General features: G+C 41.2%; 2 protein-coding genes across 3 annotated transcripts; both read left to right on the top strand.

Annotated features, from left to right (window-relative positions):
- The first annotated feature begins 11,849 nt into the window (after nt 1–11,849).
- Nucleotides 11,850–12,445, top strand: LOC147613011 (uncharacterized). The gene is made up of 2 exons (XM_086782737.1): nt 11,850–11,976; nt 12,156–12,445. The coding sequence occupies exons 1-2, from the start codon at nt 11,850–11,852 to the stop codon at nt 12,443–12,445; spliced, it is 417 nt and encodes a 138-aa protein (XP_086638863.1).
- Nucleotides 12,446–57,448: 45,003 nt separating this feature from the next.
- Nucleotides 57,449–67,000, top strand: LOC147613010 (coatomer subunit gamma-2-like). 2 transcript variants are annotated; one of them, XR_015263337.1, is made up of 19 exons: nt 57,449–57,591; nt 57,767–57,864; nt 57,947–57,997; nt 58,542–58,655; nt 58,865–59,065; nt 59,179–59,280; nt 59,398–59,505; nt 59,588–59,821; nt 59,928–60,178; nt 63,979–64,150; nt 64,276–64,431; nt 64,537–64,587; nt 64,795–64,935; nt 65,040–65,261; nt 65,491–65,648; nt 65,787–65,960; nt 66,053–66,121; nt 66,233–66,403; nt 66,503–67,000. XR_015263337.1 is itself a non-coding variant. In XM_086782312.1 (19 exons), exons 1-19 carry the CDS (start codon nt 57,540–57,542, stop codon nt 66,695–66,697), a joined length of 2,691 nt encoding a protein of 896 aa, XP_086638438.1. In that variant the 5' UTR covers nt 57,449–57,539; the 3' UTR covers nt 66,698–67,000. The 2 variants fall into 2 exon arrangements, 1 of the variants encoding a protein (XP_086638438.1); XM_086782312.1 differs by having other exon boundaries at nt 65,491–65,619.
- Nucleotides 67,001–72,089: the final 5,089 nt, after the last annotated feature.

Genomic DNA, 72,089 nt, shown 5'->3' with positions numbered 1-72,089 from the left:
GCTGATTTTAGCTCAGGAATTCCAGCATCCAGCTTAAACAGTCTTCCTTCTTTCTTGCCTTTAGCAATCACTCTACATCCATGTTTGAAGTCTTCAACGAAGCATCCATGCTCATTGAATCTAACCTGTAATCCCTGTTCTACCATTTGACCAACTGAGGCCAAGCTTTTAGTGATCGAAGGCACATACAGCACATCTGCTGACATAGACTTTGTCTGACCATTATGCATGACCAATGGTACACTTCCAACATGTGTAATGACATGCTGGGTATCATCACCTGTTTCCACATAGCCTTTGACATCCATTGGCTTCATATGCTCAAACCATTCACCATGACATGTCATATGGTTTGATGCTCCTGAGTCCATGTACCATGTATCATCATTCTCAGCATTTGTTGTCATAGAACCCACAACATGCTTCATGGCAAACAAATGATTTGCAGTTCCATCATTGCTACTTGATGCATAGTTGCCACCATGTTGTGCATAGTTTCCACCATAATGACCACCACGTTGTGCTCTTCCCCCTCTCAAATCATTCTGTTTGCGAAAGCAATCTCTCGCCATATGACCATATTTGCCACAATAATGGCATTCCACATCTTGCATAGAATTTTGTTGGCCTTGCCAACGTCCTCGACCACGGGGGGTACCTCTGCCTCGCTGAGGTGCATAACCACGACCACCTCGAGCACCATAAGAAGGCTGAAAATTCTATTGTGGAGGCCTATCCTGCCATCCACGACCATTACCACCACGTCCACGTGATGCAAATCTCCCCCTGCCTCTAAAACCTCTCTGCGAGTAGAAAGCCTGATTTCTGCCATCATCATGGCTAGTAGATGCATCCAAAAATGAATCACTGAGCTTGATTTCCTCAACCAACAAGAGGGAAACCAACTCATCGAAGTCGGGTAGACCTGTACTCCTCACTGAGATAGATGTATCAAAAGATTTGTATTCCTTGCCAAGACCACACAAGGTAATATCCACCAAATCATCATCAGGCATGGGGGCATTTATTGTGGCCAATGCATCTGCAAACTTCTTGATTTCTTGCACATAATCATGTATGCTCCTTTTATTCCTTTTCACATTGTGTATCTGCTGTCGCAATTGAGACTTGCGAGCACTTGTATCTGTATCAAACATCTTGACCAAAGTATCCCATGCATCTTTGGGATTCTCAGCATCCTGAATGTGTATGAGCATAGCATCAGAAATGCATATAGACAAATAATGCAGCACTTTGAATGCTCTCTCTGACCATTGCTTATGAGCAATAAGCTGCTGCTGTGTAGGTTGCCGAGGTAGCTCAGGCTCAGGCTCAGCACCTGTAATGAGATTCCAAAATCCTTTCCCTTTCAAGAAACTCTTTATCCTGTACTTCCATGCCTGGAAGTTCTTCCTATCCAGCTTTTCACCAACAATCTGAACTGGATTGTCCGACATGTTGCTCAATGCATACACCTTCCGCACACTTCAAATCTGTAAATGAGCCTTCCTCAGCTCAATCACACTCCAATGAATGTTCCAGATACTCCAAGGTAGCCAACAAACTCCAAATTTGATGTAGGAAATCAACCTGTAATCATCCAAGATGAACTGACTCACGCAGTCCGGGATACCCTGAATTGACACGCCTTCCAAGGCTCCAAATCGTAATGTAATGGTGCAATCAAGTCTAGGCAACTTGCATTGACACCTAATGAACCTCAATGTTGAGTATCAACTCCATCTGACATGTGTAATTATCAATTTTTGAAAACCCCTTTTTCTGTTTTTGGAAAAACCAGAAAAACCAGTAGAAAATTTGCTCTAATTTCTTCAATATTTCACCAAATTGAGCAACCAGGCATTCATTGGCTTAGCAATAGTGTCCATCAACTCCATGTAAGAGGAATTTGTCCAATTGTAAAACACCAAAGATTAATTGCTCAATTAAAATGCTCTGTTTCTCTGCAACCAGTGGACAGCCTGTTTTAATCAGCTCATTCCCAGCTCAATTAAGCATCATTGACCAAACAAATCACATAGCCCTCTTCTCCAAGGTGTAAAGCATCCAATTGCTAAGGAAGTTGTGGAAGATATCAAGCAACCAATGAGAAATCAAACTCCTCGTAGGTAAAAAACCAGAAAAATGCTCTGTTTTCTCTGTATGGACTGCGCCGCCTGCTGTAGGGCCCTTTGGGAAGCTTTATGATGCTAATTGATGAGTGCTACAAGTGCCCAAGACACCTAGGTATGTGTGCAATCCACCAATGGTTGGATTTGAGCCAAAATCACACTCCAAATGCTTCAATTTTGGGCTTCTTTTTTACTGTTTTGTGAGAGCTCAAAAACCAGAGTTTTCCACTCAATTAAATACATCCAAATTGCTCCAAACTTTGTTCAAGGCTTGCACATGGGTTGCCAGTACATCCCTCTTTGACAAATGCATATGTCTTTTGCCAGAATCACACGTATTTCCACCATACATCAATGTTGTCAAGCTTTAATGGAAAGCTTCAAAAACCAGAATTTTGCTTTGCTTTGATTTGCTCTAAAATGCTTTGCTTTTGCCTGTTTCACCTGCAATCCGCTCAAGGATGTTTAGAAGACCTTACCCGGTAGGCCAAGCTTTCAGATCTGATAGTATTTGGTGTGCTCCAAGCTTCACAGCTCCAATGGCAGCTTCACAGCTTCTTTTCACAGCTTCTTCTCTTCCCTCTTCACTCACTCACTCATAAACCCTAATAAACAGCACAAGGCTCTGATACCAAGTTGAAAGAACGGTAAAGGGGGAGGAGACACACACACAGGAGCAAACCCTAATGTATATTGCAAACCCTAACCATAGAGGGAAGCCATGTCCACTCTCACACAAAGCATAATGCACTAATCCATAATCCACACCACACACAATAAGTTGTGTCCACACTCTACTAACCCTAGCTAATGTCCACACACTATGACCAGCTGGACACGCGGTCATTTATGTCTCACACATGTTCCTACCTAATCTGCCAGCACATAGCATAGTTGGCTCACACTGACATCGAGCTTGAATCTCAACAGCCCCTCTCAAGCTCATGATGTACTGCCGATGAAGATGTAGATGAGCTTGGGATATCAAGACTCTCAACAAAGGCAACCCCAGAAGTGGGCCAGCTCAGCCTGCAGACTCCATGCAAAGCAGTCTCCGAACTCCCTCCCAGAATTGGGGTAACCAAAGAGAGAGAGTTCCACTCAGACTGCAGCAGCCAAAGCTGTCACTATAGCTGATGAAGTGGAGGAAGAAAAAATTACAGATCTATGCGCAGCAATAGAGCATCAGGGGAATAACCGTCAATTTTTAGTCCTCCAGAATCTAGCAGAGTACCAGGATAAGCAATTCAAGCTTTTGATTGATTCAGGCAGCACTCTTTCTTTTATTTCCCCAGGATGTCTACGTAAATTAGTCCTAAATCAAAAATCAGGGAAACCTATGCAAGTGGAATTGGCCAATGGAAAGATTCTTTTCACACACCTTGAGAGAGACCTTATTCAGTTTAGTCTAGATGGGAACGTAACAGAGCGTCAGTTCAGAGTCCTACCCTTGGGAGTCTATGATGGAATCCTTGGAATGGATTGGCTCCATAAGAATTAAGCTGATATTCAAAGGAACCATCTCTTTCCTTGACCTTCACAGGAATAAAATTCAAGGAACTAGAATTTCCAGATCCCCCAGTGCTACAATTAGTCAAGGCTTCCAAATTATTAAAAGGGCTCAAAAAGAGGCAAGCTGTTTATGTCATTAAGATGAATCCAGTAGACATAAAAATGCAAGGCTAAAGAACCAGAGTGGTTAAGTGAGTATGCAGATGTGTTCCCTAAAGAGCTGACTGAGATGCCTCCGTCTCGCAAAGTAGATCATGAGATCGAGTTAACCCCCAGAGCTCAACGTGCATACAAAATGCCAGTCCCTGAAGCCATAGAACTTAAGGAGCAGTTAAGATAACTGTTAGAGCAGGGATTCATCAGACCCAGTGTCTCACCTTGGGGTGCACCCGTTCTCTTTCAAAAGAGGAAAGATGGATTGAATCAATTAATAATTAAAAATAAGTATCCTATTCCTAGGAGTGATGAACTTTTGGATCGGTTAAGTGGGACCCAAATGTTCACAAAGATAGATCTCAAATCCGGGTACTACCAAATCAGAATCAAGGAGCAAGACATCCCAAAGATAGCATTCAATACTCTATGGGCATTATGAGTTCATAGTCATGCCGTTTGGATTGACTAATGCCCCGGCGACATTTAATCATCTTATGCAAGATATTCTCAGAGAATGCTTGGATGATTTTTTTCTTGTCTTCTTTGATGATATCTTGGTATACTCAAAGAATGCTGCAAATCATGAAGATCATGTGCGCAAGGTCCTGAAAATCCTAAGGAAACACCAACTCTTTGCAAAAAAGAGCAAGTGTTCTTTGTCTGTTGACCAGGTGGAATACTTGGGATTCATAGTATCAAAAGATGAGATTTCTCATGACCCCACAAAGATCCAAGTAGTCGTAGAATAGCCAGAACCCAAGACAGTAAAGGAAGTCAGAGGATTCCTAAGATTAACCGAATGGTATAGGATCTTTATACCCAGGTATGCTCAGATAGCATCCCCTTTAACTAACCTTCTCAACAAGAGTACACTTTTTCAGTGGACTGCAATGTGTCAGAGTGCCTTTGATAAACTGAAGACAGCCTTAGTAACCAACCCTATCCTCAAATTGCCAGATTTTACCAAACCCTTTGAGGTAGTTACTAATGCCAGTGGGTTTGCCTTAGGCAGTGCTCTTATGTAAGAAAGTCATGCAGTGGCCTATGAATCCAGAAAACTTAGAACACATGAGAGAAATTGTGTCATCCATGACTTGGAGTTACTCTCAGTAGTTTATGCTCTGAAGTTGTGGAGACATTATCTTTTGGGACACAGAGGTTCACCTTGATGATAGATCATCAAAGTCTGAAGTGGATCTTCACCCAAAGGGATCTCAACATGCGTCAAAGGAGATGGATGCAGACCCTACAGGAGATGGATGCAGACCCTACAGGAGATGGATGCAGACCCTACAGGAATTTGATTTTGAAATTAAGTATCGGTCGGGGAAAGAAAATGTGGTGGGAGATGCACTTAGCAGAAAAGCCTCCTTGCTTACAATGGTGTCAAGTCCATTGATGAGTAAAGCAAAGGAGAGAATCATGCAGGACAAGTTCTTTGCCCCTATTGCTACCCTTCTAATGCAGGGAAGCAAGACTCCTTAGGAAATGAGTCGAGTTCTTGGGTACAAATTGGATGAAGGATGCATGTACTATAATAATTGGCTATGTATTCCTTTGTATGGACAAGATTGGCTTACACTCTGACCCATTGATCAGAGTCGAGATGTCCAGACAAATGCTTGATGACATGGACCAGCAAATGCAATCAATCCGTAAAGATATAAAGGCAGCCCAAGGTAGGCAAAAGCAATATGCAGATAAAAAGAGATCAGAGAGAGAGTTTGAAGAATCAGATATGGTCTTCATTCGAGTATGACCAAAGAGAAGTTCCTTATCTTTAGGGAAGTACAAGAAGCTCTCTCCCAGATACTGGGGGCCATATGCTATTATAAAGAAAGTGGGCGATCTAGCCTACAAACTTCTTCTGCCTCCCCATCTCAAGGTACATAATGTATTCCATGTCAGTTTGCTTAAGAAGTATGTAGCCAGCCCGAGTCACGTGCTTAATGTGATGAACAATTGATTTCTCTAACTCAAGGCCAGATGTTACTCCAACCTGAAGAAATCGTTGATGTTCGGGAGTAGAGTCCATAGAGAATTTTTAGTAAAGTGGAAGTTCTTCCCTCTAGAAGATGCCACCTGGGAGAAAGAAGAAGAGTTGGCAAAAGATTACCCCCACTTTGCAAGATAAGGACATCTCACGTTTTTCAAGTGGGAGAGGATGTAAGATTCCTCCTCAGTGTGAATAATGAATAAGCCTTAACTTCAATCCCCTGTAATCGTTCCCTGTTTCTGAATACAAGAAAATATTATTTTTCTTGTTTTTGTCTAGTGAGATGAAAAATTCTAGAGAGAGGTAATTCAACATTAAGATATTTCTAGATATAAAAATTCTACAAATATCAAAAAAAAATTTCTTTAAAAGAGAAAATTAAAATAAATTTTCCAATGTGCATTAGGAATCAATTAAAAATTATTTAAAAGACCTTAGTCTAAGGGTCAAGATTTTCTAAAATTTTTGGATTATGGTCTAATTAAGGTTCCTATGGACCAATAAGATTAATCCAAGTGTTGGGATGAGATAAATCCAATGAATAAAAGAAAATATCCAAAAATGAGTAAATGCCCACATAAGATGAAGAGTTGACTGAGTACAAGGTTTATTAGTTAAAAACTATGAGATATTACTAAAAAAAATGAGATATTTTGGCATAATGATACATTTTTGATAACTTGGAAAGGAGGGGGGGAGACTTCAAGGAAGCGCCAAAAAGAGAAATTTTTAGTAATTTCATTTTTATGATAAAAGAGGAATTCCCATGATAATGGAGATCCATGCATTTCAATGGAGAAAGAGAAAAATAGGTATATTAAAATAATAAATATTTTTATTTAAAATTAAAGATAAATTTTAGATAAATTATTTTTATGCATGAATAAATGTAAATGATGAAAGAGAAATTCCCATCATATTTGGAATTCAATCATTTAAATAGAAAAAGTGAAATTCTTGTTATATTTAAATTAATGGATATTTTTATTTAAAAATTAAGAGAAATTTTATTTAAAATTATTTTATACATGAATAAATTTAAATGATGAAAGAGGAATTCTCATCATATTTGGAATTCAATCATTTAAATGGAAAAAGTGGAATTCTTGTCATATTTAAAATAATGGATATTTTTATTTAATTTTTAAGAGACATTTTAGTTAAAATTATTTTATGCATGAATAAATTTAAATGATGAAAGAGAAATTCCCATCATATTTGAAATTCAATCATTTAAATGGAAAAAGAGGAATTCTTGGTATATTTGAAATAATGCTTATTTTTATTTAATTTGAAGAAGAATTTTAGATAAATTCATTTTATGATAAAAGAGGAATTCCCATGACATTTGGATTGCACTCATTAAATGAGAAAAAGAGGAACTTTAAGCTTATTCAAAAAAAATAGATATTGGTATTTAGTTAAAAGAAAATTTTTATGATATTTAAGTAAAGAAAGATTTGAATTAATTTTTGGTATCAAAAGATGAATTTTCACCATATTTCTACCTAGGGAATTAAGGTTGAGAAATTAAATGGTAGAAGGAATATCTTTAGATATTTTATGTGGTTAAATCACTAAATTGGTATTTACCCAAAAATAGATATTTATCTGAAGAAAATTCTTGTTAGAACTAAACCGAATGATTTTGGATAGACTACGAGAGGGACGGACAGTAAACCTACTTGTCCATCTCGATCTGAATCAAGCAAAAACTTCGTGACCAATTCTAGTTCCTAAATACAAAGAATAGACTACCGTTGAATTAAACTAGTTGTTCTTTGATCGAAATCACCAAGAATCTAGTTGGATAATCTGTCAAATGATGGGTAGATTACCCTGATTCAGAGATCAAGGATTCTCATTATGAAACTGGGAATTATGAAAAAAGGGGTTTTATGGAACCAATCTCAAACCAAGAATTTTACTTGCATAGAACCTCTGTTTTCATTTAAAGGACTGTTTTACGCCAGAATGCTGGAGGAAGCATTTGGCATGTGTTTTACTAAGAGGAGGTTTGTTGCAACAGCTGGCGGCCGGGGAGTCGTCGAGGGACGTCGCTCGTGGCAAAGCCTATCGAGGTCTTGACCAGCCTCGGTACGGTTAAAATGGTGTGCTTCTGATGGTACGAGGGGTGAGGACCGACGAAGCGATCCCTGAGTGAAGTGCTAGGACACCTAAGTAGAGGGTTCTGACCAGGTGATGCACGGGCTCGCGGTTGCTAGGACACCCATGCGTGCATCAAGGAAGATTCGGATGGACTAAAAAGAATGACTTTTGTGAATCAAATTTTGATATTGGATCTCGTTGGTTGGCTAGCTGGTCTTTAACAGAGAGTCCAGAGGACACATTTTGTAATACAATGGACTCAAAAATTTGGAGGATGATGATTAGTAATATTATGATTTTCATTGAAGGATTGTTTTAAAGACAATCAAATCTCTTATAAATGGCAATTTCATATCGGGTGTGTACATGGTATGCCTACTTTAAATTTTTCTTGAAAGCTGGCTAGGGGGCCTGGGAACGCTTTTCCTCGGTACCCCGGGCAAAATATAACCAAATCTTTGTAAAGGAATCCCACCAATACTGTGGTCGGGTGGTTGGCTAACCCATGGGCTGGTTGGGGTTAGGCTGAATCAAAGGAATCCTGCTGCGAAACAATTAAGATACGATTAGTTACGTTAGTTAGATTAAGTCCTGAGAAGACCCTTGTTCTATGGGAGGGAATCAGCGCGGCTGTGCCTCATTAAAGGAGGAAAAAAGCGGTGATTCTATGGACCAAGTGTAAGTCTCTTCTTTGATCTGACCATGTGACTTCAGGTTCAGTCGGATCAGTTTAACTAGTTAAGACTTTGACTCGTTAGATTAATTCTCCCGTTAGAAGATTTTCCCATGGCGGAATCCCCCGTGTCTTTCGGGCGAGGGAAGTTTTTTTCGTGCTCAGTTTTGGAGGAACCGCCGGGCTAGTCTCTTGTTCGGACATCCGCAGGCAAGGCCCCGAGTGTGGATCCTCGCCCCGCGCGAGAGGCTGACGCTACTTCCGCTGCCCAGCGCCCTCGGAGGGGGCACCGCGCGGAGGGGGCGGGGGATCTCACAGCAAGTGTAAAGCTACAGTGCGTACCCTACATGAATAGTTATTATTAGATCTCAAGGGGTGTAAACGGGAGGTCATGCCTGTTTGAATCCCACGACTATGTAACTCTTTAAAAAGCTATATGCATGTGTATTCAGTGCAATCAAGCAATCAATCAATCTGTGTTTCATGTGATAATTATGTAGTCTATGTTAGTGGAGCATTAACCATGTCACACTGTGTATAATTGTTTATGTATTCATTTAGCATTATAAGTCACCTTTCCAATTAACAATGTATGCTAAAAGGGTAATCATTCCCGTATTACTGCATTGATGTAAGCACGTAATACACTTGGCACCATGATGTTCTCTGGATGATGCGGTTGCATGCGTATGCATTCTCAGGGAGGACCTCCGAATTTGGTGGTTCCTTCTACGGGGTTGCCACGGCATCGTCGTTTGAAGGATGACGGCAATGGTGTGGCAGATAATTCGTGTTCCTTTTCTTCGCAGTTTGCCGGGGTGGGATGCCACTCCTAGTGGCAATCCCCGGTAGCACAGCCGTTCTTGTCCCCCTCCTCATGTTCCACGGAGAGGCAGCATTAGCTCCTCCGCGTTCCCCAACTACGGCGGTTCGGCAATTGTTCTCGGGAACCGACACAGCCCCACTAGTAGTTTCCCCCGCACTGCAGATGGCCTAGGCACCACCACATGGACAGATTAAGTATGCAAAGTTCCGTGGGAAATCTTCTGAGGATCCGGATGCTCACATTCGGCAGTTTGAGAAGACATACAACCTTAATGTGCCGCCCCCACTGGATCAATTATGTATGGAATCTATGTTTGAGTCCACTCTGAGTGGGAAGGCTTCCTAATGTTGGCAGAATACCCTGTGGATCATTTTCAGACTTTTGATGCAATGAGGGTAGCTTTCTTGCGGTGCTTTTGGGTGGAAAAGATTGTCGCCCGGAATTTGGAGAAGCTGCGTGTGCTTAAGCAAGGCAAGCGCACAGTGGAGGATTATGCAGCTCAGTTTCGGGTCATGTTACATCGGGTTCCTCAAAACCAACATCCACCAGCACAGGAGGTGCTCAATGATTATTTTCTCAAGAGCTTGTCTAAGGATCTCCGAACAGCCTTAGCAATGGTGGATAAGGTTGCCACGACGCTACCAGATGTGATTGCGAGGGCGACCTTAGGCGGAGAATTCCTGGAGGACGAAGACACACCTAGCAGGCAAAAATCCAAAAAGAAGTCAGGGAAAAGCTTATCTCATAGGAGGAAGCACAGTAGCTCTGATGATTTGGATGAGGAGAGTCCAAATGATTGCAAGAAGGCAGAGAGACAAGAAAAGGCTGCAGGGAAGCAACCAAGTGTATCCATGGTCCAAATTGAGTCTCTTGCTGAGCAGGGAGATCCAGACGTTTGCATGGTAAACGCGCTCGAGTAAGAAGAGTCAGACCTATAGCTTAGGCAGCAGAATAGGCTACATAGGAAGAAGTGCAGCATCAAGTTACCTCTTGGGTTCAGGAGGAAGCACCCAAAGCTAAGGCTGCACATACGGTTCACTTTCGAGAAAATGTTACCGTGATTACGGGTTCTTCCAAGCTGTCCCAAAGTAGTCCGTAGGTGTGGCAGAGGGATATACACAGCCTCAACAGCAGCAGCAGCAATCAGAAGGCAATGATTAGGATGAACTCTTGCAAGCACCACTTCAGATCAACCTGGGAAGGGTGTCACCCATAGTGGCTGCGGTTGAAGCTCAGGAAGAACCAGTCCCTGATGTTTCGGTTGACAGACACACGCATTTCGGAGATTTTGGTGGTTCATCATGGGACTGTCATTGATCAAGTTCTGAATGATGGTGGTGCGGGTGTCAATATTGCGATGCAGTCGGCGGCTTGTGAGAAGATGGGATCGTTGGAATGGGAACCGGTCCCATTTTTTATGCGGATGGCTGACCAGCGTGCCGAGTTTGTCCTTTGGGCATTTTGAAGAGAATAGTGATTGAGGTTGCTGGAATTCTGTTTGTGGTGTCTTTTGTGATCCTCATTAGTATGGAAGACTCCAATCAGGAATACAATCTTTTGTTTGGTCGTCCATGGTTACGACAGGCCAAGGTGCGTCACAATTGGGAACACAATCAGATGACTATGCGGCGGGGTCGAAAAAAAGTGAAGTTCACATTACGGCAGCGCCATCCTAAGCAGGAGTGTTGTCTAGACGGTGATTGCAAAAACAGTAAATATGGCTGAAGGCTTGGATGAAGATGAAGAGGAGAAATTTTTGCAGGCTAATGCGGATTTGGTCCCACTATGTGTGGTGGATGTAGCCTGCATTTTCGCAGAGTATGTGGCAGTACGGATGGTAGCTCCTATGCCGGAGAAGATCCTCGGGGAGCCGTTTCTTGGTGAGGATGGTCATCCCATAGATGGTGAACTAAAAGATATTTTGGAACAAGAAAGAGCTTTTGATGTGCAAATGAGTAAGGTTACCAGAGTCGAAGAAGATGCTCTGGAGAAAGTCTTTCTGGGAAAAGATAAGGGATCCAAACCAATGAAAGTCAGCAGTTTGCTGGATGATAAGTTTCGGGCAGCTCTGGTGGATCTTTTGACAGAATTTATGGATGTCTTTGCATGGGATCACTCCGACATGAAGAGCCTGGATCCAAAGTTTTATCAGCACCGCATTCATTTAAAGCCAAATGAATGAATGAATTCATTTAAAGCCAAATGCACTTCCTTCCTGACAGCATCGATACACAGAATGAATTCGCATGTTGCAAAGCAGGTTAAAGAAGAGCTAGACTGTCTCTTGCTGCTGCTGTGGGTTGGATTCATTGCTCCAATAGAGAATCCAGAGTGGATTTTTACAATCATGATTGTGCCCAAGAAGAATAAGAAGATACGCATCTGTGTTGATTATAGGAAACTCAATATGTGGCTATTGTTCCGGATCCTTTTCCCTCGCCATACATGGATACCATCTTAGATGATATGGCAGGCCATGAGATGTATTCATTTCTTGATGGGTTTAGTGGATATAGTCAGATTTGGATGGCACCAGAGGATCAAGCTAAGACAGCATTCAACATAGCCTGGGGTGTGTTTGTGTGTACAGTGGTGTGGTTTGGCTTGAGGAATGCTCTAGGTACATTTCAAAGGGATATACATGAAAGTTTTGGGCCATTCTTGACAGCTTTCATGCAATTCTTTCTAGATAATCTCAGTGTGTTCGGAACCTCTATTCAGCATTTGGAACATCTACAACTGTGTTTTCAGAAATGTTGGGAGGTATCTTTCAGAAATGTTGGGAGGTATCTTTCAGCTTAAATTCCTTAAAGTGTGCCTTTGCGGTTCGGAGTGGGAAGTTATTGGGACACATTATATCACAAGAAGGCATTGCTATGGATGCCGATAAGGTGGCGGTGGGGATGCAAGCTCCAGCACCTATCAATCCAAAGAAGGAGTGTATACGGTTTCTAGGTCATGGTCGGCATTTGCGGTTTCTGGTGCATCTGGCGATTCTGCTAAATCTGGTGGCGCATGTGGACCGCAAAGAATTTTTTTAGATAAAGGAATGTGATTTGGCATATCAAAGGTTGAAGATACAACTGTCCCGTGCACCAGGTATGATGCCGCCTAATTGGGAGAAGTATTTTCATGTCTTTGTGGATGCTTCGGACATGGCAATTGGCAGTGTATTAATGCAGGAGTAGAGTGCTGGCTGGTTTTGACCTATTTATTATGCAAGCCACAGATTATCCTCCATAGAGAAGAATTATTCAGTAATAGAGCGAGAGTGCTTAGGCGTGATCTATTCAATGAAGAAGTTTCGGCATTATCTACTGGGGAGAATGTTCTATTTTCATGTGGACCATTCTACGTTGCTTTATCTGGTGTGCGGCAGTAGAATTTAACAAGAAGATTGGCCAAGTGGATGATGTTGCTGTAGGAGTTTGATTTTGAAGTCATTCATCAACCACCAAGATCTCAGCACATAGTAGCAGATTATCTTTCAAGACTAGATTCGGGGAGAACAAGCTACATGAGTGGATGACGAGTTTCCGGATGCATCAATTTTTGCTATTTTAAATGAAGCGGATCCAGTTCCTGATGCGGTTTCAAATGAAGCGGATCCAGTTCCTGATGCGGTTTTGCCTCTTTCTGTGCCTTGGACATGGTATAAGGAAATGTTTTGTTTTCTGTCTACAAGTGTTATGCCGACTCATTTGATGAAAGATCAGCGGAGGTGGCTCGCATTGCGGAGTCGTTCCTTTTAAGTCTGCATTGGAGAATTGTACTACCACAATGTTGCTGATGTGTCGGTGTGTACTACCGCAAGATTAGGAGGCTGTGTTACAGGAAGCGCATTGCGAACTATCGGGAGGGCATTTTTCAAGGAAGATTACTGCAAGGAAAGTTTTCCAAGCTAGCTTGTGGTGGCCAAAAGTGTATTTTGATGCGCAGCAGTTTGTGCGCAAATGTGATGTATGCCAGAGGATGGGCCAGTCGTCTCACAGAGAGACCGTATGAACTTACACTAGATATTGCCACTTGAGCCCTTTCAAAAGTGGGGCTTGGACTTCATTGGGCCCTTTAAACCCGTAGCCTACAAAGACAGGAAACCGGTATATTCTAACAACAATAGATTATTGCACCAAGTGGGTGGAAGCTGTTACCATATTATAGTAGTGATGTGTGTGAACACACTTAGGACCGCCGGGGCACTTTTTCCCTCACTAGGAGGTTTTTTCCCCCCGTGCATTGTATATACGCCCATTATCTTCTAGGGCTTGTTATCTTTCATTTTTGGCACTCATAATACACTGTGTTATGCTCAAGCTTCCTCATCTTCTTGAAGTTGTGTGTGCATTCCTGCAACCCTAATTCCAACAATTGGTATCAGAGCAGGCTTCCTCCTCCCGGGCAGCATCACCGGCACCTGCCGCTTCATCTCCTCCGATTGCGACGAGGTTTCATGAGCGTCTGCAGGTTAGTATATGCCGTGGGCAAGCCCGTAGGGCTTGGTCGTTTCAGAATTTTGATCTGAAGTCATTTCGCCCTCCGTTTTTGCATTCCAAGTACTGCGCAGGCAAAATCGTCCTACTGTGCAGATTTTCTGTCAAGATTAAAATCTGCAGGACAGGTGCCCATTCGTCTGTTTTGGGCTGTGCTACATAGCACAGGTCGATTTTATACAGGTTTACCTCTTGCAGACAGCATTTACATCTAGTAGTACAGTCATTGGCCATGGCTGACAACAATGATGTGTTCCGCATGTTGGCTGCTGAGGATAAGTTGGATGGCACCAACTATCCATTGTGGGCATATATGATGCGACATGTATTGGTAGCAAAGGGGTTATGGAACATTGTACAGGGTATTGATGCACGTCCTATTGTGGCTGGGAATGCTGCAAACACATCAGAAACAGGTACTGTTGATGATGGTGCAGGCACAAGTGCTGTAGCAGCTGTTCGAGAACCACCACTTTCAGCAGAGCAGATTCGTTGGGATGGTAGAGATGCGCAGGCTCATGCCTTGATTGCGCTGTCTGTCAAACGTACCATTATCCCACATATTCGCTCCTGCAGGACTTCTAAGGATGCTTGGGATGTACTTGCCACATTGTATCAGGCAAGAAATGAGGCTCGTGTTGCTTACCTCCGAAAACAGTTGGAGAGTGAGCATATGAATGAAGGTGATTCTATGGATAGCTTTTTGACAAAGATCAAGGATTTCAAAGAGCAGCTCATTTCTGCAGATGAAATCCTGTCAGACAGTTCACTTGTGCAGACTGTTTTGAATGGTCTACCAGATTCTTATCAGGGTTTTGCTTCCACTCTTCGCTTGATGATGAAAGGCAATCCCAATGCCTTATCATTTGAGGAGTTAGTTTCTGTTTTGCTGCAAGAAGACCAGTCAAGGCAAAACAGGAATATTATGCGTGTCGCAGATCAAGCTTTCGTTGCTAGTCAGAGAAGCGGGAAAGGTAAAGCTGGCTTTTCTTCTAGTAAGCAGAAATCTGCAAATGCTGCGCAACCAAAGAAGGAAGACAAAGATGAGAAGAAGGGTGACAAACAGAAGACATTTTGCAAGTACTGTAAGGGAAATGATCATGTCATCAAAGCGTGTCCTAAGCTGGCTGCGAAAGAGGCTAAGAAGAAAGAGGCTGGTATGGCTGTTGCAGATGCCTCTCCTTCTAACAATGAATCTGCTAATGTTGTTCAAGATACAGAATGGGCATTCAATGCGCAGTGCAGTTATGACCCATCTTTGCATGACACATGTATGTCTACAGTAGATTCAGATGTATGGTACTTTGACAGTGGTGCCACTAAGCATATCACCTCGCAGCGCAGTTTATTCACTTTCCTTGAGTCTGCTCCCACAGGGAATACTGTCACTTGTGCCAATAACTCCTCTTATCCCGTTAAAGGAGTTGGACAGATTGTGCTGAATGTTGCAAATGGCAACACCTTTACACTTTTTGATGCATTGTATGTGCCAGGGATCAAAAAGAATCTGCTGTCAGTCTCCGCATTTGCCAAAACAGGTTTGGTTGTAAAATTTGTGGATGACAGATGTACTGTTCATGATCTCTCTTGTGGTGACATCATTGTAGCATCTGGTTCACTATGTCGAGGGCTGTATAAGCTCAATATGGATAGCAAATGTGTAGAGGATTCAGCATGTGCTATTATGGATACGCAGGCTATTTCAAATGCAAAACTGTGGCATGCACGTTTTGGTCATCTGAATTTTGCAAGTTTGCTGCGCCTGCAGAAATCTGAAATGGTGTCTTCTTTGCCTAAGCTTGAGGCACCTGTCAAGCATGTTTGTGAGGGCTGCATATTGGGTAAAATGCAGCGTGCTTCCTTTCCCAAAGATGGATCAGTGAGAGCTGAACGCAGATTGCAGCTTGTTCACAGTGATGTTTGTGGTCCCATGCAAACTCCATCATTTGGAAACTACCTTTACTTCGTGACTTTCATTGATGATTTTACCAGGCATGCATGGGTATATCCTTTGAAGGCAAAGTCCGAAGTGTTTTTGTGCTTCAAGCAGTTTTTGGTTATGGCTGAAAATGTGTCAGAAAGTAAGATGGGCACCCTCCGTTCAGATCGAGGGGGGGAGTATTGTCTTCAGAATTTAATGCATTTCTGGCTGAGCGTGGGATAAAACACCAATGTACAGTGCCGTATACACCACAGCAAAATGGTGTGGCTGAGAGAAAAAACAGGTCTCTCTTGGAAATGGCAAGATGTATGGTTAAGAGTCAAAGTCTACCACATGGTTTTTGGCTTGAGGCTGTCATGTGTGCCACTTATGTACTAAACAGGTGTCCCACCAAAGCATTACAGGTTGTCACTCCATATGAGGCTTGGCATAGCCGCAAGCCATCTGTTGGCCATTTACGTGTTTTTGGTTGCCTGGCATATGCATTAGTGCCTGTGCAACATCGCAGAAAATTGGATGACAAAGCTGTCAAATGTATTTTTGTTGGATATAGTGCTGAGAGCAAAGGCTATCGTTTGTATCATCCACAGACAAAGCGCATTTTGGTTAGCCGTGATGTTGTATTTGTGGAAGATGCAGTTCAGCCCTTGGTTTCATGTACTAAGGAGACAGATATCAGCTCACGTGATGTCTATGATACATTGTTGCCTCTTTTCAGTGGTGCACAGTCAAGTGCAATACCTCATGAGGCAGTTTTTCAGCCTATGCAGGTTTTAAATGATGGCACAGATCAGCCTATATCTGATGCAGATGTGCATGATGCACTTGAGGATGAGAGACAAGAGATTGAGGGCTCTAGAAACATGCCTAGATGGCTGGTGCAGACTTTGCGTGACAGCAAGTTGGATGCCCCTTTGTCTAGTCGCACTCGTTCTGGCTCTCATGGTGCCTCTTATGCGTCAGATTGTTATGCATTGGCTGTTTCTAGTATGTGCGATGAAAGTGAGCCTGTTTCATTTGATGAGGCACAAAGTTCAGAAAATTGGATGGCTGCTATGCAAGCAGAATACGATGCTATTATGAAGAATGGTACATGGTCTTTATGTGACTTGCCCCCTGGCAAGAAGGCCATTGGCACTAAGTGGGTATACAAATTGAAGCGTAAGCCTGATGGCACAGTGGATCGCCATAAGGCTAGGCTTGTTGCAAAAGGTTATGCTCAAGAGAAGGGCATTGATTTTGATGAGACTTTTGCTCCCACATGTCGTATGACCACTGTTCGTAGCATCTGTGCATTAGCAGCTCATAATGGTTGGAATGTACATCAGTTGGACATAAAGACTGCGTTCTTAAATGGAGATTTGCATGAGGAGGTGTATGTATCGCAGCCTCGTGGTTTTGTTCAAAGAGGGCAGGAAAACAAAGTGTGCAGGTTAAAAAAGGCTTTATATGGTTTAAAGCAAGCTCCACGAGCTTGGTATGAAAAAATACATGCATATTTGACTGCACATGGGTTTCAAAATAGTCCAACAGAAAGCACTTTGTATGTTAAACGTGTGGATGGTGTACATCTAATCATTGCTCTCTATGTCGATGACATGCTGCTCACAGGACCAAATGAGAGTCATATTGCTGATTTTAAGGCTGATTTGAATGCCTCTTTTGAGATGTCAGATTTGGGGCATTTGCATCATTATTTGGGGATACAATTTAAGCAGTGTGATGGAGGTATTGCTTTGTGTCAGACAAAGTATATTGAAACATTGTTGCGGAGATTTGGCCTTGAAGACTGCAAGCCTATTGCTACTCCAATGGAGACAGGTTTGAAGTTGAGTCTTCATGATGCTGGAGATCACTTTGATGTCACACTCTATCAGACAGCTGTTGGTTGCCTCATTTATGTATGCATTACGAGGCCAGACATTCAGTTTGCAGTCTCACAGGTGAGCAGATTTATGCATAGCCCAGGCATTAAGCATTGGCAGGCAGTGAAGCGTATCTTTCGCTATTTGAGTGGTACTCGGCATCTTGGGTTGTTTTATCCCAAGGGGGGATCATTGCCGCCAGATTTACATGTTTTTTCAGATTCTGACTGGGCTGGTTGTTATGACACACGCGTGTCCACGAGTGGTTTTTGCTTCATGCTTGGAAGCTCATGCATATCATGGTTGAGCAAGAAGCAGCCTACTGTGGCCACTTCTAGTTGTGAAGCTGAGTACAGGGCAGCTTTCACAGCTACGGTTGAGTGTGTGTGGCTCAGACGCCTTATGGCTGATTTGGGTGTTGGGCAGCCATCTGCCACCACCATCTTCACTGACAGTCAGAGCGCATTGGCAGTTGCGCGGAACCCAGTGTTCCATGCTCGTACGAAGCACATTGAGGTGCACTACCATTATGTCAGGGAGAGACTCTCTGCAGGAGAGATCAGTTTGGCTTATGTGCCAACACAGGATAACCTTGCAGACCTTTTCACAAAGGCTCTGCCTCGTGAGAAGTTCGAAGCTTTTCGCAAAGCTTTGGGCTTACTCCCTTTTGTGGATTCGTCCACATAGCTAGACACTTCCCTATACATGAGTGCTAGCTCTTGTTCACCGCATCACTCCAGGGGGGATTTGTTACCATATTATAGTAGTGATGTGTGTGAACACACTTAGGACCGCCGGGGCACTTTTTCCCTCACTAGGAGGTTTTTTCCCCCGTGCATTGTATATACGCCCATTATCTTCTAGGGCTTGTTATCTTTCATTTTTGGCACTCATAATACACTGTGTTATGCTCAAGCTTCCTCATCTTCTTGAAGTTGTGTGTGCATTCCTGCAACCCTAATTCCAACAGAAGCTAGGGCATTTGCAAGATAACTCTGCTCTTTCAATGGCAAAGTGTTTATACAAGGATGTATTCACTCATTTTGGCTTCCCGTTGGAGTTGGTCAGTGATCGAGGGGGCCATTTTATTAGCAAAGTGATCAGGCAGATGATAGGTTTTTATTTGATTCTGCACAAGAAGTCATCCCCCTATTATCTGCAAGCCAATGGATTGATGGAATCATCCAATAAGCAGATTGTGCACATTTTGACCAAGCTTGTCAAAGCAAGCATCGGACGAATTGGGATGTTAAGCTTCCATAGCACTTTGGGCATACCGCACCAGCTTACAAGGTAGCAACTGGATTAACCCCTTTCAAGGTAGCTTTTGGCATGGAGGCTATCACATCGGTCAAGTTTGTTGTGTCGAGTTTGCGGATTGCGATGGAAGATAAATTGTTGCCAGTAGAGTCCTTGGCATATCGATTGTTTGGAAGTCTTGAGTTCATTAGATGAAGATAGGCTGTAGAGTAGAGTCCTTGGCATATCGATTGGAAGTCTTGAGTTCATTGGATGAAGATAGGCTGCAGAGTTTTTACTGGGCGCAAGAACTCTAAAATCGGAGGAAATGTTAGGTGGATCGGCACTCGAAGAAAAAGATTTTTCCAAAAGGACAGTTAGTTTTGGTGTTCAATACTCGCATGGGGAAGTTGCCAAGAAAGATGAAGTTGTGGTGGTCCGGTCCTTTCTGGATATATGCTCCTTGTGTGAGGCCGCCTCATTTTTTTAGCAAATTTCCAGGGTGAGGTTCTCTCTTCTCCAGTTAATGGGTTCCGGTTGCGGCGTTATTATGCGATAGCGCCCATTCAATGCCCTTTTCTAGTTTTCGAAGAGGTGGATGTCTCTCTCATGATGATGATCTCTTTAACACGTAATGAGGGAAAAGATACAAACTTAGCTATTCCCCGAAGTTCGAGGAAAAGTTTGCATGTGGATATGGTCCGTTGTGCAAGTGGTTGCATGCAAAGGGGCAAATTCCATTTTTGGTTTTCACTTTTGTGTTCGCATACCTTCTTGCTTCTTTAAAAGCGCTTTGCGAGTTCTCTGCTTCTCCGCACGCCCTTCTAAGCATGATGGGTGTGGCACAATTTCTGCTCTGCTAACTCCTATTCAGAACCTCAAGCTGCCTATTATTAATGCATGGCTGCACGACATGCGTCTGTCTGCGGGTTTTTGTAAACCTTCATTGGTCACGGGTGCCAGTGCATCCTTTGGCATATCAATTGTTGCAGAGCAGCTGCTGCTGCAAGGCGGCGACATGGTGGAAATCTATGGAGAAGTTTGAGAGTTAACTGTGCAGCTCATTCAGGAATGCCTTTCCTTGCCTTTAGATGGTGCATTTCAGGCTGTTCAGACGGTCACTGCACAGGAGATGGAGGCTGAGTTTGGGCACCAAGAGTTAGTGGCAAACACAAATTGTCTGGCTACACCAATCCAGGGGTTAGGGATTGTTACAGATGGTTCTCAGAAGAAATTTGGTTGTAGGCCAAGACTTATACTATTTCTCTCAGGGTTATGAATTTTTTAAAGACTGCAGAATATGGCGTGGTATCCTGGGCCCGAGTTCTAAAGGACAGGATTCGTTTTAAAGCCCAATGCATTTGTGCGCAAGTTGCAAGGGGAGCCACAGTGAATTCTAAGATAGGATAAATTTTACAGATATTATTTCCAATGGAGCCCAATTTTTTGGTCTCAATGCACCCTCTGTGCCATTTTTCAAGGCCTTTTTCCATTAGTGCCGAAGTTGCAGTGGTAGTCTCTAGTGGCGCCACTCACCTGGCATCAGCGAAGGGGAAGAAAGCGGACATCTATAGCTTTACCCAGTATTGTTTCACCCCGGTGACCCTGAATGTAGTATCAAGCGAGGCTCAAAGGGCAGCGAGTCATGAGGATACCCCACCAGTCTCCAAAGTGCCTGGAGACATATGTTTCACCACTTTCCACCAGGGTTGGGTCTGTAGTATCAGAGATACTCACTTCTATTGTATCTACTCCGGTGCAGTTCAATCTGGAAATGACATCGCATGGCATCTCTACTCTTGACAAATGGCATAGGCAGGTGAGGCAAAAAGATGGCGGTATGTGCAGCACCAACAACTGTACCGGTTGCTTCAGCAATTATAAGTTCGGTTAGAGCAGTTGTAGGCCGTGTCTCTCGAAGACCGCAACCACTGCTGTGACTGTAATTCATACGAATGCGGTGGTAGTAACTGCACATCCTTTTCCTTGGGAGCAGCCGCAATATACTTTCTAGCCGGATCATTTAGAAAGCTGTGCCGCCAGACTGCTAACTCATGTGGCACATTCTTTGCGGGCTATGCCGCAATCCAGCACCCAGGCAGAGAGGCTGCAAGCCTTGGAAGAGCAGGTGCAAGCTTTGGAAAGAAAGAATGCTATTCTGAGAGGGGAAGCTGTTGTACCTTTGTTGGAAAGTAGAATCAATGCATTAGAGCAAAGGATACAGGCTACAGAAAGTAGTGAAGAAAATGTGCGAGAGGCTCATGAAAATTTCTCTCGAACAGTCATGGAAGAAATTGCTCGCCAATGCACCAATGATGACGCTTTAGCAAACTATCTTATGCTTAATCCAGGCAATGTTTTTATAAATATGGAAGATTTGGAATCCTTGGCAGTCACTCTTTTCCTGGAAGTGGCTCAGCAGTGGGAGGAATGGATTGCCCTATGGCACAATGTATGGGTAAACAAGCCTGCCTGCCGAGTCTGGCCATCCTGAAGAACTTGTTCCTACATAGGTCCCGGATGCTGCTGATTCACAGAGTGATAGGGATAAACAGGTGATTGTTGAAGACAGGGCCCTGGATATTTCTGATGCAGATATGGCCAAGATAGTTTGTGAACATGATGAAGCATTTCAAAAAAGGAAGCGCATTGCAGCGGCATTTAACAGGCAGAAGGAGGTTATCCGCAATCTCTGCTTCTGGCTTGAGATGTGCTCCCATAGCTTTGCCCTACATTTGCCTCCTCAACCTCCATGGTGGAATGCGGCCAACGAATTTTTGTCACGCCACTATGATCAACATGTGCCTTTTGCACAGTTGCCTGTAGCTCTAGAAACGTGCACAGTTTTGATGGAGCCAACAGAGGAACAAGTGCATGCTGGTGTTCAAGGACTGGTGGAGCAAGTGTTACTGAGATCGCAATGGCCAGAGGCTCGACCAGTACTTACTGAGCAATGTGAAGACTTGTTCTGGAAGTTCAGCAAATGCATGAAAAATCGTCAAGTCGCTCGCCAATACTTCTAATGCAGATTCTAGAAGGCGTCGACGTGGTGCGAATCGGCCACAGTAGAAGTGTTGCTATTGTGGACTGTAGCAGTTCTTTTTGTGTGGGTTCGCATAGTCCACCATGCGTGCCAAGTGTTATGTGGGTTGCAAGACCACACACTGCAAGTTTGGAGTCTGGACTACCAAGTGTAAAGCTGCAGTGCGTACCCTACATGAATAGTCATTATTTGATCTTAAGGGGTGTAAACGGGAGGTCGTGCTTGTTTGAATCCCACGACTATGTAACTCTTTAAAAGGCTATATGCATGTGTATTCAGTGTAATCAAGCAATCAATCAATCTGTGTTTCATGTGATAATTCTGTAGTCTGTGTTAGTGGAGCATTAACCATGTCGCACTGTATAATCATTTATGTATTCATTTAGCATTATAAGTCACCTTTCCAATTAACATTGTATGCTAAGAGGGTAATCATTCACGTATTACTGCATTGATGTAAGCACATAATACACCTGCCATTTCTGTTACCCTTTGCAACCAAGCAACACTGTGTATAATCATTTATGTATTCATTTAGCATTATAAGTCACCTTTCCAATTAACATTGTATACTAAGAGGGTAATCATTCCCGTATTACTGCATTGATGTAAGCACATAATACACCTACCATTTCTGTTACCCTTTGCAACCAAGCAACACTATTTTTTGAAGTCTCCACAAAACATCATTGAGGATAAACCTCACTTGGCAGACCCTACTCAACCATCTGTCCAATAGAAACCAAGTTCTTTGTAATATTTGGAGCATGAAGTACATCTGCCAAGCACTTCATTTTGCCATCCTGCATAGACAATGGCACTTTACCAGCATGCGCAGTATTCATCACATGTTTCTACATAACTTGGTTTTTCCATTTTCTGCATGTCTCTAAACCACTCAGCATGATTGGTCATGTGGTTAGAGGCACCAGAATCCACATACCATGTATCTTGAGATCCTGACATATCTCTTTTTATGGAACTAAGCATGTGCTGCATCATAAATAGGTGCTCACTTCTATCATCACCTCCCTGTTTACTAGATGATGCATAGTTGCCTTGCTGTAACTTTTTACTTCTAATGTCATTTTTCTTTTTATAGCAGTCCTTTGCCATGTGCCCTGGTTTGCCACAATAATAGCACTCTATGCTATTTGCATTCTGATTTCTTTGCCAACCACCTCGGCCTCTTTGGCTCCCCTTGCCTCTAGACTAGCCTCTTCCACCTGTGTACATGATTGTTGCTATTGTGAATCATTAGATTGTTGTCCAGAATTCTGATTTCCTTGTCAACCACCACCTTGGCCTCGACCACGACCTCTACCTCTGCCTCTATGTGAATTGGAGTAAAAGGCATGTTTTGATGTATTCTTGCTTTCTGAAGAAGAGTCCTCACCTAAAGACTTTTCTTCTATGATCAACATAGACACCAAGTCTCGAAAGTTGGGAATATTCTCCCTAACTACAATGGAGGTCTTGAATGGCTTGTACTCTTTGCCAAGCCCATTCAAACAGACACTTACCAAGTCATCATCTTTCACCGATAAACTGATAGACCCAAGGGATTCAACAATGTCCTTGATCTTTAAAGCATACTCATTGATAGACATGCTTTTCGTTTCCACAATATGCAGCTCTTGTTTTAGCTACAATTTTTTTGCCTTTGTGTTGGTCTGGAACATCTACACACCAAGTTTTGCCATGCAACTACTGGAGTATTGTCATCATGTATGTGTCCTATCATGGTGTTTGTTGCGAGACTAATTAAAAGCCAATACATGACTTTCCTTGCACCCTAGTTCCAATCCTTAAATGCCTTTATGTCTGCTAGAGTGGCATTCTCTTTAGACAACTCAAGAAGCTCCTCATTGTCTCCTTCGACATAGTCCCAAAATCCTTTAACCATAAGGAAATTGGTCATTCTAAGCTTCTAGGCATGGAATTCTTTCTTTTCTAGCTTCTCAGTGACAATCTAATTGATTCCGTCTCACACCAGACATGTTTTCCTACAATAATCAAAAAACTGCCAACACAAACAATTTTTGTATGCAACCTATAACACAACAGTATCTTCTGTGACTATTGCAGTGGTACTTCAGCACAACCTGTAGGCAGATCTAACCAAAGTACATGTACATACACCCAATGTCAACAATACACGTGCAAACACTGACTGCACTCCCAAAATGCACTGATGCAGTGTAGTAACCAGATTTTAACCAGAGATAATTCTCAACCAGAACTTCCTAAAACTGTCAAAAATACCTTGCCAGTGAAACAGAGATCGAGACGTACTTGAAACGTAATTCTGGTCACAAGAGTATAGTACAAAGTACTTCATACCACATAGGCACCTCCATGCCTGCCAAGACAGCTCCTCAATCGCGCAGATGTGTAGCTCCACAAGGGGTGTTTTACCTAAACGTAATAAGGAAAATAGATGATGATGCTCTTACATGTACCGCTTCCTTGCTTCCTTGTTCTTGCCTCTTGCTTTCCTCCTTAGCTCTTACACAAACCATAGCTCTCATACCATAAAGAGAATACGGGGGAGAGAGAGAGCTTGAGTTCCTTGCAAGAAAACACATACACACGCACACAAGAGAGTGCAAGACACAAGAGAGATGGATGGATGAATTTTCTTCTATCTTCTTCTCTTCTCTACAACAATATAGCTAAAAGACAAGAGTACATACATATAGGACATACATATAGGGAAAGTACTCTCCTACAACAACATACAAAGTGGTCGGTCTATAGTGTGAACCTGACTATATAAGTTGGTGCTATAACTATGCTATAACTCTAGTACTCCAAAGTGGCTGTCACACAGCCTGTCATCCATTGGCGGCATATCAACCATAATCTCACCAACCATGCCAGTGACATAAGTGCAGAAGCTATCACCTAGGTGGGTCATCAATGTCTGCCCCCGCCGTAGAGCTCGATATCTCAACATGATGTTCTAGTAAGAAGTTTCATGTGTGTTATCATGCATATCTATACTTAGAATGTGGTTTTTCTTAATATATAGGAAATCTTAAAGTCAAACAAGGAAAGAATGGCAACACTTCAATCATAAGTGGACTTCTTAACACGAGAACAAGATTACTTGATGTATTGTGTGGCCTTACCCCTCCTGTGCCGTTGTAGCCAAAGAATGTAGTGGGTTTGTGGTAGGCATGGGCTTCCATGATGACAACATGATTGGAGTTTGCATGCTGCCTTGCAAGCATTCATACCATCTATTTTGTTTTGGATTTTTATGTCAAATGGGGAGCACTTATATGCAGCCATCGTAGGGGAAGGCATATTTCACCAAGGTTCCGTTGCCATCTCGTGGGTTGAAAATACCAAAGAGTAAGTTGCTCTTGTTTCTAAATAATGTAGTGGGGTTGTGGCATGGGCTTCCATCATGACAGCATGATAGGAGTTTGCATGCTGCCATCCTACAAGCATTCGTACCATCTATTTTGTTTTGGATTGTTGTGTCAAATGGGGAGCACTCGTATGCAGCCATCATAGGGGAAGGCATACTTCACCAAGGTTCCGTTGCCATCTCGTGGGTTGAAAATACACCAGAGTAAGTTGCTCTTGTTTCTATTTTCTTAGTTTGTGTACATACTCTGTTAGATCATGTGGTGTGCACATAAAGCAGTAGGTAGGTAGAATGTATCTCTTCTCCAATTTATCCCACAAGAATAATAATTACATTATGATAAGGACACTTCACTGTTGAGATTACAAGCTCAACATCTGGAACCAGGCACGATATGAGCTAGCATGGTAGACAATAGCATGTGTGTGGCAATAAATGGCTGCATCCAGCTAGCCACAATGTGTGGACATTAGTTAGGGTTATTTGGTGTGTGAACAAAACACATGTAGTGTATGGTTGTGTATTCTTCTTCTATTATATGTGAGTGTAGTGTATGGTTGTGTATTCTTCTTCTATTATGCATTATGTGAGTGTGGATATGGCTTTTGTTCTCTCTCAGTATCTGTTTTTTTATCATGGTATCAGAGCTTGGTGCTCTCTATTAGGGTTTTGTGAGTGAGAGAGAGAAGAGGGAAAGAAGTTGTGAAGAAGAAAGCCATTGAAGCTGGGAGCAAAGAGAAGCTGTGGAGGAGCACACACATCGGCATCAGATCTGAGAGCTTGTCCTACTGGGTGAGAAGATCTAGCCTCCCTCTACGGATTGGGTGATTGAAGCAAGCAAATAAAAGCTTGGTGGACTATTTTTGTGCATTTGGTGGCCAAAAAAAAGAAGTTGTGAAGCACATGTATTAGCAAAAATCTATGAAGGAGACATGTATTTGGAATTGTGAGATGTAATAGCAACTTGGGAGCAAGCACAAGCATTGATTTGAAGCCATTTGATGCATTGCAAAAAAGAGGGAAATTTGCAGGTTTGAAAGCCTCTGCAAAATAGAGAGTATATCCTCAAAATTGTTGTCATTGGAGCCTATTTATGTACAAATCATAAGTATTGAAGTGTTTGGAGCATAGCTAGGACCAAAGCTAAGTCATATATGCACTCATTGATGATTGACAAGCTTCCAAAATGCCCTAGGAGCAAGCGGTGTTGAATCTACTATGCGTTGGATCATGGATGATACCTCTTGGAGCCATATGGAGTGGTTGAATGCACATGGAGCTTAGCAAATGTGTGAACATTGATGTGGAGAAGCTCTTGCAACATTTGGTTAAGTGAATTGAGCAATAAGGAGCTGATTTGGAGCTAATTAGTAGAGAAATTAACATGTAATCAGTGAACAAAGCATCACTAAAACACTAATTACTCTCTCCACTTTCATAATTAAGCTAATTCCTCACATACGGAGTTAGAGGGGACATTGATAAAAATCTAATGAATGTGTGGTCCTTGAATCTGGATCTTATTTGAAGCCAATAGAGCGGGATTAGTGACTTTAAATCAATGTTTACAGGTTTACATCAAAACAAAGAACAACTTTTGGTAAGTATTTGGCATGTAATGATCTCGGATGATGTTTATATGCAACATGGAGAATGCTTGGATGTCAATGTATATTGTCTACACTTAATTTTATCATTTCCCAGTGATTTGAAGGATTGGAAGGCTTGGCAAAACCCGTCATAACAGGGCATAGTGGACTGTTCATACATAGTTGAGCTCAAATGCTACTTGAGTGAACCTATATGCATAGTACGAGCTAATTGAAGTGTTTTGGAAAGTGGAGGACTGTTTCGGATGCATTTCTCAAATTTTGTGAGCAGCACAAAGCTGTTTTTAGCTTCTGCAAACAATGGTTTTGAGTCCTGGAGTTTGTCGCCATAAAAATTATGGGATGTGTGGACAACATTAGTGCCGAAGTATATGTATGTGTGTGTGTGTCTAAGTTGATTGTTGGAAATACTCAATGAACATTGTGCTTAGCAAAATTAGTGATAGTCCAGACAAGATTGTTGGTGAAAATCTTAAGACACAACTTCCACATTTAGAAGTATCGTATGACAAATTTCCTTAAAGGCAAAGGGCTTTGGCATTTAGTGACAGGTGAGGAGACAGAGCCAAGGTTTCCCCTAGTAGTGAATGCAACACCCGCCCAGCTTATAGCACATCGGAATTGGACAGAGAGGGCCTTCAAAGTGTTGCATTATTTCTTGATTTGTGTGACAAATATCATGTTATGTCATATTCAGGACACACATAATCCCAAGGATGCATGGGATACTTTGGTGAAGTTGTATGATACAACTACAGCACCAAAGAAGATGCAATTGAAGCAAAAGATACCTGGTGTGACTCACCAACAAACAAGAGCATAAATGATTATATGCAGGAGATCAAAGAATCTGCTGATGCACTAGCATCTATTAGTGCCCCCACGGATGATGATGATTTGGTAGCCATTACATTGAATGGTTTGGGTAAGGATTACAAAACATTTGAAACCTCTATCAGGGTTAGAGATGGAGGTTTAGGTGCTTCATCTAGTACCAGTTTTGAACATGCAAGAGATCAAGCATTTTATACTTATAGAGGTACTAGAGGTAGGGAGAGATCTAGTTCGAGAGGACACACAGGTGAACGTGGTTGGCAGGATAGGTCACCACATTCTCAATAGAATTTTCAGCCATCGTTCGGTGCTAGAGGTGGTCATGGTTATGCACCTCAAAGAGGTCATGGTAATGCTTGTAGAAGAGGTCGTTGGCAAGGCCAACAATCATCTATGCAACATGTGGAATGTCACTATTGTGGGAAATTTGGTCACATGGCTCGTGACTGTTATCACAAACAGAATGATTTGAGAGGGGGTAGAGTACATGGTGGTAATTGTGCATCCAGCAATCATGATGGTAGTGCAAATCACTTGTTTGCAATGAAGCCTATAGTGGGTTCCATGATGACACATGGAGATATGAATGGTATATGGATTCAGGAGCGTCAAATCACATGACTTGCCATGGTGAGTGGTTTGAGCACATGAAACCAATGCATGAAAAAGGATATGTAGAGGCAGGTGATGACACTCAGCATGCTATCACTCATGTTGGGAGTGTGCCATTGGTGATGCACAATGGTGAGGTGAAGTCTATGTCAGATGTTTTGTATGTGCCTTCCATTACAAAGAGTTTGGCTTCTATTGGCCAAATGGTTGAGCAAGGATTACAAGTGCGATTCAATGAGCATGGTTGCTTCGTTGAAGAATTTAAGATTGGTTAGTAGAGTTATTGCTCCACGTTAGCATGAGACTTTTTCATTCAACGTCAACTTCAGATTTGTTGTCTCTAAGTCAGCATTAGACCTGTTGATTCCACGTCAACTTCAAATTTGTTGATACCACGTTAGCTTTGGACCTGCTGATTCCATGTCATCTTTAGATCTGCTATCTCCACGTCAACATTAGACTTACTAATTCCACATCAACTTTGGATCTCCTAATGCCATGTTAACTTTGGATCTAATGTCTCCATGTCAACTTCGTACATGCTATCTCCACATGAGTATCAAACTTGCTAGCCCCACGTCTGCTTCCGTCTTACTGGTTCCACATCAGCTTTCAGTCAATTGATTCAGACTTGCTGCTTCCCATCCAATTCTGTCTTATTGGTTCTACATCAGCTTTCAAGTCAATTGAAAGCTGCTTCCCATCCAATTCTGTCTTACTGGTTCTACATCAGCTTTCAAGTCAATTGATTCAGACTTGCTGCTTCCCATCCAATTCCGCACATGCCGATTCCGCTACCTACATATTGCTGATCTAGTAATTTTGCACATCCCTCTATAGAAATTTGAAGTACTTTAACTCTGTTAGTGGGGAGAAAAGTACTCCTTGTGTCAGATACACTTCAATCTATATATTCCTTTGCTGTTCAACATGTCCAAAAACACTAATGAGTTATTTGGCATGATGTCCATTGAGGAAAAGTTGGATGGAACCAACTATCTGATATGTGGGTATATATGATGCGGCATGTTCTAATAGCAAAGGACCTCTGGATATATGTATCTGGTGTGCTGACATCTAGTCTGTTGTGCCCGCATCTGTTGTCAACACATCCGTTAGATCCGCTATTGGAACCAATGAATCTGGTTCTAGTGGTAGTGTACAGCCTGCACTATTCCTCCTACACTGGAACAACTCAGATGGGATGCCAAAGGTGCATAGGTGCATGCACTTATTGCTCTCTCCTATAAACGGCAAGTTATTTCCTCGGGGGGGGTCACTCGTATAAATATGTAAGTATCACGTGGGTTCAACAAAAGGACATTTTAAATATTAAAAACTTACAGAAATATATTTACAGAGGAGATTTATTTATTGTATTTTGGAAAACAATTACAGATTTTAATAGGAAAGGATATATTATATTCACTCAAAAATTTACAGATAAGGGACTTTTTAAATAGACCTTGAACGCACGTGATATAGAGGATTTACATATAGTGACCCCCCCGAGGTTATTTCTCACATCCGATCATGTACATCCGCCCCACTAAGAGTGCATGTGATGTCCTTGCCTCTCTATATCAGATTTGCAATGAAGCCCATGTTGCCTATCTCCAAAAAATTCTTGACTTGGAGCATCTAATCGAGGGTGACTCTATGGATGCATTTCTGACCCATGTCAAGGATCTGATGAAACAATTAATCAATATTGATGAGGTTATTTTGGATAGTTCTCTACCGTTTTGAATGGCCTGCTTAAATCATATCAAGGATTTACTACCACACTCTACCTCTTGATAAAGAGCAATTTAGATTTGTATACTTTTGATGCGTTGGTGGCTCTCCTGCTTCAAGAAGAACAGTCTCATTCTAATAGGAACAATATGCTTGCTTATAATCAGGCATTTACTACCTCCCATCATGGGTGGCAAAGGAAAATTTGGGGCTCCATCTGGTGCTAAGCCTAAGGGAAAAGCACGAGCCCAATCAAGTAACCCTAAGCCCAAATAGGAGACAGCTGAGAAGAAGAAGAGATGTAATTATTGTCGAAATTCTAGTCATGTTTTATAGGATTGTTGGAAGCATAAGGAGAGTGAGAAGAAGAAGCAACAATGACTTGCTACCACTACAAGTGACAATGCAAACAAAACAAATTTTGCATGGCTATGGATAGTAACATGTAGTGATTTGCCTGCCTCTTATCTATCCTTGTTAGATGCTGATTAGTTCTTTGATTCTGGTGCCACTAAGCACATCACTTCATGCAAAGAACTATTTACTACCTTGAGAGATACTCTATCAACAAGTGGAACATTTTTGTGTGCACAATGCATCCTATGCCATCGAAAATATTGGCAATGTGGAATTGACTTCATGTTATGGGGATCCTTATACCCTTACTGACACCTTGTATGTACCCAGAATCCACAAGAATCTCATTTATGTTTCGACACTTGCCAAAGCTAGCTTTAAGATCTAATTTTTTTATCATTGTTGTTCCATTCATAACAGAATTGATTCTGATGCTCTTCTCTTGTCTGGTACATTGCGTAATGACATGTACAGGCTGCTTGACTGCTTGACATGTGTGACAAGACTATTGATCCTCACAAAGATCCCTTGATTGTTTCCACACCATAGATTCAGCATAGCACTGAGCTTTGGCATGCTTGGTTTGGTCACTTGTAGTTTCCATCTCTTCTATGGTTACAGCATCAAGATATGGTTCATGAGCTACCGCCTATGCAACTCCCCCACAAGCATCTATGCGAGGGATTTATACTAGGAAAGATACATTGTCAAGCCTTTCCTAAGTGGCACTGTCCCTGCTACTCACCCATTACAACTAGTGCAGAGTGATCTCTGTGGTCCTATGAGGGCTCCCTCTTTTGATGGGCGGACATCTATACCTCATGACTTTCATTGATGGTTACACACACTTCTGTTGGGTGTATGGTCTAAAGGTCAAGTCGGATGCCTTTTTAGCTTTCCATCAGTTTCTTCCTCTTGATTAAAATGCTTGCAATCATTGTAGATGACTCCATCAGTCCTCGCAATCATTGTAGATGACTCCATCGGTCCTCGCAAAAGGAAGCTCAAGGACTACTGACACAAACACTAGGGTTAGGAAAAAGGGAGCATGGATCCTGTCAAGGACGTATACCCGCCAAGGATGAGTCGACCTCACTGGGGCTAAACATGCAAGACCTATGCTCTACATTATCTACCGTGGTCTCCAACCACCACCTAGCACTACAATATCCCTAAAGGCCTCTCACTCACACCACACCCACCACTAACCACTCACTCACCTCACTCACACACAGAGAGACAAAAAAACACAAGAGTGCAACATTGTATACCAAACTGTAGACAAGAATGATATAAGAGATATTGTGCTCCAACATAGAGAATGTCATACACTAGAGAATGTGCTCTCTGCTGAATGTACTAGAGTGAATGTGATAGAGTGAATGTGACACAAGAGAGAGTGTTCTCCACTGCGCCGAGAGAGTGCTCCCCTTATCTCCTTGTTGGGTGTCCTCCTTCAAAGTCCCAACCCTCATCATGTAGTGTAGAGGGGAGATCTTCAATCACACAGGAAAAGGGAGATGGTGCTCAAGAGGATCTCGCCCTCCCTTGGGAAAGGGAGAGTGGTGTTGCCTCCATGAGTTCCATCAGATTTGGCCATGCAAGTCGGAGATGTCAAAGAGCACCAATGGTGACGGCGGTGATGGCGGTCAGAGATGTTGGTGGGAGGCTCTTGGTGGAGTGTGGAGGACCTTGATTGGAGGTGGTAATTCACATCGGAGATGTCAGATGGCACTAGTGGACAATGATGTTGAAGGGCACCGATGGTGACGGCAGTTAGAGGCAGTAATGGCGGTCGAAGGCGGTGACGACAGTCGGAGGCAGTGATGATGGTGGTCGGAGGCAATGAGGGTGATCAGAGATGTTGGTGGGAGGCTCTTGGTGGAGTGTGGAGGACCTGGCTTCCTATCCATAGGTCGCCCAATACTACTCAATTCAGTGTCCCGATGAATGCCACAAAAAAACACAAGTGGTTCTCTAGCAAGCTAGACTCTGAGGAAAACATCTGGCAAGAGGGCTCCCAGGCATACCTCATACAATGATCTTTCCAGGAAAACCTTCTAGAGAGATACACAAATAATAAAAATGATGCAACTAGGCTCCTGGACAACTTCGTCTAGCAAGTGAGCTGTGGAAAAAATGATCAAACTGAGAGCTCCTAGGCAACTTCATCCAACAAGCCATTTATGAGAGCTCTTGGGCACTTCATCCAACAAGCCATCACTACCTGTATTACCACTATCATCCCTCAAGTAAAGCATCCAGCAGGAAGGTTACATGATGCAAACAAAAGCACAAAACCAATCTAAACAATAATCATTGGCCACTCTATGTCCAGGCAAAACTTCCAGCACAACGTCCAGGCATACAAAGATACAAAATGAAACCTAGCCATGGCAAGTACATAAAACGATTCGCTTCTCATTAACAAAAAAGATATGCTTCTCCCAAGCATCATTAGTATATGCCAAGGCATCCTCCAACAGAACTTTTGCTTTATTGTAAGACTACTCATCATAAGCTACCACGAAGATGGCCATACCAAGGGCTTGATAGTCAAAGGGTGAGAAGAGCTGCACATGTTGTGTTATGGTACTTCATAGGGATGAAGAAAGGACTATAACCTTGAGAGTTTCACTGCAAAATCCATTTGAACCCCATGCTAGAAGCTATGTTACACATTCAGTTGACCCACCTCAAGCCGCAAAATGCAAAGGCATGCTCCCAAATCAAAGGCTGCTTCCAAATTATCTAAAGGAAATGGAGGTGCCCACTGTTTACACTGTAGTGCATGCAAGTCCTCCCACGGGATGCATAAAATATAAAGACATTAGCTCCCCATTCCACCGACATCTCAACACAAGATACTCTTCCATGATTGCAAGAAAAAATGAATGGTTTTTGTTTGTGAAGATTCAATGTATCCACCATAGCCTCATTCTCCAAAAGTAGCGAAAGCACATCTGGTTGGCCATGGGAAGTTGCATGGTGGAGAGGAGAGAGGGAACCATGGGAGATGGAACCATTGAGACAAGCTTGGGCTTGTGGTTGAGAAGAAGCTTTACATGCTACTATAGATCACCTTCTCCAATGGCAAGGAGAAGATCCCTCTTTGCATCTCTCCGTAGAGGCAACTTGCAACAATCCCCATAGCCAAGATTCTTCTCTTTTCCTCTCTTCTCAATCCCAATATGGACTAAAACTAAAGCTTCTCCCAGGCTTCTTTTTGCAGACATGCAACAAATCATCACAAAGTTTGGTAACTAATCAAGCTTTGATAAATTTTAATGTGCAGGAAAAGCCAAATAAATTTTTATTTGAAATGGTCTCTTATTCTGAAATAATAAGGTTTACATGCCGGATGTGTCGGAAATTAAACTTAGGATCCTCTTTGAGTGCCATGATGCACCATCACGGGTAAGACATCCTAGCATACAATGAACCTTGGCTTTGGTTAGAAGGACATTTTATTGGCAAAAAATGAAAGACTTTATTTAGAGTTATGTGGTTTGATGTCATCAATGTCAGATAAACAAGGCTGGATGCCTACATCCTTTGAATATTCCGTCATCATGAAAGTGGGAAAGTATTTCCATGGATTTTATTACGGGACTTCCATGTACCAGCAGGGGTCATGATGCCATTTGGGTAGTCGTGGATAGATTGACAAAGATGGCTAGGTTTTTACCCACAAAGACAATAGTCAAAGCTTTGGAATTGGCTTACCAACTTGTCGAGCAGCTGTTTAGACTATATGGTCTACCTTTTGATATTGTGAGCAATCGGGACTCTAAGTTCACTGCTCATTTTTGGCAAGAAGTTTTCAAGAAATTGGAAACTACTTTGAGTACGAGTTCCTCTAATCACCCGTAGTCTGATGGGCAAACAGAGTGTGTGAATTGACTTAATTCCTAAGTTTACCATAATTTATGTAACATTAAAGCATAAAAAAGCCATCTCTTTGGCCTCTAGCTTGACTAGCATAGAGTTTGATTTTAGAATTAGGAATTGCTCCATGAGAAGCATCATTTGAATTGAGAATTGGTCATAGGAATGACCATTCTTTGGGGGAGAGAGAGATATACATAAAAAACATCCTAAATTAAGCATAAACGTAAACTTTATGTGATTAATCATTAAAATTCATTAGAGAGCTTCATTTGCATTGAAAAACCATTCAATTGAATACTTCTCAAGCTTGAGAGGGGTTGAGAAGTGAAAAACATTTAGAAGATTAAGAAAAAACTATAAAGTCACACCTTACCTCTTGTTTTGCTTGATTCTCTATTCTTAGGAGAGGCCCCCAACCAATCAATTGGTTAGTATGTTGAGGAAAGCTCCAAGGAAGGTTGAAGAGAGAGAGAGAAGCTCCAATCTCTCCAAAATGTAGAGGATTTTTAGGGGATAATAGAAAATATACTTACTTTAAGGTAATACTGGCATGGTCTAGTTCACATATGAGAATACAAAAGAATGAGGGTCTATTTATAGGTGAGGGAGGCTACTAACTGAGTCCAACTAAGTTCTAGAATTTTCTAGCTTCAGTTTGGCTGAATTTGGACAAGATTTGGACCAGTTTGGCTCCCTTTTTTATTTGGTTTGATCCAGGAGAGAGGAGAGATAAAAATATCTTAATATTTTTGAGTTTAAAACTCATTCACATTTGGACCAGTTTGGCTCCCTTTTTTATTTGGTTTGATCCAGGAGAGAGGAGAGATAAAAATATCTTAATATTTTTGAGTTTAAAACTCATTCACATGTGTGAAATAGGCGCCTCCTTGAAGGCTCCCCCTTTCCTTACAAAAGTGTCAAAATTGTATGATTACTCCAAAATATCTCATTTTTTTAGTAATATTTCATAATTTTTAACTAATAAATCTTGTACTCAGTCAACTCTTCATCTTATGTGGGCATTTACTCATTTTTGGGTATTTTCTTTTATTCATTGGATTTATCTCATCCCAACACTTGGATTAATCTTATTGGTCCATAGGAACCTTAATTGGACCATAATCCAAAAATTTTTAAAAATCTTGACCCTTAGGCTTAATGAAATATCTAATTTTTTAGGTAAAAAATAGTTTTTTACAAGAAATTGAACGGTCATAGGTGCCCAAACAGACATGCCACATGCCAGACGACAAACTCGGATATTCCAAAAATTGGAAAAAACCTTTGTCTAATTTTTCATTAATTTTTGGAAATTTTTTAAAAATTTAATTATACCCCGAATGCATGAGAATACAAATGGTCAAAATTTTTGAAACCCGAACAATCACCCCGGAATGCAGATAGCCAAGGGTTGTGGAAAACAAAAAAGATATATAATTACCAGAATTTGAAAGGTCTAAAAAAATTGGATCCCAAAGGCCAAAGGACTCAAGATGATTTTTTGTTTTTAAATCATGAGAATGAAGTTTTCTTTCTCCCCCTTTTTTTTAAGCTTTACAAAGTTTTTTTTTTTAAAGAAACGTAGGGGGGGCGCCAGCTGCCCCACCGGCCAGAAAAAAACCACCCCTACTGTTTGTTGGCAATCATATGAGGGAGAGAGGAGAAGCTAAAAGCTTTTCTTTCTCTCCACTTCTCTACCTCACCATCCTCTTCCACCATCTCTCTCAACTCTTCTTCTCTTCCTCTGTTAAACATGGAGATTAATCACTAAACATATTTATTTACTAATCATGTTTATTCAATAATCCAATCTATCCACATAAAGAGTGTTCCCATGTGGAAGAGAAAGAAGAAGGGAGAAAATGCGAAAAATATTGAAATATACAAGTGAATAGGGTGTGTGCGGAAACAAGCCCTTAGCAAGAGGCTGTAAAAGAGAATCTGTAAATGAGAGAGAATAAAGGGTAGCATGAGAAGATTTAGGATGTGTGGAGATAATTTGGGAAGAGGTGGAGAGAATCAAGCAAAAGAGGTGGAGTGAATCAAGGAGAGATCAGTGGGATTAGATGCTTGGATGTAAACTCTATAAATTGAGGCATTAGCCTAATGAGAATTTGCTGGTTTTTTATTATCCATGCCTACATTAAGCTATCAGTTAATTGCTCACTAATCATGTCTTAAAAATCATCTTACATTTGATCCACCATAGCTCATCACATTACTGCAAATTTAACATGGTATCAGAGCCTAGCTTAGAATCCATCAAATTTATAAGCCCATTTATCTTGCTAATCACATAGTTAAGATTAGGAAAAAATCAAATTTTTAGCTCTTTTTCAACTAACCCCCAGCTGGTGGATGAGCTCTTTTTCAACTAACCCCCAGCTGGTGGATGAGCTCTCTCTCCCTTCACAGATAACATTGGCCCAAACCCTTTTAGCCAAACATAGCTACACTCCCTGTGCTTCAGCCCATCTACTCGATTTGTCAAACTGCCAGCTGCTGCTGCTGCAAATCGCGATTTCTCATACGCCTTTTTTCTGAAGCAAATTTGAGATCTTCTCTTCCATAGATACAATGGGTCTAATTCCTCTTGGCCTAGGGGTTTTCAAGGGTGCTCTACAAGCTGGTGAAGACAGTTTTTGATTTCATCAAGTCTACAGTGAGATCCAAGCTCTGCATCAAATCTATAGGTGGCTTTGGTAAAACAAAGATTAAGCATTCAATGTTTGGTCAAATCTTGTGTTTCTTGGCTTAATCCTCTACTAGACTAACTGCTATTGATGGCTTTGAAAGGAGTTGAGCTCATTTGAACTCTAAGGCCCCAGATCTGGACTCCCTGCATACTCTGTTTTTTGTACACAAAACAGAGGATTATTTTGCTATAATCAATAATTAATCAACACTAATCACTGTATTTTGGAGAAATTGAGGGTTCAAATCAACCATTGTATCTGATACAGATCCCTATAACTTCAGATTGTAATTCGGAGATGGTTTGATACTCCAACCATTCAGTACAAATTTGTTACCCTTTGTTTTATGTAATTTTGGTGAATTTATGCTGATAAATCTGTTGTAATCATCAACTAAACACCAAATTGAGTTGTAAAAGGGTAGACACTGCCCTTGAATCTTGAAATTGGATCAACAAGTAAGGTCCCCTTCACATCATCTCATGAGCACGGCACAAGAGAGCCAAATTTAATAGGGAGCAGTTTTATACATGGCAAACAAAAACCATGTATCTGCTCATGAGGAAAAATCCATGAGGGAAGAGATGAATGCCCAGAGGTGGGTGGGAAAAATGAGTGGAAGAGCAGCAATGAGAAAGCATTAGGACTCATCGCACTCAGTTTAAATGATGAAATCATTCATCACATCATAGGGATACAATGGGCAAAAGATGCATGGGATGAACTCAATAAATTATTTGGCACTCAAGCAAAAAATTCAAATATAAATCTGTTAATGTAATTCTACAAACTAGATATGAAAGAAAGTGAACCTTTAATCACACACTTGAACAAATACAAAAGTATTAAGTAACAATTGGCAACCATTGGCAAGAAGGTAGAAGATGATGAGGCACTAGCAGTGCTTCTGAAGAGTGTGGACAAAGGTGAATATGAAAACATTGTAGCAACATTAAAGAATGTACCTGAATTGAAGCTGCACGAGATAGAAGGAGCTCTACTAGAGCAAGAGACCAAGGTCAAAGAGAAGAAATGGCTGGACTCAACAGCTGGAGAAGAAAAAGCATTCTTCACCCGAGGAGGATTCTCACGAGGACGAGGACGAGGAAGAGGCAGAGTAGGAGGAAGGACCTTCACTTGCTACAACTGTGGGAAGCCAAGACACATGGCAAGAGACTGCTACAGCAAACCCAGTGGAGAAGGAACATCGGCAAACTTCATGAAGGCTCCTAATAAGGAAGTGGAGTCAGATCATCTTCTCTGAGAGAGAAAGAGAGAGAAACCCCACAACCCAATGTAAACCTGTCCCAATAGAGTAAAACCACCTCTAAGCCACCGATGATGTAGGCCATGTGGTAGATGTATGTGTGAGCACTTTAGTCAAGGTCACGGGCACTTGTAGTAGCCTTGGACACATAGAGAGAGAGAGTGTCAAGGACTATGAGTTTAGGGACTTGAGGCACTGGTCGTCGACTACCAAGTAAGAGGGAAACTTGGTATAGGCTCCAGGTGTGCTAGGATTATTCACTTGAGGGGAGGTGTTGAAATATACAAGTGAATAGGGTGTGTGCGGGAACAAGCCGCACACTTACGGGAACAAGCCGCAAGAGGCTATAAAAGAGAATCTGTAAATGAGAGAGAAGCTATGAAAAGGTGAGAAGTATCTATTGGGAGAGAATAAAGGGTAGCATGAGAAGATTTAGGATGTGTGGAGATATTATGGGAAGAGGTGGAGAGAATCAAGCAAAAGAGGTGGAGTGAATCAAGGAGAGATCAATGGGATTAGATGCTTGGATGTAAACTCTATAAATTGAGGCATTGGCCTAATGAGAATTTGCTGGTTTTTGATTATCCATGCCTACATTAAGCTATCAGTTAATTGCTCACTAATCACGTCTTAATCATCATCTAATCTCTTTGTTAATGATGTTGATTCTTGCATTTGATCCACCATAGCTCATCACATTGCTGCAAATTTAACAAAAAAAGAGCAAAGAATCCATCGCCACACACATGGGAGAGAACCCAATGCATCCACATTTTGCCCCCACTGATTTTCAGCAGGAAATCACAGAAATTTGCTAACATGTCCGCTATAGGAAACCCACAAAACTACATTAAAAATGCCTATTTTACCATAAAAATGCTCTGAAATTTTCTTACATAATTAGAAAAAATTCTTAAAAATTGTAGAAATGTAGGGAATCCTTTCTACCAAAAAATACCCACAATAGCATGTGCGGTATTTTGGTTAAAAAAATCCGTAAAATGCTTATTTTAACCATAAAAATAGAGAAAAAAATAACATTTTCACTCACAAAATTTACCCGCATCGTCGATACGTCCATCCAAGTTGAGAAGCATCATGTTCTGACCGTTATATTGACATTCCCAACACATAGGCCACTAAAACAAACCAAAAACAACATTTTTTTGTCAGTAAACAATAAAATTTACTTTAAAAATGCTGAAAATTGGAATAATGAGAAAATTAAGAAGAGAAAAAACATCAAAAATTAACTAGAGACTGCTCTGATACCACTGTTAAAACCCTAAAGAACTCTCTAGCTAATTACTATGCATAAACACACATAATCCATGCATATACTCATCCACCCGACCGCCGCCCCCCCGACCGCCCCCGAGCCCAAGGGTGCACACATCAACATAATGAAGAACCACAAACCTAACCTTGGTGTCCCATACCACCAAGAATTATGTCTTTAATCCAGCAGCACATATCTCTAGCATGAAATAGCAAGAGAGTAGATACAATGCTCTACACCAAAGAACATCCCTTGAGAGTGTCCCATGCCCCTATTATATAGGAGAGCTCTCAAGTGACTCTTGACTCTCCATTTCCAAAGTGAATCTTGGACGGGAGTGGTTAAAGAGTGAGCACAAACAAGGGAGTAGGGGGTCGGGTCCTATAATCTCTCTTTTCTGTGAGAGCTACAAATAGGGAGCACATGCTAGTTTTTTTGTGGTACACTGCGAGCAAACGAGAGAGAGAGAGAGAGAGAGAGAGAGAGAGAGAGAGAGAGAGAGAGAGAGAGAGAGAGAGAGAGAGAGAGAGAGAGGGCAAGAGCGATGGAGAGAGAATGCAATCATGACACAAAGGAATACATGAGAAGAGAATTATGATATACTTAAATGTGAACTTGAATGAAGCTTTAGAGAAACAATCTTCTTTACAGGTTAACAACAAATGAATTCTCATTTTTCTTTTTCTCAAAAAGTCCAAAAGCCAAATCAATCACCAAGGCATCCTAAAGATGACATGTCCAAAATAGACCAAGAAAATGGGAATTACAATCTTCTTCCCAAGCAATTAAACTCCTAAAGAAGGTAGGCAAAAAAGAAAAGAGTAACCAAGCTATGAAGTACTAACACAGAAGGCTCTTTATGCGAACAACAAATGTAAATACAATGGTAAATATAATGGACATAAGTATAATGCGGGCATAATGGATCATGGATGGAAATAAGGAACTTGGTGCACTGCAACACATAAGGGTATCGAATCTACAAGAACAACATCCATACAAGTGAATTTTCTTTCCATACACAATGCTAAAAACCTCTGTCGTATATGGACATAGAAGGCGCTCATAGATTCCTTCATCATTCTCTATCAAGATCACATGTCGATCCATGTATGCAGAAGCTAGCCCTAGTGTTCCGGTCCTAGCAAACATATCAATGATGGTCTCACCAGCACGGGTGAAGAGGGACACAATGTACTTGCAAAGCTTTTGGCCTCTTTGACAGCCCCCCCTCCATGGATGATCTTTTCTTTTAACCCAATCCTCAGATTGACACACTACACACACAACAATCAACACACATGTTACTAGTGATGAAGGTTAATGTTCATATTCTTTATGAGATTACCAACATACTCACTTATCATGAATCAGGTCAAGCTCAACGTCAAACTAATCCCCGAGTTCCATTTGTCTCACGTGATCAGAATGAAGCTCAAGGTCTCTCTTGGGAGCAAAAGAATGTACAAATGTAGTTTAGAAGAGACATGTCACCTGCCCCAATCAACATACCAAACTTGTGAGGTCTACTCTTTTTTCACAGTGAGAAATGGGGAGACATCACATACATTAATTACCTTTGTTGCCATTTGTCCTTTCTTTCGTCCAATGGTAGGTGTGCACTGGACCACCTGCCGATGGAAGAGCACGAATCCCTTCTGTTCAACACAAGACTCAACCTTATGTGCCTCTTCCATTGTGTACAAGCACACAAAGAATCCAGTATCAGGCATGCAAAAGTTTGCTAAATTGAATGATGCTGCATGCAAGTCCACATCAACCCAGTTCCACTTGGGCACCTTCATTTGAGAGCAGCCCTCCACTATGGTATTTGAAGGAAAAACAATAAAAACCATGTCCACACAGTAATCTACCATCTTTCCCCTTACATTTCCCCTAGTGCAAATGATACTCAATCCTTCCAAAAAAAATTTGCCATCATATCCGATGGCACCTCAAGGCTCTATATGTCACGAGCGAGGTCAATAACATTGATACAGTATGCCAGCACTGTGCCTGCACACAACAACATACAATCAACCAACGATTCAATCTATTTCGGAATCAAATTCAATCAACCAATGATTCAATCTATTTCGGAATCAAATTCAATCAACCACCGATGCAGTCTCTAGGATCTTACCAGAAGGTACTAGGTGGGTCTTGAGTACTCTATCTACTCCGTCTTCACCACAACCAGCAGTGGAGCTACTACTAACCCCCCTTTGTGTAGAATGGGCTTTCTTCAAATTAAATCAACCAATGATTCAATCTATTTCGGAATCAAATTCAATCAACCACCGATGCAGTCTCTAGGATCTTACCAGAAGGTACTAGGTGGGTCTTGAGTACTCTATCTACTCCGTCTTCACCACAACCAGTAGTGGAGCTACTACTAACCCCCCTTTGTGTAGAATGGGCTTTCTTCACTGCCTCCAGTGCCTTTTGCACTATATCTCTACCCAGGCTCACAGGTGGTGTGACAAATGTACTACTTGAGTGGCTGGTCTACACATGCGAGGTGGAAGGTTGGTTCTGCCATAATAAAAGCCACATCATTAAAAGCCTCACCACCAACACCTTTAAAAACAAACACTTGCTTGTGTGATGGGTTCACAACATACCTCAGCAGTGGTCTCATGGTCTTGCCAAATCGCCACTAAAGGCATATGTCTCCTGTACAAGTCAATTTCTTCCTCAAGAGACTCATTATAGTCAAGGTCTAGCCACCATGGGAAATGTTCCCTCTCTAGGCAGACAGTGCCTAAAAGCATGACACTAATAATAAGCACACACACACACACACAAACACTTAAATGTCCCAACTTTAAACAAGAAATGTCAAAACTTACTCGCCCAATCGCATATCTTCGTACATGTAAGCTAGAGTATCATCTGATGTCCAAACCATTGCCAAGGGAGGCACTGACTCAAGACCACTAGAGACAAGCTACTTTTGGAGCCATCAATACACCACACGACTTGAAGCAGACTTCAAGGTAGGTAATAGGCAGATTGTGGGCAGAACACTCCCTAGTGTGTCTTGAATGCCTTCTTGAAGAACTTTCTCCTACATGTCACTACATATTCCTTAAACTCCTTTTCAGAGGGGAGGCGGACCTGGTCAACCGATTTGATTTCAACTAGCAAATCCTGATGACCAAATTCTACAATTTGTAGCCAGAAAACAAACACATGGAGCCAATCTCTCGCCTTCCTCTTTTCAGTTAGGAAATACTCTAAGGCGAGAACATTGGAATACTCATTGTTTAGCATCCCAACTAAATATGATTTTGTAGCATCCTTCACACATGCCATGCCAATAAGGTATAGCTTCTCCTTTGTGGCTACGTGCTTGGTCGGTTCATGTCATGGTAGGGAGAGCAAAGCTCACCAGTAAGCCTTTCCATTGCATGGGTCAGCCAGGCACATCATTTTGTGTGCCTTGTTTCGGTACAAAACCTCCACCTGTTCTATAACCTTCCGATGTGACCGGCATCATCCAAGTCCTTTGCTTTCTCCTCAATGTGTTGCTCCATCTCATCTCTGAAAACAAGCTGCATGAAGATTTGAATTGGGATTTTGTACCACCCCTTTTTCCCATGCATATCAACGTTACGAGTGAGTTCCTCCTCAATAAATGCACGATCCTCGTCATCAACCTCCGCCAGCAAAGCGGTTAAGTCTGACTCACCAAGCTACCTCAATTGAAACACCCTATCTCCGAATGTACTCGGTACATAGCCAAACTCATTGGCCCTAAATATTCATAGGGAATAGTTAGCATGTATAAAGAAATGAATCTTGAAAAAGAAATTACTAATATCATGGGCACACGTTCTTACTTGAACAGTCTTGTTAGACAAAATAACAACTCCCCGACATCACCTTTGTTGAAACTAACACTCACATTTCACAAAGCAATGCCAAGATATGTCCGTAGGATGATCTTTAACATGTACCAAAACATCGAAGACCAAGCATTGTTACAAAAGAATTCCAAAACAGAGATATTATAGCACTAAATAATACCTTTATTGATGCACTCCATGAAGGCCTTCCATCTATTGTTGCCATCCAAGATATGCACCATCTTTCCACTCAAGAATGGGCCCCATTCATTGTCCGTATGTCGGAGTGCCTCAAATTGGTGCCCTCCAAGCATGAGACCAAGACTGAATATGAGCCAATGTGACAAGTGATTCCTCCTCTTCTAGGTTGATCATAGACACAATAAAAGATCCTTTATAGGCAAGTAACCACCCATCTTCCTGAATGATCGAGAAATTGTTCTCTCAGTGTTCTGGCTGAGCTTTCTTAGTGCCTCTATGGGCACCATCCTGCAAAGTGGTATCAATGGGGGATCGGTGGTGAAATCAACTTTGATCCTTGAAAGGAATCCTTGTGGGCTTCTAGTTCTCATCATCTTCCCAAAAATCTAAGTTTATTTGACCTGCAGGATCCTCCAAATCCCGCCCTTCATTCTCCTCCTCATGAGTGGTCCCATGGCCGCTATCATCCTCATGTAGGCTGATGTCATCTCTCTCCACCACTGGTTTCTCTAGAGGTCCCATTCCATGGGATGCAACATAGGTAGTCTCGGCATGTTCGGCCCCTTCTTCATCTCCTTCTAAAATCACATTCTGTGGCTCTTCAAAAAGACCCCTTCGAGCTGGAACCAAGGTTGCGGGTCTCTCCTCACTTTTGGATAGATTTTCAACCTGCACAACAGATTTATGCTTTTTACGTCCTAGAAGAAGCTGAGATTCTTCCTCCATTTCACACACACTTGAAGACTGGGAGCAGAGATGGCGGAGTGGATATCTAGAGGATTTGTTGTCGATATTGCTTCCAGATGCGACAAATAGTATACTTCCTCAATGGTTTCGTGTTCAAGATATTAACATTGTGCATTCATTCATAAATAGATAAAATAAACACAATAGAATATTCCCTTACTGACACTCGAGACAGCAGTAGCCACCAACTACCAATTTTTTTAGAAAAAGAACATTCCTTAATGCACAAATTTAATATCGGCCACGTCCCCAAATGAATGAAATCAGATGGCCACCAACAAGTGGCACCCACCGAATTCAATCCTATTGAACAATGGATCATCTACATATCTGTCATCATTTCAACGGATCTCACAGAGTGCAAGGGGATTTCAACTAGATACATTGTGTGCATCTAAATGTAAGTATCGAACTCAAAAATTATCTTCTTTACTATGCATGCTAGAAGTTCATTTTTTAATTTCTATTTTCGGTGGGTTTTTGACCTGTCCAAATCTCTTGATTTTCTGGTGGGTTTTTTCTACTAGATTTTATGGCCAAGGGAAAGCCCATATTGCTGACCCAGAGGCCAATTTTATGGCTCAACGTGAAAGAAAGATGTCGACCTTTTTTTCTGGTCACAAGCCGATTATAGGTTGACAACTTTCTTTCACGTTGAGCATGAAAGAAAGATGCCGACCTTTATTCCTCCTCACGGGTGTGTCTATAGGTCAGCATCTTTCTTTCACGGTCAACATGAAAGAAAGTTGCCAATCTATAATCAGCCTATGAGCATAAAAAAAGGTCGACATCTTTCTTTCACGTTGAGCGGTAAGATGTTGACCTTTATTTCTCCAAGGAGGCCAACTATGGAGATGCCAGAGGTTGCTAGCAGTGATTTGGGGACATCAAAGGATGCCAGCAACGATTTGGGGAGACGAAGAGGTTGCCACCGGTGATTTAGGGTAGACATCTTTCTTTCACGCTCAGCGTGAAAGTTGCCTCCTGAATCAACACCTCCCGATAATTTTCAAAGGCATGTGTTCTGCTAATATTTACATTTTCAGAGGTGTATGCTTCCTACACAGCAAGACCTTATTGTATGATTAAAAATGTAAACTATTCAACGAACTCTTTGGAGCCAAAGATTTGGGGACGAAGAGGATGTCACCACTGATTTGGGGTAGACATCTTTCTTTCACGCTTAGTGGTGTGAAAGAAATTTTCCTCTCGAATCAGCACCTCTCGATAATTTTCAAAGGGTAATCCATTAATATTTATGTTTTCAGAGGTTTATGCTTCCTACATAACAAGACCTTACTGTATGATTAAAAATGCAAACTATTCACCGAACTCTTTGGAGCCAAATATTTGCGTTAGCAAACTATCCATGGAATTTGAGAGATGTAGCTTTTGTTTTCGTGAAGTCTGTTGCTTGTGGAAGGGAGACCATTTCGCTACTACGGGTGACCTCATGGATAAGCTCATCTTCAAGAACCCTAACTCAGCAGAGGTCTCCCAAAAAAGCACAAGTCGTGTTCAAAAATTAGGAACCACGACAATATAGTGATTAGGTAAAAAAGTAGACGTGAAATGACAAGAAAAACAGAATAATAAGTCGACGCTTTAAAATACAAGTCGACTCTTGATTTCCAGTGGAGATGCAATGTGATAACCACGATTCACACAAGAATTGAGAGGCTTTCTAGGATTTATAACTAAATGTTGAAAATTATTAGCCATATACAACGATAACTGAACCTCGAAAACTTCCAAATCTTAGTAGAGATATTTACACAAACTAATTTACAAATATGTGGACACAGGACCTTATTTCCAAATCACGTATCACGTAAGAAGCATAAGCCCCTTTGTTAAGCTTGGATAACATAACAGAGAAAAGAAGTTACACAATCCTAATCACTATTATCGTCATCAAAGTCATCCATATCTTCATCTTCCTCAGCATCTCCTCAGCACCATCGTCGTCTGATTGTGATGTGGAGTCATTGGGAGTGTAGGGGTGGTTGGGATCATCACCGGAGGTAAGGTCATCATCAGCCCATGGGTGGCTATTCTTCCTCCTCCTTCTCTTCATCTTCAGACTCATTCTCCTCTTGTGCAGACTCTAAGAAGCCTGGTGGAGTCTCGTCCGAGAGGTCGCTTGGTGAGAGAGCTTTGGCAAGGCGTCACTTCTCTCTTTTTGAAATCCTCCTCCGATCATCATCGGAGTTGAGGTCTAATGATGGAGAAGAGGAAGAAGATGACATGAATAAGAGCCGAAATGCATAAAAGGAAGGAGGAATGACAACGTTTAAGACAATAGGTGCTTTATGTAGAAATCAGTCCACATTCTTCTTGTGAAATTTTTAGGATAAACATATGTAAGAATAATAAAGACTTTATCTATGTGTTGGTTTTTAAATATTAATCTAGATTTTAATAAGATTAACGAGTCCTTGAAAATGGGTGGGAAGATAAGATGTCCTTTTCTAGATTTGAAGAGAAGGACGAGTGATGATTCCTTGAACATTGACTTTGTGCATATTATACATTTTTTCTTTTTATTCCCAATGAGAATGAGTGATATAGATTAAAAAATTAAATTGCATTGCATTCCAAGAGTTGTCAGCTCTTATGTTAGTTTAATTTATTATATATTCAATTTCTGTTGACACAATCCCAAATGTTCAAGCATATTAATTCTAAACCAACTTTCCTGCATAGGGACATCATTAATGCAACCATTTTTTTGGGGTGAGACTGGAGGTGCTTCCTTGGAGGTTCCTTTCCTAGGGAGGCAGGCAGGGGCTTCGCAAAAGTCATTGCAACCTATCTTAGGGGTCTTCTTAAACATCACTGTGTGAAAACACAAGATTGGTTTTGAGATACTGGGTCCCACAATCACACTGCCCAAAATCGAGGGGGACAAGTACTTTATTCTTGAACAAAGCTTGTCCAACTTCTACTTGGCACATGGTGACGAGGTTGTTACAGGGTCAACATCAAAGGCTTCGGGGAGTGCAGCATCACCCATGTATGTTTTTTAAATTATGTTATTATTGCAATTCTGTGTTGTTTGCCAACCATGCTATTATTGCAAGTGTGTACAATTGCTAACCTATGGTCCTGTGCTATGGATTGGGTACTAAACAGTGCAGTAAAAGATGAAGAGATGCAAACCCCATGCAAGTTCTTTGACCAAGATGTCATTGATATTGACATAGATATGTCATTTCCAAAACTGGTGTCTACATTCCAAATCATAAGGGTCCTTCCACCCAATGACGTGCTGCACACTTTCGAGAGACTATGAGTACAAAGGCAAGCTAGAGTTCCTACCCAAATAATATAATGGAAATTGTATTTTTGATCTTACGAATGAAATAAAGTATATGGGGATGGAGCAAAAATATGAAGGAATTGTTTGGACAAAGCCTCAAACACAGACCAGGTCAAACAAGTCCTTTGTATTAAGAAAGTCAGTGTGTGGTGGCACTTTTCAGTGCATGAACAAGACGTGTGTGTTCTTGTTACTGGAAAGGACAATTGATAAAGGCACCACCTCAAGGATCTCTAGCAATGGGTAGTTATGGGGAGATAAAATGTTTTTTCTACAAGCATGTACCTATATGCACGGATACATGCTCTACAAGTGCCAAGACAATCAACACATACACGCTTATTTATACATCAAGGATTCCACTCCCACTAGGTTTAACGGGCATGTGTAGAGCGGCCCTCTGTAACACCAAGATCCTTGTGCAGAGCGGCCCTCCGTAACACCAAGATCCTTGTGCAAAAAGTTATACAGATGGACCATAATGCAGGCCCCCAAAAAGTACAAATAATGTTGCAAGGGAGCTCATTTTAAAGGCATTCACTGATGAAGACAGATTACAAGGAGAGCATATGTCCGAGCTAGAGTTTGCAGAGATGGCGGACGAATTGGGAGGCTTGCTCTCCGGCTAGACAAGTAAGGAATCATACCATGCTATATTATAAATGTGTTTTTTTTGCAACATTGATGTGCATCACGCATACAATCCATGCAAAAAGATATTACATAAACCAGTAGATGTCCCTCCAATATGGCCAATAGTGTTGGGTAGCACTTTATCTACTAGGGAAGCAATAGGTCTAGTGAAGGTAGGCTTTGACATTGGCATGAATTTGGAAGAGTTTAAGAGACTAGACAAAAGTGAGATACAATCAGATGCCACACATACAAATGTTGAAGAGGGTACGGCAGGAAACAACCTTATCGCAAGGGTATTTCAAATGCAGCATATGAACAAATACAAGCAGCACTGGAGTTGAAGGAAAGTGTTGTCTACCAACATGTGTACAAAGAAGGTGCTAAAGAACTCTTCTGTCTGGCAGATGAAAAGAAACAGGGTCCACCTTTTGATGTATTCATCCAAGGACAACCATCATGTTCTTGCCCCGAGTTTGTGGAAAGAACAAGTAACAAGAAGAAGTATCTACCATGCAAACATATGTACTATGTCTTTTGATGGTTCTTGGGTAAGATGTGAACAATAGCATGCACATCCACCAGCCTAGAATAGCTCAACATATCTTGAAAGACATGCTTATGAAGGCTGTGCGGTTTGTCAAATCAACAACCCAATAATTAGTGACTATGACTTTTTTCTCCAAGTGTGCCCCCTTCTAGGGGTAGTTGAAGATGAAAAGACAATGCTAGCCAATGAAAGGTCACGGGGTTGAAGTTGGCACCACTTAGGCCTATATAACCATGAGTCTAGGGTCCATTTGGGATATGGTTGGGTGGAGAATCAAAGTACTAGTCTTACAAGTCCTCAAGCTTATAATGCAAGGAGTATTACATAGTGGATCGATGAGCTACGGGGCAAGGACACTTGGATATTGTGCCCATGGTTGGATAGACTACCCCGAGGGGGAGTTTCCTCTGGATATTGTGCCCATGGTGGATAGACTACCCCGAGGGGGAGTTTCCTCTAGATGAGGCTGAGCAGTTTCATGGTACATTTCATTGTGTAGGGTATCACATTTGTATGAACTATAAAGTTTATTTTTTGGGATTTTAAAGTTTCAATGTTGGTGAAATGTAGGAGCGAAGAAGGGCAATAAGCCTCTCACCGAGCAACAATCGGCCCCTGAGGAGAAGAAGGGCGAGAAATCAGCAAACAAGGAGCAATCCAAGGACAAGGGCAAGAAACCAAATGAACATGCAACTCCATCATCCACGAACATGACAAACAATGCCCAAAAAAAGATCACGCCATAGTGGGAAGGGGATGACATTGATGAGGATGCTGAGAATAGCAACTCTAAGGATGACGAGCATGAGTCCCACGCATGGGTGATGAGTAGGTGAGTCCGCATGGTGAGAGAAAAGAGTAGGGGCCTGAGAGTTCAAAAGAAGATGATGTAGACCTGTGGACCCTCTCCACTTAGTTCTCAAGTCCAACATTGATCACCTCCATCTCGCACTTTTGGGAAAGCAAAAACACTAGTATGATCTCTAACCCATGCCCAGTGACTCTCTCCATTCATCATTGATTGTAGTCCACTTATATGCTTTGTTGTTCCAGGAATCTAGCAGTATTGCAAACAGCGATTCATGGGATCACTGATGAGGTTGGGAAACATGGACGCGTTCGATAGCCTTGGAGGCATGTTCTTGGTGTGGGCTGATTTTCCAACAAATCTTCTACTCTCCAAGGCCGAGGCTGGGGTTCCCTGATGGAATGTATTTAGGGAGGTACTTGTGGAGTTATCTTTTGTACTTGTTGCAGAGTCCCTACATGTTGACGACACTATGGTTTGTACTCTGCGTGCGAAGCACTTCAAGATTGTTGTGTGAGAGGCAAAGACTTGGAACTTTACATTGCGTAGGATTTTGTTCTTGCGCTTCCTGCGATACTTGTATGTCATGTCAAAAGATGGACAAGAAAAGGTGAGTGAAGAAGTGATTTTTATTAATGTGAACAACCATGATTTCCCTAACGTACTTACAAGCGTGTGCATGTAGGTCACTATTTTGGTCATCTCCTTCTTTACACACCCCAATCAGAGTACGTCTAGTCGTCCAAAGTATGACAGGCGAGGAGGTGAGGTAGCTGCAGATTGTCCGTGTTTCGAGGTGGATGACAATATCTTCTTAGAGCCTAAACCGCAAGAGGGAACCTAGCCATTGGACGAGAATCCCATCCGAGATGTTGTTGAGCGTAGCGAGCCTTTCGCAAGGTAATTTAAGCACTCACTATATTAAAATTCATTACATAGTCCATCATCACTCTTGTCATCCATTTTATATTATCTTTTATATTGTCACCCATTTATATATGCTAATGAAAGATTTTACTATGGCAGGTGGTTACTCAAGGCATTCCTCGATCAAGGGGATACAGTCTTAGATTGCTTTGCCAGTACTGGGACCCTTGCTAGAGCATGCAAGATACTACAACGGCATTGCATCAGCATGGAGAGCAATGAGGTGTACTATAGTTCATGTCTACGACCACATTTGTACGTTCCTGAAGATTTGGGTCAATAGTATTTTAAGGGTAACGTCAGCACAGTGAGTACACTCGATGAGAGCAACAGAGGGACATGGGAACATCATCTCCACATGTTCCTCACCCTTATCCTCCACCTGCCCTAGTACCATGAGCACAACAAGGTCAAGTGCCTCATCATGGCCACCGGTGTTCCAAGGGAGCCCCCATATCAACCCGGTATGTCATAGATATCCTCGTGAGTTCTTTTACAATGCCCTCATCATGGGCACCACATCCCGAACTTGCGAGGCCTCTATTCCCACTCACACTTGCATTATTTGGTAGCTCCCTATATGCAGCCACCTTCCTTCTTCCATCAACAATGTATTTCATTGTGTGTAATAACATAAATATATTGATTTACACATTATTATGATGCAATTTTGTTCACTTATATTATATATATGGCATTGTTTTTAGCTTTTGCTGTAACTGTTTAGGTAATTAAATTGACAATTGAGAGAGATGGAGCAAGATGGATAGAGATGGAGAGGCCACAAGAGAGAGTGTGAGTGAAAGAGAGAAAGTTTGAGTGAGACCTTAAAATAGTTATTTCCATGCTTAAAATAGTTATTTCTATGCTTAAAATAGATATTTTTTAATTTTTTAGACCTTTTATAAATAGAGTAGAGGTTGCCATGTTTCACTGCTCTTATTCTAGGGACACATCCCACCCCACCCACCCCTTATACCTTTTATAAATAGAGTAGAGGTTGCCATGTTTCACTGCTCTTATTCTAGGGACACATCCCACCCCACCCACCCCTTATATCTTCATATTGTAATAGGCTGGGCATAAACTCTATTATCACGGGTTCATCCACCAATCCCTCTAATACTACGATGGTTGCAAGTATCTTAAGTAAAGCTCTTCAATCTTTCATGCACCTCAAAGAAAAAGAACCTAGATCAAATGCCCTTTTATGGAACAATAATGTTTGAAGTGCAGGAGCTCTACAAGAAGCTCGCAAAATAGAGAAAGTGGTAGACCTTGCAACAACAAGAACATGCCAAAGGTGAAAGCAGCAACATCCAATGGGATATGGAGAGCTTTTGGCATCATTGAAGAGGCAAAAGAGGCTCCTCTTCGAGCAGAAGTTGCCACCTTCATTGCAAATTTAGGGTAGATGGAGAAGGCCAAGATGATAGTTGAGGTCCAAAATGCTTTCATGTATTGTTGCTCGTGTTCAACATCTCGTAGGTGTTTGTCATAATATGCTATAGTATTGTAATTTTGCTTTGACATATAATGAAAGTTGCATCTCTCTATGGTATCTTTGTGAAGAAGTAGCCATGATAGTGGCCCATGGAAGTAAACAACATTGTGTACACACATGCTTTCATGTATTGTTGCGTGTGTTCAACATCTCGTAAGTGTTTGTCATAATATGCTGTAGTCTTGTAAATTTGCTTTGGAATATAATGGAAGTCTTTGTGAAGAAGCAACCATGATAATGGCCCATGGAAGTAAACAACATTGTGTACACACATGCTTTCATGTATTGTTGCGTGTGTTCAACATCTCGTAGGTGTTTGTCATAATATGTTGTAGTCTTGTAAATTTGCTTTGGAATATAATGGAAGTTTAAGATCATAATATGGTGTCTTTGTAAAGGAGTTGCAATAATAGTGGCCCATGGTGTCTAGTGCTCAACATCTCGTAGTTGTGCATATCTTGGAATGTATTGGGACAATATTGGAAGTTTCAATGTTGCCCGCTGAAGAGCGAGACATTAGAGAGAGAAAGAGAGGGCACATGAGGGACAGAAGAGCAAGATAGTAGAGAGAGAAAGAGGAGATAGAAATAATCAAGTCTTATTATAATATATAATATATACTTATATATATATATATATATATATTTGTATATATATATATATATATATATGTATATACATATATATGTGTATATATATATGTATATATACATATATATGTATATATACATATATATATACACATATATATGTATATATACATATATATATATATATATACATATATATGTATATACATATATACATATATATATACACATATATATGTATATATACAAATATGTATATATATATATACATATATATATACACATATATATGTATATATACATATATATATATATATATACATATATATGTATATACATATATATATATATACATATATATGTATATATATATATGTATGTATGTATATACGTATATACATGTACACACACACACATACACACGCATAGATATATGTGCATTCGTGAGTATATAATACATATATGTTTATGTATATGTACATATATATATATATATATGTATATGTATGTATATATACATATACATATATACACACACACACACACACACACACACACATATATATATATATATACGTGTATATATATATGTATGTATGTATGTATGTATGTACGTATATACATGTACACACACACATATATATATATGTACACACATGCATAGATATATTTGCATTCGTGATAATACATATATGTTTATGTATATGTACATATATATATGTATATGTATATGTATGTACACACATATTTATATACGCGTATATACATAGATATACACACACACACACACACACATTGTTAGGTCGCGATAAACGCCACCATAGTTGGAGGAGGGTCTCGAGCTCTAGGTCACCACCCAACCATAGAGGAGTATGTGGATAACTCCACACTCTCAAGCACTTATAGGGGCCTGCCCACCCATAAGCCCGCTCGATCACCCAAGTGCTCCGACTTGGGCGCCCTCATCCCTAGACCCTTGATGGACTCACCGTCTGCCATGAATAACCAATATGAAGTATGGCGTATAACAAATCTTTGTTGCCTCCCCATGATAGTGGCAATGCACTATCTACTCGTAGTAGGTGGCAATATACTACCCAACTGTAATCGATTAGCGGGTCCTTGTATGCACTTCATAAACATATTTCAAAACACAAACGTGTATAATTTTCCTTTTTCCTAGTGAAGTAAAGAGGAACAATGTCCACTTTACCCTGTTTATCAAAACACCAAATCTCTCTCTTGATTTGGTTGAGTAACTCCGTGCATTTCTATTAGTAGCTTCACTCATGGATATACTCATATGTGTCGAAATATGCAAAAGATCCATCTCTACAAGACGGCAGATTCACTTACTATGAAGCGCTCACCTTAATTGAAGTAAAACCTTTGGCACTATGACACAAAGTTAAGGGCATTCCAGCACCCAATCCTTGTTGATCCAATGACATATAATCAACAATTATGTCAATCTTTGAACTCTATTGTTAAGTATCTAGCTTTGAGTCCTCTTAGGCCATGATAGTAGTCGTAGACTTAACTTTCAGTGAATAAAAATAGCCACTCCAGATCAGTGCTCACTCTTCTTCTCGGAAAAACCTTGGCCAATCTCTCTGAATTAGCACACCTTTTTTACGAGGGAGGCGATGATTGATGGAAAGTGTGCACACATACATCAATATCATGCCTAAGTATAATAAATGATCGAGATAACTGCTGAGCACTCCATGTCAGCATCAAGATCAAGATCTACATAGTGTAATCACTTTGGATTATCACCAAATCACCAAATCTAATACGGTTTGCCTCTAATCTCTCCGGATCAACTCCAAACCTGGAGTTTTCTTTGAACCATCATGTTCAACCTTAAAACTATAATATCCATGTCAAGAGACCCATTTGATCACTCTGGATCAGCATCCTACTTGACATAGTAGACAACCACGAATGGTTAATAAAATAACATAGATTGTACATACATAATCTATGTAGTGACTACGCACCACAAAATCAAAATCCAAGAAAGTCCATTTCTAGTGTTTGCCTTGGTGTCCATACCACCAAGGTCACAAGAGTTGTGTAGAGCATTTAATGTCCCATATCGTCAAATGATCACATTAACTACCATGACACAAAAATTGAATCTTCTTGCTTTCAATTATCTGGGCATTTGATAAAACCATAAGCCCACAGTGGTGTTTTATGTGTGCGTAGTCACACACGACAACATCATGGATTCAAAAGAAAAAGGGAGCTCAAAAGTAGGTGGAGCTCAAAAACGAGGTATTGCACCCAACGAGTGACCATGATTATCGCCTCAATGGGCACGCTAAAAATATGTGGCATTAGCTACCATTTAATTTTCATACCTTGGTTGCTACACATGCATGTGTAGCCATGCATCAACTTGGGACATGTGTTCTTTTACCTCTCGTACGTGCCTACCGGCATCCATGAGGATTCAAGTGAGCAAGGTTGTGTTCTCGCGTAGTCTAGGAATATTTTGTAACGTCCACAATAGCAGTTGGCACGTTCGGGTGGACATTGTGGCTTCGAAGTTGCCGTTTCTCTTCACTTATTGATAAATCTATGACACCACCGACTTTTATGCAGGTGGACATGGATGTTAGTTTTTGTTATTGCATATTTTGGTCTCATTTATGTTAGTTTGATTTGTTGGACCAAGGAAATGGCCCACTTGAGTCTAATTTATGGTTGTTTTGTCTTTGAACATTCCATCTATCTCACTTAGTTAGTACAGTTTTTAGACCAACTTAAAACTACTTAACATTGGGTTGAAACTTCACCGTAGAGTAATTGAGACCAAACTAGACCCACTATTCTTATTACTAAATGATAAGAAAGTGTCTTTGGGTGTTTAACAACCAGAGTGTTGTTAGCTTGGTCCGTAGAGATGCAAGCCCTCGTGTGAGGACATGTGAGGAAATCTTTGGTTGTAAATATGTATGGGTCTGGTTTGTTGACCCCATTTATGAAAAGAGAAAGAGCGAATCTTTGGTTGTTGTAGATATGTATGGGTTGGCTTTTAACCCCATTTATGAAAAGAGAAAGAGCGAAAAGCCTTTTTCCCTTTTAACGGAATTCGTAGTAATCCCATGCTGAGAGTCAGGGGGATTCGTAAAAATCCCGACTCGCTTGGAATTGTTGAAGTTTGAGTATGTAAAACCCTACTATAAAGGATTCTTGTTTGTTGTTCACCATGTTTAAGTTTAAGTACGTAGCTACTCTAGTTATGTACATTCCATCTGTCGATAAATTGGGGGAAGGTATGCCATTTGGAGAATTATTAGCTGTGATTTTCCTCATTTTTGCCTTGTAACACTATAAAATTTGAAATCCAAGTGGTTTGGGTTACAAGTAGCCTAAGATTTATCAAATTAATTCTGCACGCATACATCATAGCAAGTGTTGTAGAATTATGGGATGATTTTGAATCTCCTTAACGACGGTGAACACATGATATAAAACAAGTTGTTCCTTATACTTTATCTGGTAATGTTTTGCATCACTCTTAGGTTTAAGGATGTGGAACCCAGTATCCTAAAACTTTGGAAGCGGCTATCCAAAGTGCCCTTATCTTTGACGACACCATGGATAAGAAGGGCATGGATAGACCGGCCAAATTCAATGGCTCGCAATTTAATGCTAATAAGCGTAAACTTGCCAGCAATTCTACTGAAAACACAAAGAAGTCTAAAGAGTCAAGTGGTCCGTTGTCTCCACAAGACTATGAACGGGGCCAAGAAGGAGAAACTATGTTATCATTGCTTAGGTAGTGATCATGAGAAGAAAAATTGTCCACAGTTGCCTCGCAAGAATAAGGATAAGGTCAAGGAGAAGGCTGTACACATGGTGCAATGTATTCAAGAAATATAGATTGCGTACATGTCTCTATGGAAACTACATCCACAAAACATGACCCTAACAAAGCATTATACAATGTATTAAATTGGCATCACCCATACTTAGTACACACACAACCCACGATTGACGCATACTAGACTTGTCCATCGTGTGTACTTATTGACCACTTGTATTTGATAATTGTTGTGGTTTAGAGATATGAAGTTGTGCTTGCACTACGGCTGCGAATTAGCACCTTGCTTTTAGCACACACATCGTACTTTTTTTTGGTACTTTGTGTAATTGTGTGTGCGTACACACACTTAAAGTGTGCTCGCTTGGATAATGGTATGGGAACCGTAACTTTTATCTACAAGTTGTCGACTTCTTAACGTGTGGTGGTGAGAAAGCCAGCTAGCAAGCAACGACAGTGCTAAGAAGAGGGAGCACGATAAGGTGGCTTCCCGACCTGGTGCCGTTGTCCAAGCTACTCTTAGCACTATAGGTCAAAAGCAAGAAGCCCACAAGATAGGGGTCTCAAGGAGTATGTGGATAACTTCACACTCTTGGTGGGCACTTGTAGGGGTCTGCCCGCCCATAAGCCTGCCGGGTCGCCCAAGTGCTCCAACTTGGACGCCCTCACTCGCTATCCCCACTCCGACATTCGGGCTCTACAGCAGCACAACCGGGCGAGCTTCCATGCACAATTATAGGCTACATGGACACACACACACACACACACACACACACACACACACACATATATAAATACATACATACATATGTATATGTACGTATTACATATACATACACGTACATAAGTACATGTATATACATACATATACACATATAACAATCTGAAAGAACCATTTCAGTAGCAGTGCAACCATCTCAGCTATGGCGCTTGCGCAGCCCGCAATGAAGAAGGAGGACGATCGCGACGATGAAGGTATGTCACCGCCCCCTTCCTTTTTCACCCGCGCCTTGTTTGCTTCATCTGAAGCTCAGATCTACGCAGATCTTCAGAAAAACAGCCCCTCTTCTGCTTCTTCTTCCTTGTAGCAATGCGGAACCCTTCTAACAGTGGCAAGGGTTTTCTCTCTGTTTCCATATCTCTGTTGCAGAGGAATACTCCCCCTTTCTTGGCATTGAGAAGGGTGCAGTCCTGCAGGAAGCTCGAGTTTTCAACGATCCCCATGTCGACGCAAGGCGTTGCGCGCAGGTTTTTCTTTTAAATCCTCTCCTCAGATCATCCAAGCTACGGTGATGTCCTTAAAAGCTTATCTGAGTGTCCGTATTTCTAGGTCATCACCAAGCTTCTGTATCTGCTCAACCAAGGGGAGGTTTTCACAAAGGTGCGCTGTCCTTCCTGGCCATGTCTTTAGACCTTGTATTAATCTATGGTTTTAAGCAATCTAGACCTAGGGTTTATGATAATCAAGCAATCTATGGTACTCTAGACCTAGTAATCTAGACCTTGGTGTCAGTATTAATCTATGGAATCTAGACCAAGCGTATATTGGTTTATGATAGTTAAGCAATGTAATTAAAATCTAGACCTTGGGGTTAGCATTCCTTAAGCAAGCTAGCTAGACTAAGCAATGTAGTCAAAATCTAGAACTCGGGGTTGACCAAACCTCTTTTTTTGTTACTTGAAATCCTTCTCTGCAAGTTAATATCTAGTCATATGGGTTAGATAACCAAGCCTTTTAACTTGTAAATTGAAATATGCCTCTACCAGTTGGCATCTAGGCATAGGGCTTGGGCAACCATGGAGCTAGCATATGCTTAAAATTAGCCAGGGGTTAAGCACTTTACTTATTAAACTATGCTTTACATATGATTGCCTGTAAATTTTGTTGCCATCAATGTATCCTTTTTTGCCCGTTCATCATGCAGGTGGAGGCCACAGAGGTTTTCTTTGCTGTCACTAAGCTTTTCCAGTCTAAGGATGTCTCTCTTCGCAGAATGGTCTACTTGATGATCAAGGAACTTTCACCATCATCAGACGAGGTTGCGTTTGATTTAAGCTCACCTTTAAGTTTCAATCATGTTCTGCATGGGTTAAGATCTTTACATAGTGAATGCAGGGGGTCCACAGGGAAAACTAGCAGAAAGTCCTTTTAGGGCTGCAAATAGATTATTTCACATCTGCGACCTAGTGTGTGGGGTTGCTTGGTTTTTGTGTACGCTGGTGTCTTAACTGGTGAGGTTCATGGCAGGTCATAATTGTGACTAGCTCTCTAATGAAAGACATGAACAGCAAGACAGATCTCTATCGTGCAAATGCCATTCGAGTACTTTGCAGAATTACTGATGGAGCATTACTCGGTCAGATAGAACGTTACATCAAGCAAGCTCTGGTTGACAAGAACCCTGTGGTGGCAAGTGCTGCTCTTGTCAGTGGTATTCATTTACTACAGGTATGGATGGTTATATTAGTAGCAGTGGCAGTCAGTAACCCCTTTTTTGGTGTGGGCAAAATACATCTTCAGCTGGACACATGAGTGGAATGTTCTCGTTTTTTTACTGGCAGACGAATTCAGAGATTGTGAAACGTTGGAGTAATGAGGTACAGGAAGCAATTCAGTCTAGGGCTGCATTGGTGCAGTTCCATGCCCTTGCTTTGCTTCACCAGGTTTGTGGCAAATTCAGGGCATGAGTTTGAGTTCTAATCTTGAAAACTTTCATAACAATGTTGGATGCTTGATTTGTGTGCATTTACCATGCATGGCTTACGAGCTGATTTCAACAGATACGCCAAAATGATCGGTTGGCTGTCAGCAAGCTTGTTACGAGCCTCACACGTGGTTCTGTTCGCTCACCATTAGCTCAATGCCTTCTTGTCAGATACACAAGTCAGGTATGGAGTGAGAGCTTTGTTAATGAGCTTTATTGAGGTGGCGGTAAGCTTGTTGGTGGGCTCACTCATTTTGATCTGAAAGGTCATACGAGAGACAGCCTCGTTCAGTCAAACAGGAGATCGCCCTTTTTATGATTTCTTGGAAGGCTGTTTGCGTCACAAGAACGATATGGTAATATTGGAGGCTGCTCGCGCAATCACAGAATTGAATGGTGTGACGAACAGGGAGCTGACTCCTGCAATCACAGTTCTTCAGTTGTTCTTGAGTTCATCAAAGCCAGTTTTGCGCTTTGCTGCTGTTCGGACTCTAAACAAAGTAAGGCACTTCGATGAACAGACAATAGAAGGGTTCATTATTAGTAAGGTGTTGGTGTTACTACCATTATTTTGTCTTGTTCAGCTGTACATCATGTCTTTTGCAGGTAGCCATGACTCATCCTCTGGCTGTGACCAATTGCAACATTGATATGGAAAGCTTGATTTCTGATCAGAATCGCAGCATTGCTACCCTTGCTATAACTACCCTTTTGAAGACGGGCAATGAATCCAGCGTGGACCGGTTGATGAAACAAATCACAAACTTTATGTCTGATATAGCAGATGAATTCAAGATAGTTGTCGTTGAGGCAATCCGATCATTGTGCCTAAAGTTTCCACAGAAATATCGTACACTGTAAGTCCTCACGGTCCCTTCACGGTCAAAGCAGTACCTAAGGCTAGATGGTATCTACCGGTCATTACCAGATGGCATGAGTAGAGATGTCATAGCATGTAGTGAACCTTTTACATGATGACTAGATTATTTGAAGTTAAATATCTTTTTTTCTGTTTGTTAGAGCTTTATTGATGCATTGCGATGAGGAGTTGGTCCTGTACACTTGATTTGCGATAAACAGGAAGGGCTGTTATGGCCACTTTGTTTGTGAAAAATCAATGGTGTCCCATTGGTTGCCTGCCTTATCACAACAGCTGTTGCAATTACTTTTTAGTCTGGCAGAGTCCCATGAGTAGTGAAGAAAGTGTCTAAGACATGACTTAACTATAGTCATTATCCAGCACATATATGACAACCGTAAGCATCTCTCTTCTAGATGCCTTAAATACTTTTGGTTGTATTATGCACTCTTCGGTTCCTATAACCTGCAGCAGGTTCCTCCCAATTCAATGCATTTACCCCAAGCATTGGATTACACAACAAAAAGTTTATTAGGTTTTTGTACACGTTCCTAAAAGGTGAATTTGGGCATGTTCCTGGATTCATCTAGGTATATAATTCAGCTGTATTAGTGGACAAGCAGATTTCACATTGTGAAGTTTTCGTCGGAGTTGCGGCCACTTTCTATCTTTAGCGGTGCATTTGCCCTATCAACTACTTATTTGCTGAACTAATTCTTTCTATTTGCAACTTCCCTTAGTGCTAGGCTTCATTATGGCTGAGTCTGCCTTGCATCTCTGGAGGTTTGTCAGAAACTCAGTACGAAGGGCTTTGTGTGAATATATGCTCTTATGTGTGTGTGTATGGAGTGCGTGTGTGAGAGCATATCTTGATAAAGAGTTCTACACCCACTATTGGGCACTGATGACGTTAGTGGGGATGTCGTAGTATCTAGTCCATACTATGCATAATGGAGTTGATAGTTCTATAGTCTTGTGGGTTGACTACCATGAGTATATAACATGCACGTTCCTAAAAGGTGAATTTGGGCATGTTCTTGGATTCATCTAGGTATATAATTCAGCCATACTAGCAGACAGGTAGATTTCACATTGTGAAGTTTTCGTCCCAGTTGCGGCCATTTGATATTGTGCTTATTCTTTCCATCTTTAGCGGTGTATTTGCCTTGTCAACTACTTATTTGCTGAACTAATTCTTTCTATTTGCTACTTTCCTTAGTGCTAGGCTTCATTATGGCTGAGTCTGCCCTGCATCTCTGGAGGTTTGACACAAACTCAGTTGGAAGGGCTTTGTGTGAATATATGCTCTTATGTGTGTGTGTATGTGTGCGTGTGTGTGTATGGAGTGCGCGTGTGAGAGCATATCTTGATACAGAGTTCTACAGCCACTATTGGGCACTGATGACGTTAGTGGGGATGTCGTAGTATCTAGTCCATACTATGCATAATGGAGTTGATAGTTGTATAGTCTTGTGGGTTGACTACCATGAGTATATAACATGCACGGGCCTAAAAGGTGAATTTGGGCATGTTCTTGGATTCATCTAGGTATATAATTCAGCCGTATTAGCGGACAAGCTGATTTCACATTGTGAAGTTTTCGTCCGAGTTGCGGCCATTTGATATTGTGCTTATTCTTTCCATCTTTAGCTGTGCATTTGCCTTATCAACTACTTATTTGCTGAACTAATTCTTTCTATTTGCTACTTTCTTTAGTGCTAGGCTTCATTATGGCTGAGTTTGCCTTGCATCTCTGGAGGTTTGACAGAAACTCAGTATGAAGGGCTTTGTGTGAATATATGCTCGTGTTCGTGTGTGTGTGTGTGGAGTGCGTGTGTGAGAGCATATCTTGATACAGAGTTCTACACCCACTATTGGGCACTGATTACATTAGTGGGGATGTCGTAGTATCTAGTCCATACTATGCATAATGGAGTTGATAGTTGTATAGTCTTGTGGGTTGACTAACATGAGTATATAACATGCACATTCCTAAAAGGTGAATTTGGGCATGTTCCTGGATTCATCTAGGCATATATATATTTAGCAATGCACCCACTATCAAAGTGTTATAAGTTGAAGAGTGCCTTTTTTGTGGCTATACACCTAAAGGTGATCTATGGTTTGTCCTCAGCGCAGGGTTCACTTGAAACCTTGCAAGCTTCTTTGCTGATTCCATTGTTCCAAGTTGGTGCGATGGAAGGCCGTGTGTCCAAGATGTCATCAAACTTGTTAGAAACTGACTCTTGATTGTCACCTAAGCTTTGAAGAGAGATTTGCAAGTCCTCTAAATCAGGAGAAAATACTGGCAGGTTTTTTTAGCGGAAGTGTTTACTTATATTTAAGTGTTTAGTAGACATTACCTGAGAGTCCCAATGGCCAGATCTCCCTCCCCTCCTCCACTCTTCCATGGTGGGCCTTGCGTGGGTTCCATGCATCTCTGTTCTTCAGATCCTCCATTTCAGAACATCTATTTTCCAGATTCCCAGATTGTACAACAGATTATGATGCGGAGGGTGTAATGTTAGCTACAAGAGATGCAACAGTATTAACTATAACAGCTCCAGATGCAGCTTTTAGAGAAGTAGCAGGGAAAAGAACTGTGCCTACACTGCATGACCAACAAGCCGAGCAAGAGAAGATTTTGGAAGAAAATCACCTTTGTACTGATGAACTGGCTTGTCAAAGAGACGGTTGTCAGAAGAACGCCTTCGTGTTGACTAGAAGGCGCAGCAAATGGCTCTCCTTGACAAGGCAACGTCATGATTGAAATACTCAAAGACAAACAAAAAATATGCTGTATGGACCTGTGGGCTAGGGTTTTTGGGCTGATCCAAACTTGGTTGCTGCTGTTTTGGGTTGTGCGCAAGAGTTGTATGAATGTCAACTACAGCTATATAATCTTTTTTGTGGGCTGTATGTTAGGATGCTGCTGTGAAATCAGACCTAACTGCTGGTTAGAGTTTTGGAGGTTGTCCCGGGGGCTGATTTAGATCTACTGATCAGGTGTGTTAGAAGCCAACCCTTTTGTGGGGAGAGCGTAGAAACTTTTAAGATAAAAAGAAAAAGATTGGTTGAAGATATGTTTTCTGGAAGTTCATGAAACTTGGGATCAGAAAAACCAACTCCCTTTTGACTTAGTTGTTTGATTGTGCACATAACTTGATGCTATTACCAATCTCAGTTACTGATCTGACGAGGGGGCCAGCTTAATCTCGGTCTTTAGGGCAGTGTCTTGTTTACTGGCATCAGTAATGGTACCATATTGGTAACTGCTTAAATGAATAATTCCAAGTAAATAATCTGATCTTGTGAGGGGTTGCCATTTACACAAATGCCTTCTTGATGGAAGGGGGCGGAGAAGAAACCAGTGGGCACTCAATGGTTGGGCAGCCTCTCACACCGATGCCCAAGGGACCAATAATGCCCCCTCCCACTTGTCTTTCCTTTCTCCTTCTATCCTCAACATTCTTCTCTGTTTCTTCCCCTTCTGCATCTATGTGTAAATTCCAAGTAAATAATCTGATCTTGTGAGGGGTTGCCTTTTACACAAATGCCTTCTGGCAGAGAAGAAACCAGTGGGCACTCAATGGTTGGGGGCAGCCTCTCACACCAATGCTCAAGGGACCAATTATGCCCCCTCCCACCCGTCTCTTCTCCTTTTATCCGCAACATTCTTCTCTGCTTCTTCCCCTTCTGCATCTATGTGTAAATTCTCTCAATTTCTTGACTTGGATATATATTTTAACTGTGAAGGTGTATTTTTCTTAAAGCAGATGATTCGACTCTCATGTGCAGGATGAATTTTCTTAGCAACATTCTACGAGAAGAAGGGGGATTTGAGTATAAAAAAGCCATCGTTGACTCCATATTGATCCTTATCAGGGAAATTCCTGATGCCAAAGACAGCGGTCTGTCTCACCTTTGTGAGTTTATTGAAGACTGTGAATTCTCTTATCTTTCAACACAGGTAATGTCTGGAAACAAATTTTTTCCTAGTCCAAGTAGTTTTAGCCTACACGCTTATATTTGGTATGGCTTTGACTGTAAGGGGTCAAAACTTTAAATTTGATTTCACCCTGTGGAAATTTGCAGATCCTGCATTTTCTTGGAAACGAGGGGCCCAAGACTGTGGATCCCAGCAAGTATATTCGATACATACACAACCGTGTAATTCTCGAGAATGCAACAGTGAGGGCAAGTGCTGTCAGTGCGCTAGCAAGGTTTGGTGCTCTTGTGGAGTCTTTGAAGGTGATTTCAAAAACTAAATGCCTGACAATGGGAGCATCCATGTATTTGTATCCCTCTCATTATATTTTTATACTGAAAACTTTCATGTAACACTTGAATGATCAGCCCCGCATAATGGTGCTTCTTAGACGGTGTCTTTATGACAATGATGATGAGGTGGGTTTATCAATACCGTTCTCTTCTTTTTTTGGTGGCCAGTGGGGATTTGCTTTCATGATAAACTAGTAGCACCCATACGTTGTTCATGTTGTGTTTTTTTGATTTTTCATTTCATTAAAGGTTGGCAACACATTTATCTTGTTTGGGACTTGTTGAATCAGTTCATGCTTTGAAAATTGAGGTTGATCTTGCCCTTCTACTTAGGTTCGGGACAGGGCTACACTCTACTTGAGTGCTCTAGGAGAAGATAGACTTGCAGAGGATGAGGATTTCAAAGCTGATAAGTTTGTGTTTGGAACTCTGGATGTTCCTCTGTCGAACTTGGAGGCTAGCTTGCAAGCTTATGTAGGTGGAATGTGCTGACATTAGCTTCTTCTCTTTGTGTGTTGTGGTAGCTCTTTTCTCACAATAGGCTTTCTTGAGGAATTAATGGTTAACTTTTGGAGCAGGAGGCCAGTGAAACACCCTTTGATATCTCCAAAGTTCCGAAGGATGTTAAGTCTCAGGCATTTTCAGAGAAGAAGGTACCTGGTCCCAAGAAGCCTGTCAAAGATGCAGCCTTGCCTGCTACAGCTAATGGTAGTTCCCTTCCCAGTGCTAAAGCTGTGGATGGATATGAGAAATTGTTAAGCTCTATTCCAGAGTTTTCAGAATTTGGAAAGCTTTTCAAGGTATACCTGATCATCACTCTTCATTAATCATGGTGGCAAAGGTGAAGGGGAAATGCTAAGAGGTTGTTCAAGGAAAAAATGGCTTCCCTTTAGCATTTCCTCCACCTTGGTCATCTCAAGCCCTCTTGATTTTCCGGTTAAACACCGGTCCATAGGGAAGTCCCATGAATGCATGACATGTAACCGTTCAACTGTTGACTTCAATATGTTGCTGTTATAAAATTTGCAGTCATCACTACATGTGGAGCTCACGGAAGAAACTGAGTATGAAGTAAATGTGGTCAAGCATATCTATCCTGGCCATGTTGTGTTTCAGTACAACTGCACGAATACAATCCCAGAACAACTCCTTCAGAATGTAGGATCCCAGAACATCTCCTTCAGAATGTAGCTTTCTTTCTCATTGCTTAAATTTGTTTTTCTTTTAGACCACATTTTGCTGTGGTCGAACACATAGAGCGCTTGTTTTTTACTTGTTTTTGTGCATAATCTGTTGATCCTGCACGTTTTGTGCTGTGAGAACAGGTCAGTATACTTGTGGATATTGTTGAGGGAGATGAACTCCGAGAGGTGGTGTCTAAACCTCTACCATCACTACCATACAATTCACCTGGTCAGGCTTTTGTTGCCTTTGAAAAACCTGAAGGAGTATTCTCAACTGGAAAATTTGCAAACACCATGCGGTTCATAGTAAAGGAGGTAATGCACTAAGATTTTGATATTTTATGGAGGGTGCAGTGATTGGAATTCCATATTTTGGGTCAGGATTCACTGGAAGTATGTAAAAACAGGTGGACAAAGACACAGGGGATGTAGAAGAAGAAGGTGTGGAAGATGAGTACCAGTTAGAAGAATTGGAGGTAATTGACAGTCTTCACAACATTTGGGAGCAAAAGTGGAGACTGCTCTTTGTGTGGAAATGCATCAAACACAATCATGTTTGTTTGTTGGCTTTGTTTTGTTCTCTTCAGGTTATCCCAGCGGACTACTTTTTGAAGAAGGCTGTCCCAAATTTCAAAAACGTATGGGAGGGTCTTGGTTCTGAGTTTGAACGAGTGGACGAATATGGGCTTGGTGTGAGAGAGAGTTTGAATGAAGCAGTACAGGCTGTCATTGATATTTTTGGTTTGCAACCTTGTGAGGTGATGCATCTATCTAGTAAATCTTAATGTGCGGTTGTGCTTGTGCAAGGCTGTGCGTGATAAAATGGTTTTCGGGCATTGAAATTTTGTTATATGCAGGGCACAGAGGTGGTTCCTACCAATGCCCGATCACATACCTGCCTGTTGGCAGGTAAGTTCATCGGTGACATCAGTGTTCTTGTCCGGCTTTCTTTTGGAATTGATGCCCAGAAACAGGTGGCCATGAAGCTAGCAGTTAGATCTGAAGATCAATATGTGAGTGATGCCATCCATGAGATCATTGCAAATGCCTAGCTGACTTCTCAACATAATGTGAGCTATAGAAGCAGCTATGCGGTTCATTCAGAAGTTTTTCAAGTGCCAAGGACGACAACATTGTCGTCTGGTAGAGTAGCTTGAGAGTGTTTTAGCTGGTTGTATATTAATGAATGCCAGTATTGACATTCTTAACTTCGGCAGCAATAAAACCTTTCCTCTCGAAAGGTTCACACTCAAATCCAGTGTGGTTTTTGAGCTCAAGATTGTTGTATATGGAACGTCATTTTCTGTGGAGGGTAGAAATTGGATTGGTTACCTTCATGGGTTTTGATCTCAAAACTGTTCTTAATTTCGAATTAGACCCATTATAATTTGTCCCTTAGGGCTCTCTCTGTAAGCCACCAAAGAGTTGAACGAGTTTAAAAACTAGAGTTTAGAATCGTGAATCCTTGCTAGGTAGTTTCGGAGTGATGCAAAAGCAAAAGCGATGCATTATTTACAGGTGTTTTTGCCTTTTACGATTAGCTTTTGTATGTGATAACTAAAAGAGGTAAGAGTGTTTATCATCCCAGTGGACTAGCTTTGGCCTTGTCTGGTCCTCCACAAGAGAGTAGTCGTTCTCATGGCTAGTGATTGCAAGTTTTGGAGAAGACGTGTGTGGCCATGTGATAAGTTTGCTGTAGATGCTAGGACTATGTACCAACATGTGGTTAGGGCCTAGTTAGAGGGAACAACCCTCAGCAAGGAACAAAGTGACACAAGAAGTTAAGGTTCCGTCTAATTCTAGCTCCATATAAATTTTAAGAGTTAATCTAGAGTCAATGGCAAGAACTTCAGAAGGTGAAACAATGTATTAAAAACCTCAATTTCCATCTAGGATTTCTTAAAACTAGTTATTCTAAGTGGTATACTTCTATGGGATGAATCTTTTGCACCACTAGGGTTAGATATTGAATCAACCAAGCAAGCCATCAACTTCCAACATCCTCAGGGTACCTAGAGGCTTTGGCACTATGCATGTGGTAGGTAGGTGGCCAAGCCATGACCTTCCAACATCCTCCCTCCATGGCCAAGGCGTAGGGTACCCAGAGGCTTTGACGACATTTGGCTCAAAGGTCTACAAGCTCTTACAAAGATGTCACTAGGCTATTCCAACATATGCCCGCATGCTAGTAATTACTTTGGTCATACCAACACGACCTAGCCTTCTTAGTTATGCACGCATTTGGCATTCGTTCAGCTCCACCTAGAGGAATTGATACCATGTTGGAAATTGGGCTCACTTCTCGAGAGGTCACCTATCCCAATAGTGTTCACGCCAGTGCACGCTTAACCTCCACCACTCTAATCCCTTCCAATCCACAAGGACTATGCATAAACTTGCTCAATTGGGAGATCCCAAATTGATTGTCTGGCCTTGTATTACATAGATAGATGAAGCATCCAATAGTCTACTAATAAAGTGATACATCAAATAGTTTACATACATCTTGGAGACTAAGCATAGCATCTATCTCTACTAGTGTAGCAATATGCTTATAGTCTTCAAGATCAAACCGTATAAGCCTCTCTGTGTACTTTGATTGAAACATCACAATACCATCATCATGCTATATAAATTGTATGTCCAAAAAATAATGCAACGAGCCCAAATCTATAATCTCAAATGCCACATGTAATTTAGCCTCGAAGGATTCTCATTAGAGTCTGTGAGTAACATAATATCAACGTATAAAATGATGACCAAAAAATAATCTTTACTCTTTACATAGAGGGTACTCTCAGTTGGACTGTTGCAAAAACTATTTGTAACTAAGTATGTGTTTATCTTCTCATACCATGCTTTGAGAGCTTGCTTATATAAACCTTTTCTTAACTTGTATACATTAGACTCCAGTCCCTTGTCAACAAGACCATGACGTTGAGATACAAAAAGCTCCTCATGCAATTTACCATTCAAGAAGGCAGTTTTAATATCCAACTGATGTACATTCCAACCATGATGCATTGCCAATGCAATAATACACCTACTTGTAGTCATATGAGACGTGGGTGCAAAGGTCTCATCATGATCTATTCCCTTCTCCTGAGCATAACTATTTACACAACAAGCCTTGCCTTGTAATGGTAAATGCTACCATCAACTTTATACTTAAGCTTATAAACTCGTTTCATACCAATGGTCTTTTTACCATAAGGTAGATCTGCTAAATACCAAGTGTCATGTTTCAGGATTGAGTCGTACTCATCTTGCATGGCAGTCATCAAATGATCATTTTTCTATGCTTCCTTAAAGCAAACAAGTTTCTCTTCATTGCACGATCATCCATCAATACGATGCATTATGAGAATAAGATGCACGTGTCCTCTTAGGCAAAGGAGTAGATAATTTGTTGTCCTACAATGTCTACACCATCCATTTTGGCATACTCTTGGATGCATGTATGGTTGCCCTTTTCTCATCCACTACATCATCCATAATTTCCTTAGCAATAGGTAGATATGTGGGTAGAAATTTGAGCTGATTCAATCACGGTATGTGCTGATTTGCAGCACCTTGTTAAGTATTCATTTTCTCCACATATGGGTGCCCAATACAAAGGTGGGAGTGTATTAAAGATATCTTATGAGCATACATTTTGTAGTTTTTTTTTCATAAAAGCATGGATTGAAGTGAGTTCTCAAGAAAGATAACATCTCTATCTACCAAAATCTGCGTTGTGGCCAAATGGTCTATATCCTTTACTTTTTTGAGTTATCCCACCACAAGAAGGCATTTTATCATCTTATTATCTAGCTTATTGCGTTGTTGGCACAAGAGTATAAGAAAGACAACGAAAAACACACAAATGAGCCGTAAAGGACTTTCTATCATTCTAAGCTTCATAAGGGGTAATTGTTTATAAGGCCTTGTTGAGGCATCTGTTCAGCATATAGGTGGCACACATAATGTGCCATCTCCATGAGAGATCTATTCTTCCTCTCAGCCACACCATTTTCTTGAGGTGTGTAAGGCATTGTGCATTGATGTTTTATGTCTCTTTCAGCTATATATACATGAAACTTCTTTGACATATTCTCCCTCCCTTGATCTGTACGAAGGGTGCTAACTTTACATGCAGACATATTTTCAGCCATAGAAACAAAATTTCTAAAGTAGTAAAAACACTTTGACTTTGCTTTCAATGGACACACCCATGTGTGCCTTGAATAGTCATCAATAAAAGTCACAAAGTAGAGATATCCCCTTATTGATGGTGTCCTCATAGGACCACATACATCACTATATTTAAGTTGTAATTTTTGGATAGTCCTTACCGATTCATACTCACATGTTTGACAGGAGCCTCAAGCTTTGGCAACTCTGACACCATATCTTGCCTTTTAAGATGCAAAAAACTACTAAAATTTAAGTTGCCAAAGCAGGCATGCCATAGCTCTGTATCACTTAGCACATGTGACAGTAATTGAACAAGCATTATATGCCAATCTCTCATACTTATCCAACATCTAAAGCTCATGGATTAGAGTACTAGATATACCATAATGATGTCTCCATCACTCTGGTCATGAACTGTACACCTATCATCACATCAATAAATAGGCCTACCTTAGCAATGGCAAAGACTAACAACAAGTTCTTTTTATAAACAAGACCTCTAATAGAGTAATTGTCAAACCATTTTCATTGAGGAAAACCTTACCAACTCTTTCACTAGTTCTTTTTAGTGTTGAGCATAAACAAGACCTCTAAGAGAGTGATTGTCCCACCATTTGCAACATTGAGAACAACCTTTCTAACTCATTTCATTAGATATGAGGAGTTGTTTGTACATGTGACTGTGTGCCTTCTTGAGGAGAAGACTCAAGGGAGGAAAACAAATCGCATTAGGAAGTAATGTTTTTGGTAGCACCATATCAAAATACTAGACACATGCTGATCTATCACTATGTTATGCATACATCATGGATAGAAGGGTCATAAATTGCAGTCCACAATGAATGCCAATCATCTTGTGCATAGTTTGTGGACTTCTTGTTTTCAGCACTTGGTGGTGCTGATGCATCAGCCCATAAACATATCTAACTCTTTCTTCTCCTTCTTTAGCCTTCTTCTGAATTCATTGATATAATGGCATGGCTTTCGATAGTAGTTGTAGGACTGGCAGCAAATGTTGGATCTCCCACATGCATACTATTTCGGTGTTGCTGAGATTTCTCTTCTTTTTGGAAGAGCATTGCAATCAACTTATTAAACGTAAGGGCATTGGGGTTACCCTTCATCATGAGCCGAAGTGTGGGTGCAAAATCGTGGTACGAATCTAGTAGAGCTGTGAGAATAGTAGATACTAATAAACTATCTGGACAGGTCTCATCAATACATGCAAGCTACTCCTTAAGATATTTAATCCTTGTGTGAGGAACTCATCCATTAAATCTCCCTCATTCATATGCTCAAACTCTATCTACTTGTTGCGAAAGTAGGCTAGTCGTGCTTCATTATATACCTGTGGTAAAGTGTAATAAATGCATCCTAAGCCTGCTTTTAGCAGTTTTACGTGAGCAAATATGAGGAATAATGTTCCTTTTTATGAAAAATACCACAAATGCATGTGCCTGTGTTGCATCCCTACCATCCCACCTGGCTTGTTCCAGTGCTTGTGGGAGGTTGAAGACAGGTGCCACAGTTACATCTGAACTAATGTCACCATCTAATGTACTTGTACTATGTTATGTTGGAAAGATAGGGCTTGCCTCAATGCCAATAATGACATTCCAAAGCCCTTTGGCAACCAATACATGACACTATGGATAATTGGTCCTATCAAGCTTATCCTCAATGGAAAGATGTCTTGATCTACCCAAATTATTGTTTCCACTAGTAAAGTAGGAGAAACCACTTAGACCTTCCTAATTACTAAATCATTATGATCTATGGTCATACAGATTTTAAGGAAGAACCTTGAAAGACTCAGATTGTAGTGGTGATAAATTGGTGGCCATATGTTGGCAAGATTTTTTAACAGCCTTGGGAGGTTTGGATTATCTCTTTGGTAGTGAGACATTGATAGAAAGCCATAGGTGAGGTATGGTTACCTAACCATAGAATATATCTATACCATTATTCAAGTCTTTGCTTTATAGACTTCATGGAGGCCATTTACGTAGTACCAAGATCACATCCTTTTTTTTGGTGATTGCCACATGGGACTTGGACATAGTACAAAATGTATATAGCCTTTAGCGCTTGGGGGGATGTCAGATTACTCAATTAACCCCATAAGGCTCACACTCAAATCCAAATCTATTGATGGCCCAAATCCAAAATTTTGAGTGTTTTCACAACTACCTGGGTATCGAAGAACCTAAAGATTTTGGCAATCCACCTGAGAATATGAAGATGGGGGCATGCTAGATGATGAGCAAC

The sequence above is a fragment of the Cibotium barometz genome, chromosome 44 (genome assembly GCF_041138505.1).
Source record: "Cibotium barometz isolate CiBa-2024 chromosome 44, ASM4113850v1, whole genome shotgun sequence".
Taxonomy (NCBI): domain Eukaryota; kingdom Viridiplantae; phylum Streptophyta; class Polypodiopsida; order Cyatheales; family Cibotiaceae; genus Cibotium; species Cibotium barometz.
The sequence above is the reverse complement of the archived record's forward strand: the minus strand, read 5'-3'. Positions and strand labels throughout refer to the sequence as shown.

Excerpts from the sequence above, each read along its gene's own strand:
- LOC147613010 (XM_086782312.1), top strand. The coding sequence starts at position 57,540 with ATGGCGCTTGCGCAGCCCGCAATGAAGAAGGAGGACGATCGCGACGAT. Across the intron at positions 57,865-57,946 it reads ACGCAAGGCGTTGCGCGCAG|GTCATCACCAAGCTTCTGTA; the intron begins GTTTTTCTTTTA and ends CCGTATTTCTAG. Across the intron at positions 59,506-59,587 it reads TTGTCAGATACACAAGTCAG|GTCATACGAGAGACAGCCTC; the intron begins GTATGGAGTGAG and ends TTGATCTGAAAG.
- LOC147613011 (XM_086782737.1), top strand. The coding sequence starts at position 11,850 with ATGGATACCATCTTAGATGATATGGCAGGCCATGAGATGTATTCATTT. Across the intron at positions 11,977-12,155 it reads AGCATTCAACATAGCCTGGG|AAATGTTGGGAGGTATCTTT; the intron begins GTGTGTTTGTGT and ends CTGTGTTTTCAG.